Source organism: Rhinolophus ferrumequinum, chromosome 10 (genome assembly GCF_004115265.2).
Source record: "Rhinolophus ferrumequinum isolate MPI-CBG mRhiFer1 chromosome 10, mRhiFer1_v1.p, whole genome shotgun sequence".
NCBI classification, from domain to species: domain Eukaryota; kingdom Metazoa; phylum Chordata; class Mammalia; order Chiroptera; family Rhinolophidae; genus Rhinolophus; species Rhinolophus ferrumequinum.
Window position 1 is genome coordinate 82,520,098 of NC_046293.1, and position 67,217 is coordinate 82,587,314.

General features: G+C 36.3%; 2 protein-coding genes across 3 annotated transcripts; both read right to left on the minus strand.

Annotated features, from left to right (window-relative positions):
- Positions 1–9,747: 9,747 nt before the first annotated feature.
- Positions 9,748–12,113, minus strand: CCER1 (coiled-coil glutamate rich protein 1). Of its 2 annotated transcripts, XM_033118189.1 has the most exons (3): positions 11,261–12,113; positions 10,207–10,348; positions 9,748–9,847 (listed from the first exon to the last, which is right to left on the minus strand). In XM_033118189.1, the coding sequence occupies exons 1-2, from the start codon at positions 12,111–12,113 to the stop codon at positions 10,320–10,322; spliced, it is 882 nt and encodes a 293-aa protein (XP_032974080.1). In that variant the 3' UTR covers positions 9,748–9,847; positions 10,207–10,319. The 2 variants fall into 2 exon arrangements, with proteins under 2 accessions (XP_032974080.1, XP_032974081.1); XM_033118190.1 differs by lacking the exons at positions 9,748–9,847; positions 10,207–10,348 and adding an exon at positions 10,851–10,986.
- A 10,851-nt stretch (positions 12,114–22,964) lies between these two features.
- EPYC (epiphycan) lies at positions 22,965–60,558 on the minus strand. Its single transcript, XM_033117433.1, has 7 exons — positions 60,441–60,558; positions 57,792–57,970; positions 37,335–37,506; positions 32,282–32,440; positions 31,232–31,434; positions 29,699–29,794; positions 22,965–23,604 (listed from the first exon to the last, which is right to left on the minus strand). The coding sequence occupies exons 2-7, from the start codon at positions 57,954–57,956 to the stop codon at positions 23,434–23,436; spliced, it is 966 nt and encodes a 321-aa protein (XP_032973324.1). The 5' UTR covers positions 57,957–57,970; positions 60,441–60,558; the 3' UTR covers positions 22,965–23,433.
- Between the last annotated feature and the right edge of the window lie 6,659 nt (positions 60,559–67,217).

Genomic DNA, 67,217 nt, shown 5'->3' on the forward strand with positions numbered 1-67,217 from the left:
AGATAATTTAGTTGGGTGATTCAGTAAAAAGCACTATTTTTCTTTGCTTCAATTTCTGATGTATTTGACAAATGTCTTAAAGAATGATTGTATTTTCAGAAAACATATTTAACATGAAATATAATCCATGTAGTAACCCTTACATGCTATGTGAAAAATATGGGAACTTGAAAGAAAGCAACAAATCTTTAAGGTAGGTTTAAATGGATAATTGAGCAGCTGTGAGAAATTTATATTCTGTTTTTTTAAAAAAAGGTTACTAACTTTAAAAGTTAACTCTCTTTAAAAGTCCTTAAAAATGATTTAAAATTAAATCACATGTTCTGAAGATAACCGTTTTTGGTTAATTAGGTGCCTCTGGAATATGAATTTTTAATGCATCAAGAATTATAGAGTAAGTCAGAGCATAAATAGGAGAAAACAACTTTATGGATTATTTGAAGAAGTTTTAGTGTCCTGTGCTTACCCTTATTAGATCAATTTTCATACTCTTTGGTGACTGCCTATTAACTTCATAAATCTCCCCCCAAGATGGTAAACCCCCTGGGGACATAGGTTATGTTTTATATGCAGTCATTTCCAGAGTGCTATTTGGTCAGTGTCTGTTCTGATTAACTGGTGGTGCCCATAATATGCATAGTTAAATACTTGGAACACAATTCTTAGATGTATCTGTAGCACTTAAAATAATGCCTGACATTTAGCAGGAATGCAAAACACAATGAGTGACTGAATGATATCACAAATGGGATCTGCTTCCTGTTTGTTTATGGGATGTCCCACTCTCCCACAGAAGAAGAGAAAAATATAATTAAGAAGTTAATCTACCCTACAAGGCATAATTAATAATTGTAAGGCAAGGGTAAATATAAATTATTCTCATTGCTTTTTGGATGATTGCTAGCCCAAACTTCTTCATAGGTAATCAATAATAGATAATGGAACATCAAAGAGAACTCTTTTGTCACATTTTGTCATTATGAATCATATGCTTTATTTATATATACATATAATTTTAGGAATCATTAGTAGATTTGGTAATAAGATAGAAAGATTCTAAGATGCATGAAGATGAATTATGAGTGTATCTACTAGAGTAAGTAAACTTGACATTTGATCACTGCCTAATAAAATTATTTAAATTACTTGGCAGTTCACATACAACACTCCTAAGTTACGTTAAATTCAACAGGCACTGATCATCTTCTGTTTGCAAAGTAGCTGTTATGAGTCTAAACTTTTGTGTCCTATAATTTTCATATAAAAATGTCTAATAATAATGTATAAAAATGCCTAATAATAATGGACAACCCAAATTCTAAAAAAAAAATCTACATTTTAAAACCTCAAGGATGTTAGCAAAATCCTTGTGGATCTGTCTTATGTATGTAATCTGGACCAATCACCTTCCGCCCTCTAGTCTCCATCAACAATACGTGGCCACATTAAACGCTCATCCTGTTCTATTACTTATGGGTTCTTTATCCCTCTAAATCAACAACTATGCTAAACTGGATAAACAAATACATGCTAAAATACTCATTGGATATTATTAATTCGCCAACTCTCCCCTGATATGTGCAGAATTTAATATTTGATTTATAAGAGAAAAAAATTGTTTTTAAACTAAAGGAGTGGTTTAAGCTAGAGAACATGAACATGACACTGACCAGTAGAAACTATTTGGAAAACAGAAGTAGGGTTTTAAAGTACACCAAAATTTTAACCCCCTGAGTCTTTTGTCCATACTTATGGCTGAGTCTGATGGTAACCTAAGTGATATAGGAGTTATAATACATTACAGGGTATTCCTAGCCAGTTCTTATTTCCTATTAAGTTTCATCCACATTTCCTATTGAGATTCTTATTCTAATTCCTGATAATTTCCTTATGGTGAACTTTCCTCAGCTTTTACACTTGGACTCTTCATTATATCCATATGAACTCCTGATATTGGCTGTTTTATACTGTACAGAACCTGGCAGCCTTCGGGTTCTTTTCCTGCCAGTAGCAAACAATTTTCCATTTGCACCCACTTCCATTAGTGACAGCTGATTCCTAATTTAGAGAATTAAGAATTCTGCGATCAGAATGAACTTTATACTTTCACCTCAGATAAAAGAGGAAAGGGGCCAGCAAACTGCTCTAATGATGCGAATATTCTACCACAGTTTTGCACTCTGCTTCTTTTCTCTCTTTGAAACTTCTTATCCCATAAATAATGTATCACTGAACCTTTGAACACCAATTACTGAGTCTCAGCATTTTTTCCAGGACAGTATTACAATATGCAACATTGTGGGGACAGAGCCCCAAAAAGCAGTTTCCAGGCTCTCGGCCTCACATAGAAAGGTGCTGGCTCAGGTAGTAAATGGCCATCGACTGTGATCAAATGGCCATCAGCTGTGGCTAGTTGGCCGTCAGCTGTAACCAGTGAGCCATTAGCCATGAATATAACTGCCGTGGCTACGCTAGCAAAAAAATGGGGGCTAGCAAGAAGATGGTGGCTGAGCCTGCAAGCGGCACAGTGAGGGTTGAGAATTGTGTTGCTCCTGGTTCCTGTGTCTCCAACCCAGCCGCCAGCGAGAGTATAGTGGTATGACTCCCCTACCTATGGCTCCGTGGGTGTTCCTTTTTGGCCTCACCATGTCCTGTGTTCTTATGTGGGGAGCGAGAGCTGAGACCCTGCAGGCCGCCCTGCGTGACAAACATGATTGCAAAAGTTTGATTTTGGATATATACTCAGAGTTATGTCCTTGAATAATCTGAACTGAATTTAAACTTTCATTATACTCCCCTCTACTTCAGAGAGAAGAGTTAGTGGTATCAGGAAGCGTGGCTTCCAACCTCTGTCACCTGTTAGCTGTGCAGCCTGGGAAGGTTGTTCAACAGCTGTTAGCATCGGCTTTCTCATTGGTAAACTAAGCATATGTGCTTAGCACAGGCCCTGGGGCAGATCTCAGCAAATGCTAGTTGAAACATGGAATAAAATGAGTGTTGGCTATCTTAAATTTGTAAACCAGGTACTTTAAATGGTAGAATTATACTAAACTTAAAATGTATTGTCATTTTAAGAGGAGAAGCGATGCTTTGAGCATTAACCCGCAGGTCCATATGCATGATTCTGTGGCCCAGCAAGATGGTGCCAAGAGCGGCCTTGTTTTACTCAAGGATTTTGTGTCCAGCTCCTGTGAGTATCTGTCTCTCCACAAGGACCTGTCTATTGTGTAACAAAGAGTTCAGGGTGCAAGACATGTGGTTGCATACCTGCTCTCTAATAGTTCCTTCCTTGCTCACTGTTTTCTAGGCTTTTCTACTGAAAGCGGGTTTAATACGCACATCATGAATAAGTCATTATGCTTCCCTGTTAGAACTACTTAATAATAATAGTTCATTTCATAGATGTATTTTATTCATTTTTTATAACGTTAAACATGTTTATTGAGGACTTACTATGTGCAAGAGTCTGCATTAGAAATAGAAAATTAGTTCCTTGCCCTATAGGATTTTCTAGACAGAAGAGAACTACAGACAACTAAATATAATTTCAAAAGGGTAATGGCATTTTCAATGAATGAATGTGAATGAAGTACAAAGCAGGAGTATCTACTCTTTGTAGAGGTGCTCTGGAGCAATTGGTGAACTCATTACAAAGAAAGTTGTGAATGTGGAAACCGTACCACAGGCTAAAGCAGAGCTAATCCTTAGCAGTGATTTATGAATCCAATAGAAGTAGTTAAGCAGCTGGAAAGGCTGGAAATAGGGCAGTAATACAAATATTAATCCTTTGGATGCAAGACCAACAAATAAGCAGGTTTGTCTCTATCCATACCAAGTTCTGCTCTCATTAGTGGCTGTGATCATTGAAAAGTTACATGATGCTCAAGTCCCATGAGATGATTATCACACATTCTGCATTTAAAACAAGGCCAATGAACACGTATTCTCCTTTGTATTTCTTAGGGTTAAACTATTAAGCATTATTTAGTTCAGCAATTTGGATTTAAAATTTAATTATCTAAAGATGAATTCCAAATGTGTCGTCTTCTCTGCTGTCGGTTGTAAACGGAAACACACTGTGCAGCTTGCTGGTGGTAATGGTGTTACTGTTACAATGAATTCAAAGTAGATTTATTATAGTATTGCCTTTATGTAAACTATTATTAACAGTATAAAATTATTATAACTGTATAAAAATAATAATCCATGGAAATCCAAGGACTCTTGTGTGTCTCTTTTCCCTCTTTCCTTTACAAACTTTGACAGTTTATGTTTATGGCTTAGTCTCCTAAGTAAAAACTATATTACTATGTTTCCCCGAAAATAAGACGTAGTCAGACAAACAGCTCTAATGTGTCTTTTGGAGCAAAAATTAACATAAGACCTGGTATTATATTTATTATATTATATTATATTAAAGACCCAGTCTTACATTACAGTAAAATAGAACCGGGTCTTATATTAATTTTTATTCCAAAAGACACATTAGAGCTGATTGTCCGGCTAAGTCTTACTTTCGGAGAAACACAGTATTAAAAATCAAGGCATATGGCAAAACATACAAATAAATTATGTAAATATCTTAATATAGTGATTGTGTCAACGCCTTGACAATACTCCTTTTATATGTATTAATGTGCTATGTGTCCCCAAAAATATATGTGTAAATATAACACAAACAGAATACCATGATTATTAGTTCATATTTAAATGTTTTACCTTTGCCACTAGGTGGCACCTGTATACTGGTAGTTGTAGAGCATATGTTCTCCATAAAAAGGCAAAATAGAAAGTAAATGAGAGAAAGGAAAGTTAGTTTCATTAACTTTGTTTTGTATATAATTATTTGTGCTAGACATATGTTGAGGTCATAGGTTTATTGCAGAAAATAGTGTGGAATTAAGAAACTTTTTTTTCTTTCTTGTTTTTTTTAAAGAAAAGCATTAAATATTCTTTGGAAAATCCACAAAAGCCACTTAATCTTGACCTCAGCTTGTCATTTTATATTATAATCTCTCAGCTCAAGGGAAGGCTACAATCAATAAAAAATTGGCAAAAAGATACAATTATATATAGCAGTATTATAATTTTGCTTTTGGTAGTGCTGTTTAATGATAAATATCATGTGAAATGTCTAATCTAAATAGTGACTTTTGTGAGAACTGGTAAATTAAATTAATACCAGTTAAAAGTCTTGACTTACTAGAACTAAAAGTGGCATGCTAAAAATCTAAATGTATTCACAGGAGAGAATACTCAAGTATTTCACAACAGAAATATTAAACACTATGAAAAGTTCAAATGCCATTTGAAAATATCAGAAGATGACAATATTAATAGCTTATCTTTAAGTATAGCATAAGACAGAACCTTCAATAGTATGGTAGTATTATGAACGATATCCACGTGAATCTTACACAACTATAAAATTACCTACAAATTCTTATGAATATTTTTCTAAAGTAAAAACTTCAATTTTACTTTAATTATAGATGAAAAGCCATACAAATATATCTTAGACTAATTTATTCCACTAAGTATTTTTTCTGCCCAATATGTGTATACTGGTACACATATCCATAAAAATATTAAACAACAATTTGTTACATTGCCATCACATGCCTTATATAAACTATAAAACCATTATTAAGAATTATAATTGAGAAAGAAATACCAGTATCTCTTCCTTAGGTGCCACTATTAGCAACCCCACATTGAAGAGACTATACTCTTTTCTACCCTCCATGGAATTCAGGTCAAGCTTATAAAGGAAATTTTGTTTCTAGACAGGTTGTTTTAAATAAGATAACAGACAGATATGTTCCAATAACATGTGTGCCAACAACTTTGAACTCAAAATAGAGGACGTGGGTCTCAAAACAATTTACTTCTTTGCATTTCAGTTCCTTCATCTGTAAAAGGAAAGTAAAGCATTAGTTCACAGGGTGGTTATGTTTAAATGTTACAGTGTGTGTTAAGAATCTTGCATATGCTCAAATGTTTTCCTTGAAATCTCAGGTCTATGTTAATTTAATAGCTTAAGTGTTCTACATAGATGGCTTATAGTAGGCATTTAATATTTATCAGAATTTTCAATATCTTTGGGTATAGCATAAGGCAGAACATGCGTCTTTAAGCATATAATGAATGTATTTTGATTTTGAAAAGAATGGGCAGAATTTTGAAAATAATTGGGAAAGAATGATCCTAACTTGAATGAGTAATTATTAGCACTAGACCTTAAGGTATTAATGTCAGCTACAAGAGGAAAGAAAACATCATTTACTGGCAGTGAGAGTAGGAGATAAAGGTCAGAAAGTGTATTTTGAACATGAATCTAGCTCTAGAGATTTAATTCGTTCTCATAGTTGGTATATAGATGAGAAGCCATACAAATATATATGCTCAACATGGTCTATATGATTGCAATTACCCAAGAGAAAGTAAGACAGAGTTAATGAATCATTTTGTTAATTATCTTGTGATTTTACATATGTGATTGTTCTAATCATTAACAAGCAACTTTTAGATAGAACATAATATGTCAATAGTCTCGTCTGTGCATTATTAAATACTTATTATAACTAGTAAGCATTGGATATCATTGCTCTGAGTGCTGGGTAAATTTTGGCCCATTTAATCTACATATCATTTAATCCCGTGAGGTAGATACTACAGATGAGGAAAATGAGAAGCCAAAATATTAGTTACATGCCTGGGGTCACTCCCGTAGTAACTAATGGAAGTTTTGAACCCAGAAAACAAATTCTTAAACATTAAATTCTTATGAGGGCTCTGCAATGGATCTAACCCCTAAACCACAGACCTTCTAAGTCTTTACTATATGTGTATATCACTTATAGGACTTGCTACAAAGTAGATTCTAACTCAGTAGGTCTGGGTGGAGCCAGGGATTCTGCATTTCTAAGAAGCTCTGGGTGGGTGGGGGGGGGGTGCCAATAGTGCTAGTCCATGGCTCACACTTGCAATATCAAGGCACCAGACCAATGCATTTGCACGCTATTTTACCAGAAACCAAAACTCAATTTCAAGGACCAGTAGGTTCATTCTTAGTTCAGTGGAAGCAACTAAAATAACTGGATACCTTAGTCTAAAAGAATTGCAATGAGATGAACTATCCTGAGCCTTGTTAATGAATCTAGACTGCTCTCACATTCAGAAATTGAGATCATTTTGATCATAAAATGTAGTTTAGTGTATAATGATTAACAGAGATTTACAGTCTATAATGCAACTCTTCTTAAATATTTGGTTATTCGGTCTTCGTAATAGGCCTGAGAAGTAATGGAGTATGGCAACTATGTTTAAGGAAGCGGAGACCCTAGGCCTCCATCACAGGTCTCCTAAGCATCAGTGACAACACAGAGATGTCCAAACTCTTCTTTTCCATCAGCTGACCTTGATGTCAGGCTATGCTCCATTAAGTGGCTAAAAGTAAATAGGTGCAGAACAAGGCTACTATTCAAACAGCTAAGTTACAGTCATATTCTGATTTTGCTTTAAATACACAGATAATCAAGGCCCAAGTGATTCACAAGCATTAATACTAAGAGTAATTTTAAATTGTGATTGTATTAATTTGAGTCTAAATACCAACAACATAGCTCCACATATCATTTTATTATGCTGCTAAAGAAGCTGTTTTCTTAGCCTACTCACTCTCTTATTCCAAGACCTGCTATGGAATGATATTTCTATCATTTTCTTCCCAGACTCTGTAGGGTTGGTGTAGCTGGCAAGAGATTGGTTATTTCACCTCCTATGTTTATTTTAATGAAACTAAATATGTTGGAGTTACTTGCTTCTTCATATGCAGATGTTATAAAAATTTACGAATCCATACTCAGAATTCAGACGTGATCTTTAAATGTTAAGTATATTTACCATCCATAGAGGGCTAGTATTTTCACAGAAAACAAAAATTCCTTTTAAGTTACTGTGAAGACAAAGTAATGAAGATAAGTCAAGAAATGTTATTCGTCACTAGGAAAGGAAGACATCAAAATCTCTACGTGTAAAAATACTGAGAATAGACAGCAAAGATTCTTATCAAGCCTAGGCCTTCTAAATAGACTGATCAGCTATAATGTTATTTTTCTGAAAATTGAAAAAGGAAATGCCTGCATTCTTCACAGAATTGGGTAATGGCACCTCATTTTCATGGTGTTCACTCAACAAGTTTGAAATGATCTTAAGAATAATGAGCTTATTTTAGAAAATTGTGTTTTCTTCGAGCATGCGCTTACCTCTAAAACCAAAGACTGGGTGTATTCTGAACCGCACTAACACTGATACCATTGACTCATCATCAGGTTGTACTGAACAAGCTGTGCAGAGGTTGTCCTTGGGAGTTTACAGCGATGGAGCTCCAATCATGCTGAGCAACAATCCCTAGGGACCTGTCATTACAGGATGGTGTGAGGAGGTCCCTGAAAAGGGTACTAGGATGACCAATCCCCATCCCCTGACGTGATTTAACCATTTCATATCCGCCTTCAGGATTAGTCAAGGGACCACCACAATATCTAGCTAATCGATGATTCGAGTAGAGAATCATCAATGGCTAGTTGTTTCCTCCTTTAATTTTTGCTGGTGTCTACTCAGAAATTATGGATAGTACAGGAATGAAGAGATGATATGGCTTCTGCCTACCTCTCTCAATTCTCATTGGCCACTCTTTCAGGACACTCTGGTTCTTATGTCCTCAGTTCTTCAAAGGCACCAAGCTCCTCCCAGCTCTCTGCCTTTAGACTGACAGCTTCCTCTGCCCACAGTAAACCTCTTCAGCTTCACTCTTGGGTTCCCTTGTGATACATACTTTCATAGTGGTACATTTGCTTTAGAACAGTTGCAGTGACTGATTTATCAAATCTTCATTTAATGTTTGTCTTTTCTACTAAACTATAAGCAACATGAGAGTGGGATTTTGCTTATTACTTTTCACAGTGCTTGGCCCCTAGTAGCTCAGTAAATATTGAATGGATAACGGTGTGTGAACTAGAGTAAACTCCTCAGGCATTGCTCATGTTTACATCCTCTACAATGACTAGTGGATAATATCTTACGCATATGGAGACAATGTGTTGCATTTTTAAATGTAAAAGTAGGATCTCTTATAAGAATAAATTGAGAATTGTACAGATATGATTGTGTAGAAATTCAGTCCTAAATGAAAGGATTTTTTTAATGAGAACACACTTAAGATTTAGTGATTGTTTAAGAATATTAGATATTGGGGCTATGACTTGTAAGAATTTATTGACCAGTGTCAGGATTGACCAGGAGCAGGATTTTTGGTTTTTCCTCTGCATATAACATTAGAACTGCAAATGTGTGGCCAATTTAAAATTAGTTTTATAGGTAACTCAGAAATTGCATCTTGCAAGAAACGATTTCTTACAGCATAATTAAATGGTTGTTCACTGCTATAGTTTGGAGTGTTTGGTATCATTTAAAAATTCCCACAAGGTCTGTTTTAGTTTTTCTTCTTCTGTTCATTATGTTGGCTACTGAAGTATTGCTGAACAGGTATCTGATATGTGAGAAGCAGGGTACTTTCATTTACTATTTTAAATATTTTTAAAGTTTTTATTATTTATTTATTCTTTTAACAACTTAATATTATCACCCCAAAAGCTGCAATTCAATGGAATATATGAGTAAAAATCAACTTCCAGGTAAGATATCACCATACAGTCTCTTCACCAAATAAATACTAAATTGTCGTTCAGATTATACTTAGAAGTACAGTTTGTCAAAAGATGTAATTTTTGAGAAGGCAGGCTCAAATTCTTCATCTAGGGATTCCACCTCTTCTGGAAATATGCTATGGATAGAAACTTTTATTAAATTATGAGAATTAAGTGCCCAGGAAGAAATGTATTATTACTTCCTGAAAATGTCTGAATAACAGCTATCATTTTGAATGATTTATTTTCCACACATAATTGTTCGGACATTAGAAATAAACTCATGTAGGCTTGTATGTAACACATCTTCATTTTATTCTCCTTTATAAAACAGAAAATCTGTGAAAGAAATAAGGTATTCCACCCCCAAAAGGACAACAATCTTAAAAATCCATTCTGCACAAACTATTTTTATGGTTCCTGTGAACTTATGACAAAGAATATATCTTGGAATGAGGCTTCAAAATCTAAGCCATATTCCATCGCTTGCAGTTACCTTGGATTTTAACTAGATGTGCAAGTTGACTTCTGACCATGGGGAATCCTCTCCATGCATGGATTTATGGATTGTTGAGGCCATGGCAGATAAACAGTTCCACAGAAGCAACTTCATGTTCTTCTGAGGAAGATCGATAGCACTGTGGAACAAGGAATATAAATGAGCGATGCCACAAGAGACTGCAGATGGCGTTACCAAAATACAGGCCTCAAAAATGAACTGTGAAGGTGGAAAGTCTACAAGGAAAAGAAATTTAAAACAGCTATTTGGGTTATCATGCTAAAAGCACTGATAGACATTCATTCAGCAGACATGGCACTCGCTTCTTATGCATGTAACAGTCCAAATAACTATTGATTCCAAGCTCATAAAGTAGATAAATTGTATAAATTTGTTATAAAAAGTTTTCAGCATTGCCAGAATTTTAAAAACTCAGGTGTGTAGAGGGGAAATACCAAATGAAACTATTGAAACTGTAGTAATAAAATAGTTTGGCCTTTAATAATTTCCAATTAAATTAGATTTGAAAGCTCCCCTGTCCCATAGTCATACACAAACACACCAATTTTTAAACAGTTTATAACGGCCAAAGAAGGGGTTTACATGGATGTTAATTAATGGAACTCACTTTTTAATTCGTTTTTTTTTTTAAATAAGCTGTTAATCCAGTTTAGCCTCAAATCAGTTCCATCCCATTCCTTATCTTTTCCTGATGTCTAAAAGTTAATGTCCATAAGGAGAGCTTCCTGTGGCACTTCAGGAATTATCTGATTGGGGCTAAAAAAAGAACAGTTCATAAAGTTCTCTCCCTCTTCTTCAGCCTCCACTAGGAATGACAAAGGTATTTGCAGAGGCAAATCATTCTCTTCCCCTCTCTGCTCATCCTCCTCCAGCCCCTCCTCTTCCTCTATTTCCTCCTCTCCTTCCTCTTCCTCTTCCTCTTCCTCCTCCCCAGAGCCAGACTCCTCCACTTCCTCTTCATCCTGGGCCTCTGCCTCTTCGTGTTCCTCCTCGCTCTCCTCCTCCTTCCCATCACACTCCTCTTGCTCACACTCATCATTTCTCTCCTCCTTCTCCACCAGCTGTTGGGCGGGAGACTGGTTTTCCGCCTGGGGGACAGGACTGAAGCTGAGAGAGGTGTTCCGCACACAGCTAAACAAACATTCCGGAAGCTCGGCGTCTTCCTCCCCACCAGCGGGCTGCGCGTCATTTCCGGAGGCGGAGCCCGCCGGGGAGGCGGGGCCACCTGCCTGGGCCCGCTGTGCCCGCAGCGCCTCCTGCTGGCGCTCCTGCTTCTCTTGCTGCCGCATGTCCTCGTAGACCTGGTTCATGATGAACTGGGTGGTGTTGCGCGGCGCACGCATGCCGGGCGCCCGCCACCCGTACAGGTTGACCGGCCGCAGCAGCGTGCTCACATCCACGGGCGGGTTTCTGGGGAAGGAACGGCGAGGGTGGCGGCGCAGGCCGCGGCCCCTGCGGCCCCAGCGCTTCTTCCTGCCAGGGGGTCTCGTCCAGCCGGGGTTCCAGGGCTCTTGCCAGCAGGAGCAGCAGCAAAGGCACAGCGGGTGCATGCCACACACTCGGATCACTTGCATCCGGCCGGGGTGCTTCCAGCATCCCGCCCGAGGAGGGCGCCAGGGCCCTCCCCAGCGCCGCCGGTTAGAGTGCACGGCCCTGTAGGGACTTCGGGGTGGTTGGAACCATGGGCCCTGGCCGTGCTGTTGCTTCGGCTGTTTCCTCCGGGGCTCAAACGCGGCGTTGGGGCCATAGCGGGGCCGCCGCCTGTAAGTCGGAGCGCCCCTGCGCCTTCGGTGGCTGGAAGACCAGGTGCGAAACGGGGCAGAGGATGACCAGCCGCCGCCCAGGTTAAGAGGGTCTTCCCTTTTGTTGAGGGTCTGGGTCATAGTTCACGGAGCTTCGAGAGCTCTAAATGGAAGCGTCCCAGAAGCTGTCCTCAAATTGGCCAGATCCCACGGTCTAAAGGGCCTCGTCACCCTGTGTCTCCCCTTGCAGTGCCACGTGCCTGTCGCTGAGATCCCGCCTTTCCTCACCAGGGGGACCCCTCTCCTCCACTCGCTACTAACCCGCTGTTCTGTCGTAATCTCTTGCCCTTCGCACCCGGGTTGTGTCGCCCAAGCTGGCTGGCTGGGACTGGGGCTGGATAAAGATGCTGGGGGAGGAAGATATGGATGGGCTACACGCAGCGAGAGCCGCACCCGGGCCCCACAGGCACCCGCCTCGGCAGAGGCTAGGGCTGGGCACGGGGAAGGCCGGGGTTGCGCGTTATCTTGCTGCTCGGTCTCAACCCAAGTGCTTCACGGTCGCCGTCCTGGGGGGGCTGTGGGGCGCAGGCAGGCAGGCAGCCTTTAAATACCGGCCGGAGCCCCCGCGTGCCCACTGCGTCCTTGGTTGCCCTGGGTGACAGCCAATTGGCGTCGATGGCTTTCGCTGTGCGTGGAGGTGGGGGTTCCGGCTGGAACGACGTGCCCTGTGAACATTCGCGGGGGGCTTGTGACGCAGATTTTAACAGGGGCAAAGCGAGGCTAGGCTGTGTTTGTGTTGCCCCAGTGTGTTGGCTTAAGGCTGTTTATTTGAACCCTTTGTACCACCTCCAGGCTTAGGGGTACAGAAGATGGCCCTTCAGCTAAAGTCGTGGGTTGGGGTTGGAGGAGAGGGGAGGTGCGACAATTGAAAAAGATATCCTACACCTTTGGGAGCGGGGCTGGGGCGGCGTAAGAATAAAGAGAAAGCTCTTCCAGTCGGAAAACTGGGCCACAGTCCTTATTTTATGGCCAGTGCCTACTTTTCTAACTCCTGGGAGCTGCAGTTCGAGCTACCCGAAACAAGACCGCAAACATTTATTGTGTTGCTTATTGTGTGCAGACGGACCCGTGGCACATAATCATCATGCCTACCCTGTGAGGTAGGCATTGTTGCCACTCTCACAGATCAGGGAATTGTGAGGTTAATTTGCCCAAGGTCGTGGGGCTAATGAACTTCAGGGCTAGTATTTAAGCCTGGCTTAAATACTTAAGGACATCGCTGCCCTGTACTCCACACGCACCTTAAATAGGACTCTTGTAATGAGCAAATGGAATAGGTCTGAGAAATCACTTTGCTAATTGTGATAGACCGTGAAAATCTCCGTTGATTAAGCAAACATTACCAGACTGTATATACCATGGGTTGTTGAGAATACAAATATGTCAATATGTCTTTCCTTTTGTCCCTGTATCTGCCAGACAGCACATACATTGGGAGCCTTTACAGTATTATGGGTCCGAATATCGCTTTGATTTGGGTAGACATGCGCCTACCTACTCTGATGATACTGCATGGTGGGTACATGTCATTACACATTTAGCCGTAGAATGCACAACACCAAGAGTGAACACTAATGTGAAGTATGGGTTTTGGGTGATAATGACGTGTCAATGTCGGTCATCAACTGTAACAAATGTACCACTCTGGTGGGGGATGTTTATAATGGGGGGGGGCCATGCATCAGTGAGGGAAGGGAAGATCCAGGAAATGTCTGTACCTTCTGCTCAATTGTGCTGTGAACCTAAAACTACTCTACAAAATAAAGGCTATTAAAAAATAGACATGCTTCAAGTTCAGTTCACCAATTATGAACCTCCAGTTTCTTACCCGTGGCGTGTTCCAGTACCTCATTGCATAGGGTTGTGTTAAAGATTAAATAAGGTACTGCATTAAAACACTCAGTGTAGATGCCCAGTAAGCACTTAGTAACCGTTAAATATCATCATCATATTCAAACGCTTCGGGACTTTTTAAAAATTAGTTTCAATATACAAAACAACATAGTGATTAGATAGTATATACCTCATGAAGTAATAACCCCAATAAATCTCTTACCCGTCTGATACTGTACATAGTTATTGGAATATTACTATATTCCCTATGTTGCTGTATATCCTTATGACTATTTTTTTTAAATTATACTTGACATTCAATATTATTTTATATTAGTTTTGGGTGTACATCACAGTGGTTAGACATGATTTACGAAGTGATCCCCTGACAAGTTTAGTACCCATTTGACATATACGTAGTTTTTACAGTATTATTGACTATATTCCCCCTACTGTTCTATACATCCCCACGACTCTTTTGTAACTACCAATTTGTACTTCTTAATCCCTTCACCTTTCTCACCCATCCCCCTAAACCTAATCCTATCTAGTAACCATCAATTTGTACTCTGTATCTATGGCTCTATTTTTCTGTTTGTTCAACTATTTTGTTCTTTAGATTCCACATAAAAGTGAGATCATATGGTATCTGTCTTTCTCAGTCTGACTTATTTTACTTAGCATAATACCCTTTATGTCCCTCTAGGTCCATCCACGTTGTAGAAACTTTAGGAATTTTAAAGAAGTAAATACATTATATGTAAAGATAACTACCCCTGTGCCTGATGCAAAAATAGGCATCCCTGCTCTTGTGTCCTTTTCTTCTCCCACGTTTTAGAAGCATCAAGCAGTGCTACCAGGCTTGATCCTGGAGAAAACTGTCCCAGAGTATATCCCCTTATTACCTTACCATGGTGGATGGAATTGTGCAAAATGAAACAGTGCCCACTGGGAAACTGAGTCTATACGTGCCTCCATTAAATGACATAGAATGAAAATGTGGGGAATCCCTGAAGCTTGCAAAGGTCACTTATGCATTCCTGTTGAAGACTGAGAACAGCGTGGGGGTTCCTGGAGCAGGACTCCAACCATTGCTGTGGGACCTGTAAATGCTACAGGCTTCATTCAATTTTATGTGCTCTGTGGTTTGCTGAAGACAAGCTTGCTTGACTCAAATGTCTAATACTGACAATTTTAGCCTCCAGTGTACCTTTTTGGATATAGACTCACACATTTGGAAGTTGACCTCTCCCTGTTCTGCTTATCTCAGAATGCAATGGTTATAATCCAGATTTATTTTTAGGATAAATGTGGTATACAATATAGAGTTTTCATTGAGAGCTTTAGAAATTGACCATGTTGCTATCATGGAATTCCCATCCATTTTTTTCCTTGTTTTAAAATAAAAAAAATAAACTAATAGATAATTAAGGATATCATTTTTTTTGATCAGTTGCTGTGAACTTTATACCGATAATACTAGCTTTATATACTTTTTCCATGGTGAGAGCTATATCTTTCATATTCATCCTCCCTATTAGAAATATGAATGCTATATTGTCTTGCCCCACTCTTCCTCTTAGTAGGAGAAGCAGCAAGTTACAATTTATGATTTTTAGTTTTTTCAACACATTGGCATTATAATACAAATTGTTCGGTAAATCATCCAAGAAAATTAGCACCAGAACATGTTAAACACATTCATCAGTAATTCAATTAAGGAATATTTTTAAAGACATACTTTAATTCATCCATATTCTTTAAATACTGAAACATGAAATGTTCTTATTCAATATTGAAATATAACACATTTACCATATGTTTATATATGAGGCCTGACAATTAAGTTCACAAATTTGTTTCAATGATGTTGCTAACCTTTTTTGATATCAGAGGGATTACTCCTTATGAATTTGTACCAACTGGAGAAACAGGTAACCAAGTTTACTATTTGGAAGTGTTGAAAAGACTGTGTAAAAAAAGTTAGACAACCTGAACTTTTCATCAACAATTCATGGCTCTTGCATCATGACAATGTACCAGTTCCCATGGCACTGTCTGTGAGAGAGTGTTTAACCAGTAAACAAATAACTGCATTGGAACACCCTTCCTACTCACCCAATCTGGCCCCCAGTGACTTCTTTCTTTATCCAAAGATAAAGGAAATATTGAAAGGAAGACATTTTGATGACATTCAGGACATCAAGGGTAATACGACGACAGCTCTGATGGCCATTCCAGAAAACGAGTTTCAAAATTGCTTTGAAGGGTGGACTAGGCGCTAGAATTGGTGCATAACTTCCCAAAGGCAGTACTTCGAAGGTGACCATAGTGATATTCAGCAATGAAGTATGTAGCACTTTTTCTAGGATGAGTTCTCAAACTTAATTGTCAGACCTCATATTGTATTAGTTTTCTATTCCTGCATAAAAGTTTCCCACCAACTTAGTTGCTTAAAACAACATACATGTGTTATCTCAGACTTTCCAAGTGTCAGGGATCCAGGAACAGCTTAGCTGGGTCCTCCCTTCTGGGTCTCACCAGGCTGTGATCAAGGCCTGGCAGTTTGGGTTCTCAGCCAGGGGCTCACTTCAGAAAAATCTGCTACCAAGATCTTTCATGTTATGGGCAGAATGTGTTTCTTTGTGGCTGAGTAACTGAGAGCCCCCCGCCTTTTAGCTGTCTGAAGGAGGCCTTCAGGTTTAGAGGCCACCCACAGGTCCTAGAGGACAAAAGCAGTTCCCAGAAGCTGCTCACTGGTCCTGGCCAGGGGTTTCCTCAACCTCACTCCATTAAGCCAGCAAACAGGGTCTCCCTAGTGCTTCCTAGCATGATAAGTATATGCGCACGCACACACACATGTAGATCACAATCATGGGCCTGGCAATTTTGTTATTTGTGACAGCACTCAAAGAGAGAGGATTAAACAAAGGGATGAACATGCAGAGATGGGAAATCACTGGGGTCACATTAGAGTCTGTTTGCCACATACAGCAAGTCAATTTATCAAAATATGTCCTTTATATTAACTAGTTACAACTTTATTTAGAAGATTTTAATGACAGTGTTGCATTTTGAAATTCTGATAAGAGCCATATGGTAGCATGGTTTTGCTATGCTTTATGACATGCAGACCATTATGTTACGTTGAAAACTCAGTGAAATACCGTGTATCCCCGAAAATAAGACCTAGCTGGACAATGAGCGCTAAGGCGTCTTCTGGAGCAAAAATTAATACAAGACCCATATTATATTATATTATACCCAGTATTATCTATTATATATTATTATAATACATATTATATTATATATTATATTATATTACATACATTATATTATATTATATATTGTTATATAATATTATATTATATTATATTAAAGACCTGGTCTTATAGTAAAATAAGATCAGGTCTTATATTAATTTTTGCTCCAAAAGACACATTAGAGCTTATTGTCTAGCTAGGTCTTATTTTGGGGGAAAAACGGTATTGCTATTGATTTTGTGCATTTGTGGGACTTGAATGCATCCTAACACTTGGTGGCAGTAGTCACTCATTCAAAACTCAGCCAGCAGGAGTCCCTATACAAAACAAACTGAGAAGTTAGGCACTTTGCTTTTATATTTTATCATGGATATGATATTTAAACTACTCCAGGTTGCCAATATTAATTGTTCTTTATTCTGGTGCAGTGGAATTAAGTATATTTATTAGATTTTAACATCTTTCAATCAGCTAATTAAACATAAATAAAATTCTTTAGAGAGAAGTTGGATACACCTGATATATTTGATCAGGAAAATAAAATACAACAAATATTTTTAGACTTATCTTTGTATCAAATGCAATGTTATTGGATACAAAATAATAATAATAATAGTAATAATAATAATAATAAATAGAACGCATTTTATGCACTCTCAAAGGCTTGCCTTTCTCTATCCTATTCACCCATACTAGTAATTGAAAACAAAAATGTCGGCGCCATCTAGTGGTCACAGAGACTAAGCACAAAGTAGTAAGTCAAGCTTTCCAAAGTGAGATAAAAATTAAAAATTACTCATTGCTTTCTCTTCATAATTTAGGAAGTTGTTGGGTTAGTGAGGCATATTGTGCATCTGGAAATACCATTGTGGTAGCTTTTCATTTATGAATCTTTATATTATTTAAGCAAGTTATAAAAGTTAACTTTGTAATGAGATAAATACAAAGACAATGTTTCTACAGATTTCAAGAGAAATAGGATGTAAATTTTACACTTATAATAGTACTATGTGTAGATATTATTTGCTATCATCCTTTGAAAATATTATTAATCCTATAACAACTCAGGATTTCCAGATGATTAACAGCATATTATAGTCATGTCATCTGAAAACGATGTGTACTCAGTAATGATTACTTAGAAATTTTAGTATGTAAATGTTTGCATATTAATAGTTTTAAAGTACACTCTGTTATGGGTCAATAGAATGCAGTGTCCTTTCCCATGGAAAATAACCTGTGATATTTAGAAAAAAATAAATATGTGTATCAAATGAATATATGTAGAAAAAAAGTTACGTTATTTAAAAGGTACCACATTTAATCAGGGGTGGGTTTTAGAATTAGAGAGTTCAGTTAAGAATGTGAGGCATTTGTAATGGATATTTAAATATGATACATTGAGAAGGAATACTAAAATCTTATCCTCACATTTGCCGGGTTACAGTAATCACTTTCTCCTTCTAGAGTTCATGGTGAATTACATCTGCAAAGCAGCCTTGTGAGGAGGCAGTCATAATGCCTGTGAGAATGTCAACTTGCCTTATAACGTTTGTATAATAATGGTCTTTTTATCCCAGTATTTTTTTTCCTTTTTTTTTTTTTTTTTTTTTTTTTTTTTTTTTTTTTTTTTGCTCAACTCCCTGCCGCCACCTTCCATGATTTTATAATAATGGTGCACTGAGAGGCTGTGAGGACAGAGAGGTAGTCTGTGCTATTTGCTGGGGAATCTGAGATCATCAATAATGTTCCTCTGGGCATGGCATTATGGCTTTCATGGGCCCTTTCCTCTATTAAAAAATAATAATAAATATAATTTATGTCTTAAGCTATAGAGATTAATATATTGTAGGCAAGATTCTCTACTGCATGTTTATTATTATATTATTATCATGTTTTCTTTTTATTGAAAAATAAAAACATTTGCATAACTCCCTAAAATTGTCATGAGCCCCGGGCACTGTGCCTACTGTGAATAATGAGTAAATCAGCCCTGCCTTCTGGGATTCTTCCTGTACCCTCAGGGCCCTGTGCATCTCATTCCATCCTTCTGCTTGTCTTCCAGAGGCTGGGTATCTGGAGGACTACTTTCCACCCCAAAATGTTTCTTCAAATGTGACTCAAAGGCCCTTGGCCATTTGGAAGTCATTGTGACATACAGAAAGGTAATACTGAGCTTGGCATCTATATTAATCTGTTCGAGCTGCCATAAAAATATACCAATGACTGGTGGCTTAAACAATAGAATTTTATTTCTTACAGTTCTGAAGGTTGGACCATTTCAGAGCAAGATGTCAGTTGATTTGGTTCCTGGTGGGAGTTCTCTTCTTGGTTTGTGGGTGGCTGACTTCTTGTTATGTCCTCATATGGACTTTCTTTAGTACACACACACACACACACACACACACACACACACACACACACCTATTTTTCTTCTTCTTATCATAAGAACGCCATCATAAAAACTCATCTTTATCAGGTCATCTAACCTTAATTAAACTACCAAAGGCTCCATATCTACATACAATCACATTGGGGGTAGGCCTTCAATATATGAACTTTGGGGAGACACAACATTCAGTCCATAGCAGCTTCTCTGTCCAGTCTGTACATCATTTTCTTGCATTACAAAACAGGGGAAAGCTATGTCTGTGGTTTTTGAGGCAGAACAGAGGAGTGGAACAGAACTCCACGGGACTGTGACATCAACCCTTAACCAATGGCAAGTTACTTAAGCTCTCTCTCTGATGTGTGATTTGGAATAGTCATACTTATCCCCAATTCCTAGGATGTTGTGAATTAATACATGTGAGTTAATATTAGGTTGGTGCAAAAATAATTGCAAAATCCGCAATTACTTTTATACCCATCTAATACATGTGAATCAATAAAACTTAGTAGATGCCTGGTACATTGTTTACGCCCAAGTATTGGTTGCTGTTATAACAATGTGTGTATATTTATGGACTAACTTTAAAACAAATTTATAGTATGCTTCAAAGTTAACCTCTCAGCTTAAAAATGATTTTCTGGCACTACTGGCTGAGGTATACACTCTTATGGTTTCTTGTATTTTATCATCTTTATAGCAATGGTGTCCTGTAGCTCTTAATATTTTAAATAAATTAACATTGTGTAAAGTTGTCTAATAACTCTATGGACTCATTCTGGGAATTATCTATTTGTCTACTGTCAGTGTTAGTAATTTAATCTCTTTAAAATGCATATGGTGACATCTAGTGGATTATTTTTCTTTCCTCCTTATTGCTTCCCCTCCATATTTTCCACAAATGCAAATAAAAGTAACACTAGAAGATAGTTTTGACTAAAACTATATATCTATGTTAAAAATAATTTAGCAATGTGTTAGCAATGAGAATTTCGCTAAAACTTCGAATTTTGGTAAAGATGGATGCAATTCTTTTTCTTGAACTATAACAAAAGAATCAAAACCAAATCATCAATTTGGCTGCCTCATTGGCATACAGAACTGGAAAAGTTAGGGCCGCTCTTAGTCTGTTTCTTTGTCCAAAAAGAGAATAACTATTTTTATTTTAGAAATAGAATAGTAAAATGGCTTCATTAAATATTACAAATATTTCATTATTGTTATCAATGCCACCACCGATATTTTCTATATATTTCTAAGAAGATTTAAGGGTAGAGAAAAAAGGTGATAGTCTATGGGGAGTCACCATTTGCTTAATCCTACCAGGATTTGCAGACAGTGGTAGGTAGAATTTTAAAGATCATTCTCCAAGATGTCTGATCTCTGGTTATTCAACATTTATCTAGGTACTGCTGCTAAATTTTTTTGCAGATGTAATTAAAGTCTCAGATCAGTTGACTTTAAAATATAGATTACCGAGGTGGGTATGACCCTATCAACTGAATGCTTTAATAGCAGAGAGTTTTCTTGGGATAGCAGCATAAGAGCAAAGCAATAAGATCAGAAGTATCTTAATATAACATAAGATCCAATATGCCATTGCTGGCTTTGAATATGGAAAGGGCCATATAATGAATGTGGACCTCCTTTAGAATGTGAGAGGGGCCCACAGCTAACATCCAGGGATTGGGGACCTCGGTTGCACAACCCCCTAAAAATAAAATCTTCCAACAAACTGCATGAGCTAGTGGAAGTGGGTTAGTTTGCATGTCTTCTGTGAAGTGCCCAGATGGCAGCACTTTGACTTTAGTCTCATGAAATCTTAAGCAGAGAACCCAGATGAGTCATGAAGGACTTCTGACCTACACAGACTATCAGATAAAAAATGGGTGTTGTTTAAGCTGCTAATTTTGTAGCAATATGTTTTAAGCGGCTGTAGAAAACTAATATAGAGACATAATGTTAGGATTAAATTCTACTTTTAGTCTAATTCACAATAATGTGGTTGTGAGGGAGTGTATCTAAAAATTCAGAACCCAAACTCTTACAATTTCTACCTATCATCAGATTGTAGTGCTTGATGGTTATTCTATTGTAAGCTTTTAAACAAATTATGATTAAATACATGATTAGTTTTTCTCTATAGGTCTCAAGCAAATTAACATATACTTTTCTTATTAGATACATATTTGTGTTCATACTTTTTAACTGAAATGAGGAAATGCGTATGCAGCTAAAGTGGAGAGATATTAGAACAATTCTCTTTAATTGTTACACTACAGAAATTCTATATTTAGCTATATTGTTTACAAACAATGCCATATGATGAATGATATGGAACAATGAGAAAAAGTTTAGATAATTGAGATGAAGAAGTATATTTGCCTAAAAGAGATAGTTGAAAATAAAAATATATATTATGTTTTTAAATGTTGGAGATGTAATGCCAAATAATTGTCTCACTTTTTACTTTATTATATAAGTTCAAAAATAGATAATGCAGTGATGAAAAAGTTTGATATTAAACCATCTTAGCGAGGTTGTAGAGGACCATGCACTCCCCACACTTTTGGTGAAAATGTAAGTGTGTGTAACATGTTTGAAAGGCAATTTAGTAACATTTATTAAAATTTAAAATAATACACTCTTTGATCCAGATTTCCGCTTCTATGAATTTATTCATAGATGTATTCTCACATGTACACAAAGGATATTCTTTGTGATTTTAGTGTAAAAACAAAAATAAAATGTACATCCATATAATGGGCTGATATGTGATTTTCAGAATCAATAAAGCTGTATTCGTATGTGCTGATACGGAAAAATCACCAAGAATAATTTTTCAGATGAAACAAGCAAGACTAAAAATAATGTTTATCTTTCGTATTTAAAAATCCACGTTTACATGGATAAATACATACAGAATGGTGATATGTATATACATATAGTGCATGCCCATATATATTTGTGTAAAAAGGGGGAAATTATTTATGTGCAAGTTTTTGTCTCTCATGGAAAACTTCATAAAGGTATGCAAGAAACCATTGACTAGTTATTTCTTGGGAGTGGAACTTGGGGTTTTCAGCTGTTAGTAGAAGGAAACTCAACTTTCATTGTGTATTTTTTGTTATCTTTCATCTTTTAACCATATGCCTGTATTGCAATCATACATTTCAGAAAGAGCAACTTTACTTAGAAGACATTCCTGAACTTCTTCCCTAGAATGGTTATCATATTATCATCTATATTTTTCCAATTTTGTATTTTATTTTTTTCACAGGCACAGAAATACACCAACTAACTAGTCAGTTTAGCAAAGGTCTCAAACGAGTTGACAGGTCTTTAAGATGACAAAATATTACTATTCAAAAACTGAAGCTCTGTGTATTATTGTTATGATTATTTGCATGTTGTAATTTTAATGAATATTTTCCCACAAGACCATTGTAATTTTCAAATACTTTTATTTTCTTCATTTTCTTTAATGAATTTGGAAATAGAAACATGCTTTAATAAAAAAAGGAAATAGAAAGGTTTAATTAAAAAATCTAAATTCATAATAAACTAAAGTGTTCATTTTTAATTTTTCTTTCTTATATGATCAATTTGAACTTATATAAAATCTGAATCCCTAAAACTTGCAAATTACGTGTGATTTATAAGAATATTTGTGAAATATTCACTATAATTTAGTTTTGCTCTTTCTGTACATCTTCCTAGTTTATTCCTGACTCATCTGGTGTTTTCTAAGATTAATTAACTGCCATCACATCTTAAAAACTTTGAGTTGTATTTTATGTTATGATATCATTTTTCAGAACAGAATGTGAAAGTATCATGCTGACGTTTGTTTGTGAAGAGAGCGGTAAGAATTATTTTGTTATAGTAAGCATGGTAATGCTAATCATTATCTGATTTAGACAAGACTCCCAATAGGCAAACGAGGTAGGCACATATATGCTTGAGGAGTTTTGCTGAGATTGATAGGGTTTCCGTCCAATCGAATATCTTCTAGTGCTTTACGAATATAAGTCAAGTTTTTAGCATCGCAGAAGGTATTTTCATGCAGCTCCCAAATGTTGTTATTCTAAAAAAGATGAAAATAAATTATGAGACAAAATATAACACATTTTTGGTATTGATTAGAAACATAGTCCATTTACTTCACCCCCATTTTTACCCTTTTTGTTCTTTCCCTCATCCAAAAATGTACTTTCTGTAATTATTATACATCAAGCACCTTCTAGACAATGGGGATAAACCAATTAACAACATGGACATGTGCTTGCCCTTGTAGGGCTTATATTTCAGTAATGGGAATATAAAATAAGGAAGTGAAAATATAAATTTACAGAAAATAAATTATTTCCAAAAACAATAAGAACTATGAAGAAAGGATGGTGGCTATGAAAAGTTATCTTGAAGGATAGCAATGGAGCTGAGAATGGAATGACAGGAAGACATGGGCATTGAAAGAGCCAAAGTAAGAATACCCCAGGTAGCGAGAATATCAAGTTCAAATTCTAAGTAGCCTGGAATGTTCTATAATGAGAAAAGAGTCAACATGGTTGAAGAGAAATGAAGGAGAGAGTGAGCAAATATCAAGAAGACAGCAGGGCCCAGAACTAGATTTTTTAAAAAGTAGCTTTATTGAATATATTTCACAAATCATAAAATTTACCAACTTAAGTGTAAAATCCACAGGGTTTCAATATATTTACAGACTTGTGTAAGCATCACCACAATTTAATTTAAGAAAATTTTAAACACCTCCCTAAGAAACTCCATAAGATATTAGCAACAACTTCCCATTTTTTCCCTACCTCTAGCCCTGGCAACTTCTAAACTACTTTCTGTTTCTATGGATTTTTCTAATCTGGACATTTCATATAAATGAAATCATACGATGTATCATCTTTTGTGACTGGGTCCTTCCACTGTAAATTGCATTTGCAAGGTTCATACGTGTTGTAGCATGTATCAGTACTTTTTTTCTTCTTTTTTTATTGCCCAATAATAGTTCATTGTATGGATATACCATCACTTTATTTATTCATTCATAAATTAATGGGAATTTGGATTGTTTCCACTTTTTGGCTCTTCAGTGAACATTTGTGTACAAATTTTGTGTGAACATATGTTTTCAATTCTGTTGGGTATAAGTTTAAATTTAAAGTTACAATTTAAAAAGCCTTAAAAATAAAGACATCCTGCCATTGGCAATGATATGAATGAACCTAGAGAACATTATTCTAAGTGAAATAAGCCAACAAAGAAAAACAAATATCGTATAATCTCACTTATATGTGGACTCTAAAAGTGTCAAATTCATAGAAACAGAGAGTAAAATAATGGTTACCAGGGCCTGGGGGAAAGGGGAGTGGCTGATACGGTAAAATGTTGGTCAAAGAGGATAAAATTTGTTATTCAGGATGAATAAGTTCTGGAGATGTAATGTACACCATGATAACTATAGTTAATAACACTGTACTGTATACTTGAAATTTGTTGAGAGTGGATCTCAAGTGTTCTCACCACACACACGCACACAAGGTAATTATGTGAGGTGATGGAAATGAGAATTAGCTTGATTTTGCTGGTCATATACTAACTCTATGTTTAACATTTTGAGGAACTGCCAAACTGTTTTTCAAAGTAGTTGCACCATTTTACACTTCTACTAACAATGTTTGAGAGTTCCAATTTTCTCTGCATCCTAAACAACACTTGTGATTGTCAAACTCTTTTATTTTAGCCAACTAGGTGGGTGTGACATGGTATCCCATTGTGGTTTAGTTCACTGCTAGTGTATACAAGTACAATGATAATTTACATTGATTTTATAACTTGCCACATTGCTGAGCTCATTTATTAGTTCAAATAGTTTAATGGATTACTTATGACTTTCTATATAAAAGACCTGTAGATCTGTTTTGGGAGTATTTTTTTCTTAATATTAAGTATTCCAAACCACAAATATGTTATCTTTCCTCATTTAGATCTCTTTCACCCCAGCTTTATTGAGGTATAATCGACACTTAAAATTGTATATACTGAGGGTGCCAAAAAATGTATATGCATTTTTTTCTTTTTTTTTTAATTTATTTTTAATTTATTGGGGTGACAATTGTTAGTAAAATTACATAGATTTCAGGTGTGCAATTCTGTATCACATCATCCATAAATCACACTGTGTGTATGCATTTTAAGAAAGGAGAAAACCATATTAAAATTGTAATACAGTGAATGGTGCTAGCATTCATTTGATTAATGCCATCTTTTGAGCGAACATCATACTACACATTACTACTGTAATTCAATTCAACTTCAAAAAGTAATACATAGATATCTCTTAAAATGTGTGCATTTTTGGGGTACTCCTGGTATTTAAGGTGTATAGTATAATGTTTTGATATATGTGTACATTGCAAAATGACTACCACAATCAAGCTAATTAACATTTTCATCACCTCACATAATTATCTTGTGTGTGTGTGTGTGTTCGTGTGTGTGTGGTGAGAACACTTGAGATCCACTCTCAACAAATTTCAAATATACAATACAGTGTTATTAACTATAGTTATCATGGTGTACATTACATCTCCAGAACGTACTCATCCTGAATAACAAATTTTATCCCCTTTGACCAACATTTTACCATATCAGCCACTCCCCTTTCCCCCAGGTCCTGGCAACCATTATTTTACTCTCTGCTTCTATGAATTTGACACTTTTAGATTCCACATATAAGTGAGATTATACGATATTTGTTTTTCTGTGTTGGCTTATTTCAGTTAGAATAATGTTCTCTAGGTTCATCCACATCGTTGCCAATGGCAGGATGTCTTATTTTTAAGGATTTTTAAATTATATTTTTATTATATTCCATTGTACACATATACCACAATTTCTTTATTGATTCATCTATTGACAGACATGTAAGAGCCGTTTCCATATCTTGGCTACTGTTAATAATGCTGCTATGACCACGGGAGTACAGATACCTCTTCAAGATACTGATTTCATTCCCCTTAGACCCAGAAATGGGATTGTTGGATCATATGTAGTTCCGCTTTTAATTTTTTGAAGAACCTCTATACTCTTTTTTATAATGACTGTACCACTTTGCATTCCTACCAACAGTATACAAAGGTTTCCCTTGCTCTACATACTCACCAACGCTAATTATCTTTGGTCTTTTTGATAATAGCCATTCTAAAAGGTGTGAGGTAATATAATATCTCAGTGTAGTTTTGGTTTGCATTTCCCTGATGAGTAGTGATGTAGAACACATTTACAATATACCCGTTGGCCATTTGTATGTCTTTCTTCAAGGAATGTCTATTCAGGTTCTTTACCAATATTTTAACTGAGCTATTTGTTTTTTTCTATTGAGTGCTTGAGTTCTGTATACCGGGATGCCAAAAAATGTATACACATGACTTGTATTCATCTTTTGTTATCGGTATATACTGAGTATTACAATTTTAATACAGTGGTTTTTTTTCTTAAAATATGTATACATTTCTCTGGCACCCTTGTATATTTTGAATATTAACCCGTCATCAAGTGTATGGTTGCCAAATATTTTCTCCCATTCTTTAGGTTATCTCTTCTCTCAGTTGATTGTTTCCTGTGCTCTGCCAAAGTCTTTTAATATGTTGTAGCTTTCAGTATACAGATCTGTGCTTCTTTTGTTAAAAATTATTCTTAGGTATTTTATTATTTTTGTGACTACTATAAATAAAATTGTTTTCTTAATTTTATTTTTACATCCTTCATTTCCAGTGTATACATATACAATTAATACTAGTGTATGATGTTATACACAAGTATAAATGCCACATTGATGAACTCATTGATTAGATTTCTTCTTTGACCCATTGCTTATTAAGGAAAGGGCTGTTAAATATCTACATATCGGTGAATTTTTCAATTTTTCTTTGTTGTTGACTTCTACTTTAGTTTCACTGTAATCTGAAAAATATTTTGTATGATTTCAACTCTTTTCAATTTGTTGAAGCCTGTTTTGTGGGTTAGTATATGGTATATCCTGGGATGTGTTCTTCGTACACTTGAGAATAAGGCATATTTTGCTGTTTGGGGGTGGAACGTTTTGTAGATGACTCTTAGGCCTAATTGATTTGTAGTGTTGTTCAAGTTTTCTCTTTTCCAGTTGACCTTATGGATAGTTGTTCTACCCATTGTTAAAAATGCAGTTTTGAAGTATCCAACTATTGTTGAATTGTCTATTTTTTCCCTTCAATTTTAAACAGCTTATTCTTCACACATTTTGAGACTCTGTTGTTAAGTGCATATATGTTTTTATATTCCTGATGGATTGACTCTCTTATCATTACAGAGTATCCATGAGGAATAATGCAGATTTAGTGCTTAAGCATTACATGGTTCCCTTTGATAAGTAATATAATAGATACATGTTGTTAATAATAACTGTGTCTCACATTTAAGTATTTATCATGTTCCTGTAACTGTACTACCCACTTTATAAACTAAACCTGAGATGCAGGGAGGGTCAGGTACTCGTCTAATCATTAAATAGTGTTGGAGTTGAATTTCAGCCTAGGAAATTTGGCTTTGCCAAAGCCATCATTCTTGATTACTAAATGTTGGCAAACATTTTTAAAAATAAATATAAATTGAAGACAATGTAAATGAAAAGCAGTTTTATATTAGATATTGGTGAAAGAGAAATATTTTAAAAGGTATATGTAGTGCCTTTTTAAACCATAAAATAGGAAACACAAAGCCAGTAAGTTTTTTAAAAAAATCTCATATTGTATATATGAGCACATTGTGTTTAAATATAACACGGGTGACCTGATTACTTTGTAGAGTCAATATCATCACAGACAATAGTATTAAAATTTAATTTACAACTGCAAAATACATTCCAAGATTTCCTTGAGGATTACCTTGAAATCCTTCTTCCAGTCATAGATAAGGCAAGAAATCCTCATATATATAAAAATTCACCCCCAGAATAAAAGACCAACAGAGAGCCATCCAAAAACAAGATGAGGACTAGAAGGGATATACACGGAACATTTAGAAAGTAAACACTGGCAGAAAAACTCTCAACAGAGACATGTATCCAAGACTCAGAGACAGATATATGTAAAAGGATACCAGAAAAGTGTGGAAATATATATGTTAATAGGAATAAGAGAAAAGACACAGAGGTAAATATTTACAGAATTCACAGAGAAAAACACAGGAATTACAGACCTGCCCTCATATAGCAAAATCATTTCTTGTGATGGTTTACATTTTTTCTGTAAAAGATTGTAATGTTACACTATGATATTGTTTCTTTGAACACACAATGGATGTATTCTCTACAGATTTATTCCACAGAACAGATGAAATTATTGCAGAAAGTTGATTACAGCTGTAGCCCAAAAGTTACTCACATCCAAAAGAAAAATGATTTTTCTTTGTTTTAACAACCACAAATGTTGTTTTGAGCATATTTTTAATATATTTAAATGAATTATATTAATATTTAGAAAATATTAGATCAAAACACATTTTGAAATGTGTTTTCACTCGTAACTTCAAAGATAAAATATAGCTTAATGGGATTTAAAATAACAAATTTTTAAATGTGTTGGTTTAGGAAAAAAACTTCATATTCTTAATTCACAGAGATGGAAGTGTGTCATCTCTCAGCAGATAGGAATGCCCTAGGATTGAATTTAATTCACTACATAAAAGCTAAAATTAAAAAGCTAAAGTTAAAATTAAAAATTGAAATTGACACTTTTCCTCTGGAAGCTAGAAATCAAATTAGATTTTTCTTTCTCTCTTTTTCTCTTCCTTTTCTAATCCTCACACACTTCTTTAGCAGACAAAGCTTTCAATTGTTTTCCAAAAAAAGCTTTGTGTGCCCACAAATTCATTATGCTTTGGCAAATAATGAAAATAAAAACTAAGATTACCATAAATAAATCAGCATAGGGTCATGGATGTACAAATAACTTGCACTCAGACTGAGAGAAAGAATGAATGAGAGATAGGAGACAGAGAAAAGAAAAAGAAAATTGTCACAGAGTGTCCTCATGCCATTATAAACAGCTTCTTATGTCCCAACTTACTCCTATGTGTTTCTGTTTTCCATGGAGCTAGTGGGCATATCTTACTACATAGAACAAGCTTACCTGGAGATGAAGGGCCCGTAGGTTTTCTGGGAGTGGCAGAGGGATGTGGTCCAAGTTGTTATCAGTGAGGTAGAGATGACGGAGATCATACATGTCCTATAAACATTCCAAATGTAGGGACTTAATAAAAATTAATGGTGCCACAGTTGTATTTCCCATTACTTGTCCATGCAACTAATTATAAAATAACACATGCCTTTCCAAATCTTGCTTTGTAAAGTTGAGGCAAATTCGTTTTCTGAGTCAGTAGACAATTCAAATGAATTTTGCAAGAATTGAGGGCAAGCAGATATCTCTTGTGAAAATGAAAAATGTTTCTCAATCTCTGAAAAGAAACTTGCTTTGTCCACTTTAACTTTCTCAATTGAAGTAAGGTAGGGACTTCCCATTCTCTATTCTGCAATAGAATTTTGAGGATTTTGGAGAGGCATAGCAAGAATTTTCTTCATGTTATAGAGATGGAGAAATGAGAATTTCTCCCCAACCAAAGCCTGCTCTTTCTAGCCTGAGTTCCAGGAAAAGGACAGCCTAGCAAGACAGAGAAAGTTTAGACAATAGCAGGTGCACTGTAGCCAAATGCCACAGAACAAACTGTGACTCACCACACCCATGACAACAAAAGATGAGTGGAGAGACTAGACTCTAATGAGTCTTGCCAGACTCTAATGAGGTGCCCGAATTCTCTGCCCAACAGGGTGGTGTCACAGAAAGGCTAGTGGAGAGACAAGATTTTCATCACGGCCCAGTGCTAATGGGCCCACATGACTCCCTGGAAGTAATGGGATGTCCCTTCTCTATATTTTTAATTACTTGTTCACCATATATTTAGAGAAGCAGCTTGAACAGAGTGAGGATGGGTAAGAAAGCCAGTTGGTTACTCTTCTCAGACCCTATGTTCTTATTCCAAGCAAGTCACTCTAGCCCCAAACTTGCTTCCTGCACTGAGAAAACAAAATTTGTAAGATGAATTGAATCCATCCTTCTATAAGGTAATTTAGAAGCCTTCTATCCTTAAGGCATCAAACCACACCCTGTACATGTAGTTATCCATTTAACCACGTTAAATACTCTCCTTGAGTGGAATACATTTTGTTGTTGTTGTTGTTGTTTTGTTTTTATTAAGGAGGGCGCAGCTCACAGTGGCCCACGCAGGGACTCAACAGGCCGCCTTGGTGCCACCAGCACCACTCTCTAACCAACTGAGCTAACCAGCCACACTCTCCTTGAGTGGAATTCTTGGTAAATACAAATACAAATTATCTGGCTTACACCATTTACAGGTACAATTTATAGATTGGTGATGCAGACAGAGAGACCCACTTATTCCGGTTCTGCTTTCGGTTCTTTGTCCTTGACTAGCCTCAAAACATGCCAGAACACAGTATTTTCTCAAAGCATGGTAAGTAATGTTCTAAAGTTTATTTCAGTAGTTAAAAGTCTCATCAAAGTGAATTTCTTTATAGAAATAAAAAGACTAGTCACGCAAATGGGATGGGTAGAGGAAAGTCTTTCATATGAAAATTTAAAACTCACTTTAAATGCTTCTTGCTTTATTCCTTTCCTTCCAAGTCTGTTGTTGCTAATATCAATGAATGTCAAAGTGTTTGGCAACTCGGGGAGTTGCCTTATTTTGTTGTCACTTAGGACAAGCTCTCGGAGTTGAGGCAGCTTTCTGAATGCATCTTCATCAATCTCAGATATTAAATTTGATGTCAGATCAATTCTTCTTAAATCATCTTGGAGGAAAAAAATGAAGGAAGTAGTTAAATATTCTTGAAAGTTTTTTGTTCACATCAAAATATGAATGTAAATTTCCCTCATACAAGCAAATATAAGCATGAATTTAATTAGCAATCAACAGCTAATGAAAAAATTATTTCTAACTACTTAATAAAAATGTAATTGTTTCCTCCAACTACGGTTCATATTTATGTATTAAAACTTTATGTAACTCAAGTAAAGAAACTGGTACAGTATATTCAAAATAACTAGACTTTTCCCTATATTCTAAATAAACTTAATCTGGATATTACTATTTAAAACGTTTTCCTCAGTGATGACAGATTGTTGTGTTTTCCAGTAGTCAAAGATACATTAGCATTGAAATACAATGGCATTAAAAAGGAATTTCCAGTGATTAAAACACTTTATAAAGACAAGTACGAAAGTTCTTCTAAGTTAGCAACAAATATAAAGTCAGAATGTAAGCTTGCGTTTATCAATCATAAAGTTATTGTACTTCAATGGAAGTCTCTTCAAACAAGCCAAATCCTAATAAATATACAACCATGGCATTTTACTCTCAATGTTATAACATAAAATATAATTATTTATGATTTCTATTTAGTTGAAAATAGTTTATTTGAAAATATCAACTATATAGCTTCATAATGACCTTGAATTATTCATCTTTTTTTTCTGATGATAATTAAAGCAAACTTTCAAATAGTTAAATAAGAAAAAAATAACTGATTAACGAGGCATATTTCATGTTCAGCTATCATTTTCAGTACCAACATTTTACAGCATAAAAATTTTAGGAAAGTCTAAAGAAAAGAAGAACATTGGTGCTGTCATCCATACTTAGGTTTGCAAAATCATTTTTGTTGATCTTTTTAATTCTGTTAAAGCGGGAGTAGAAATAAGCCACGTTCTTGGGCAGCGGAGGAATAGCATCAAGTTCATGGTCGTCACAGTATACAGTGGTACTTATACAAGTACACAGGAGGCAGGTTGGAAAATCTGAAAGATAGAGGCAAATAATTATAAGCAATAAAAGCATTGTCTAATAAATAACGTGATTAGCAATGTCTGTTAAACAAGATTAGAGTTTCAGACAGATCATCCTAGTCTATTTCATATTTTCTCATAGAGTTTTCTGTAAATTAGTCAAATATGCCAATTAAAGATGCCCCAATAATTAGTATATTCTTTGTAATGTTTTAAAAGTTTATTTTAAATCACTGAGTTAATACCGCACAGTTGTTGCTTTTATACCTATTAGAAATTCTATCGTCAAATGTAAATATTAAGATCCTGGTTTTTGTAAATGTAACACATCACATATTATGTTTTTATTATACCTTTGGTTCAATATTTAAATACCCCACTGAAGCAAAATCTATCTCAAGAAAAATATAGGGTAACAATCATTAACATTAATTCACTCAGTATGTATTTACTGAATCCTTTCTCCGTAAATGGCACCACGCTAGCTGGTGAAACAGTGGTGGGCACAGAGAGACAGAGTTCTATTTTATGATCTGTTAAATAAGATAAATGTTAATCACACAAATAAATAAAATGATGATTGTGGTAAATGTCATGAAATACCATATAGGCATAAAACAAGGACATTTGATTCAATCTGAGTGTCCTGGTTTTCTGAGGAAGTGATAATGGAGTTGAGACAGGGAAGGAGTTGACTACATTGGTGGGAGGAAAGCAGATTCAGGCAGAGAAGCAGCATGTGCTGAGCTTCTTCACTTTGGAGAGACTGAAAGATGGTCCATGTAGCTAGAGCAGAGAGAACGGGAATGTACAGGACATAACATGCACACCCTTTTAAGCTGTGTTACATACAGGTTTTGTTCCTTATCCAAAGGATGGGCAGGGGTATAATGTGATTGAATTTGCGTGGGAAGATATCACTCAGCTTGAAGGGGAGGTAGGAGACTGAGGGAGGCCAGTGGGCAGAGTGGAGATGAGTTCTCTGGAGATGATGGTTGCTAAGGTAATGGTGATAGAAAAGGCAATAGATCCAAAAGATACAGGTTAAGTTAGATTATATCTCAACATATTAATCTAATTTTTGCCATCTATTACACACACACACACACACACACACACACACACACACACACAGCCCTATCCCTCCTTACTCTCTGCTTAGTGGTCATGCAGAAGACAATAAGCTTCTAAGGGAGACAGAGAAGCAATGACCAAAGAAAAGGAGGAAATACGATGGGGCAATATTATGGAGCCCACTCCTTCTGTTCTTGCAGATCTTAACTCAATTATCACTTCCTCAGAGAACCATGACTCTCAGACTGGAGAAAGAGTTTGAAAGGAAAGAAAATGGAAAACAATCTAAAGCTGCTGAGACATCAGGTAAGTTCAGGACTGAAAAATATCTCCTGGATAAGTTATTGTGGTGGTTATAGGAGACTTCAGTAAGAGCTGTGGAGTGGTGAGGTGGGAAGCCAGATTACAGTCAATTAAGGAAAACGTTGGAGGTGAGGAAATAGTTACAGCAAACATAGACAATGCTTTTGAGATACTTGACTGTGAAGGAAGAAAGAGACAGTTGTAACTCTAAGAAGATGTATTTGTGGTGTGTATAATGAGGGATATTGATTAATGTGGGAGAGGTTTGCAGAAAAGGATCCAAAGGAGGAAAGGTTGAAGATAAAAAGGATCCTGAGAAGACAGCAGGAAATGAAGCTCAAAGTCCAGTGGGAAGAATGCACGTCCCCCATGTGGAAGGACAGACAGTTCCTCTGTTGCACTAGGAGGGGAGGGAGAGACGGTCAATGGATGCAGAACTAGGTAAATTATATGTCTGAAACAGACAAAAGAGCGACCAACTGGAAGTTTGCATTTTCCTGTGAAGCAGGAGGCTAAGCTCTCTGAAGAGCTTGAGGAGTAAAGGGAGGAGGAGAAGAAGAGTTTTGAGAAGTGAGATGAGTGGAGAAAGTGAAATAAGCTATGAGAATTATAGAAGAAGAAAGTGATGAAAGCACATTCTCGGGATAGCTAAAGTGACCAGTTCATCACTGCTGAGCTGAGGCTTTCGGGCTGTAGCATTGCAAGTCCCCTGTCTCAGGAGCCCTTCACACTCAGGCAAACCGAGACACTTGGTTACCTCAGTTGAAAGATCCGTTTGTGGTTTGTGATCAAGAGCTAGTAATGCACTGACTATGGTCTTACTGCTAACATTAAAGAAGAAAATCAGTAACAACTTCAGGAATCAAAACTAGTTCAGGAATGGAAATCTAGGAAAAAATTTAAGAGGGAGGGAACTGTAAAATATTTAATATTTATTACTTTCTCCAGTCACTATAAATTAACATTTGTCATTTATCATAAAATTTTTAAAAAGTAAGGTATTTGATTCTTCTATATATTCATGGCTGTGTTAATTTAGCAATAATTGCTTAGGTTAATTATATATATTCACGCTGGTTATAATTTAATTCTAGTTATTCCACTTAAAAACTCAAGCCTACTTCATATGACTTCAGAATATTATTTTTAGAAATTTGTATTAATTGCAAAAATGCATTTGGCTTTTTAATGTTCTAAATATTTCTAAACTATTTAACCGATCAATTTATAAGATTGCACTATAATTTTAAAGTTTAGAATTTCTAGTGATGCTTCTTCTCTGGAAATTAAAATGTGAATTAAAATTTAATTTTATTACTCACACTCAGACTACTTTAGAGACAAAATTTTTTGAAACGTCATAGATTTTTTTAAATATTATTTCACAACTGACATTATTGAGCCATAATTTTGACTAAATCTTTTAAAAATATTGTTCATTCTGCATTTCTGTTGTTTCTGGCTCAGTTAAAAGGCCCAAATTCAGGCAATGATGCCAGAACAGTCAACTTTTGAAGGTTCTGGAATTACTTAAAAGTAAGTAATGTTCCTGGGATATTCAACTTCCCTATTTTGAGGACTTTCTGCTGGATACTTACATTTCCTTGTCATTGTGTGCATTCCCTGGTTCTGTTTGTAGAATATTCTACTACTCCATAGTTAGCTATGTGTGAAAATTATGACGTATTCATTAGAGACTTAGGACGTAGTGGTCTCTGTTTGCACCCCAGCACCACAATGTACCACCTCCAGGATCTTGGACAACTTTATAGTATGTTGGGTTTTAGTTTTCCTATTTATAGAGCGGAGATAACAACGCTGAGTACATAGTGTTGTTGTGACTCTTCAAAGAGTGAATGTACATAAAACAATTTAGTGGTTGGCATATAGGTGGCATTTCACACACACACACACACACACACACACACAAACAACTTTTTACGTAAATAATTGGTGAACAGTTAAAAACTCAGAATCAGAGAGTTGTTGGGTGGTTACCTGGGGCTGGCGAGAGGGGGTAAATCAACAGTTATTGTTCAACAGGTACAAAGTTTTGGTTATGCAAAAATGGGTCAGGTCTAGGGCTCTGCTGTACAACATTGTGTTTATAGTTAACAGCACTGTATTGAACCCTGAAAAATTTATTGAAAGTGACAGAAAATATAAACTTTTATCAAAAATAGAATAATGAGAATAAATAACACTTATTATGCTTACTATGGGTCAAGCATTAAATTCATTCATTTAATCCTTACAAATCTGTATGAGGTAAGATCTATTATTAATTATCCCATTTTTTTAGATGAGGAAATTAAGGCAATAAAAATATCTAGTGTTTTGGTCAAGACTGTATATCCAGCAGGTCACAGCGTCAGATCTGAATGCTCTCTTCTCTCTTGTGTTCTCTTACTATATTCTGTACAATCTTTTCTCATATTACCTGTAACCCATTATGACCTCGAATTTTGTTCACATGTTTGTCTTCCTATATTAGATAGGAATATTCATGAGAAGAGTAGTCATTTTAAGAAAAGTTTTGTATCTCCAGAATTTAGAATACGGATACTTACTTAATGCTAACTAAACCTTTGCAGTGGGAACCCTACTCAGTTTTTCTAACCCACCTCACCATGCCATTCTCCATGTGTGTTTGTGCGTATGTGTGTGTAAATATTTGAGTGTAAATCCACTTGAATACCCTCAAGGCTGACACTGATACATTCTAACAAAAAATATAGGCAAATCACAGAATCACAGTTAGCACCAGGAATTTCTTCTCATTAACTAGAATGCTTTGGTTTAGGTCACCTTCAGGTCATACAAGATGGAGTCCAATGCAATGGAACACTTTCCTCTCTTTTCCTCTCCCTACTGCTTCCTAGGACTGAGAAAAAGCCTGCTTTCCAATACATATACAGACAAGAATCAGAACAAGCTCCCTTCAAACCCAAGCTACTAGTGTGTGAAACTAGTAGCTACAAGTTCTGACCTTTTGAGCTGGTTTCCTCCGTAACAATGGAAAGATTAGTAATAACACTTTTACAGAGAAGTTGTAATGGTCAAATGAGATAATGTGAAGTGCTAAGCCTTATAGCCCACAGATATTATGTGCCCAATCAATGCAAAATATTATTAGTACGCTTACCACAACCATCACCATCATCATCATCATCAATCACCTTGTCAACTTGAACTGCTGTGGCCTGATCTCTCAGACATAAGTAGATTCTGATTTTGTGAATAGTGTATTCTTTGTTCTAGAAATGCATTCCACCGGAAAAGTTTTGCATAATCATGTCAGACCAATATTCCCAATCTTTGGTTATGTGAAAATTTCCATCATGCTGGAGCTGAATTATCGAAACTACATTATACTTGACTACAAAATACATGTGTATCTCCTGCTTCAACCTAGCCAAGTGCAAAGCTTTCTCCTTGGGTCATGTGGGTTCCCCGTGGAGGTGGAGCTTGTTAGTTTTGAGGGATGACCAAGTGGACTTAATTACAGTTCAGCTTTGATGGACCTGACCTTCATTGGTGTTTGGACCCAGAACCCCAGTGAATTCGGGCTCCTGTGGAGAAGAGCCATCGATCAGCCTGGGTGTAGACTCCTCCTCCTCCTCTTCTGCAGCCTCCTCGGGCTGGGGGGGCGGGGTGAGAAGCTCTCTGTTCCCTGAAGGCATCACTGTCGCTATTTCAATCTGAAAAAGAAGCAGAATTTTATCAGGCCACCTCCTCAATCGCTTTGTGTGCCCGTGACACGAATATAAGATTTATCCACCTTTGCCACAAGAGGTCGCTCGTGTTCTGAAGTTCAACACAGCGTGACTGGTCGGCTTCCCTGGGAGAGCACATGAGGTTCCAGTTACTGCTAACGTTGTTCTTAATTAGTTTGGATTCTCAAATCTTAGTAATAGTTTCCAATGCCCACCCCCCTTTTTTGGTCTTCTCGCTCTTTTAAACATCTTTATATGTTTGTTCATTTCATAGGCTTAAAAAAAACCTCATTGTTTTCTAAATACATAGCATTACGAGAATGCATCATTGTTGTGAAAGGTTCAAATTAACTCAGAAGTGTGAAAAGTGAAATTCAAAAGTCCCCTTCACCCTGCAGCCCTAATTCTAGATAATAACTAGTAAAAAATTGATGTACATGTTCCAATCCTTTTTAATCCTTGGTGTCTTAGATTCAAACATTCTGTTCCTTTATAACTTATATTTCCCCCAATTGTATTTTACTAAAAAGTATCATTTCTACTAAAATAAAATATATGGGGACATAAAAACTACATGATTTGATTATGATATGCCATTTCTCATATATTTTCAATATTATTTTGAATAACAAAGTAGTACCAACAATATCTGGGTATGTTAACATTGACCTTTTTGAGAGCTTTGACAATAGGAGACATTTATAAAATTTAAAAAAACGCTCAAATAATTTTTCAGGGATTATATTTTAGATTACATTTGCTTTCCTCTTCTTACTTGCATAGTTTAAGTAATGAGTTATTGCTTCTAAGACCACTGTTTGCATTTAAAATAATCCCTTACTCTCAGCTCCCTTCCCTTGTCTCAGTGTCTATCCCTTTGTATTACTTGATAAACATCTACCTGCCTGATGACCTTGTGACATCATGAAATCTGCTCAAGACAATTGGTTGACAACATGCAAGACCCACCCATTGGGGCCTAGTTTTCTTGTAGCATCTTCAGAAATCTCAAATTCCCCCTTTATCATCCTGATAATGGCCTTTCGATCCTTTTCACCTTTCTTCTTTATTTGCTTTCATTAAACAAGCAAAAAAACCACACAAATGACTTTCTAACATTTAATATCAAAATGATATGCAAGCTATTATTTTCATGTGTAAAATAATTAGGCCAGATATTTCTGGATATTTCAGATACATGTTTTAGATAACCATAACATTTTAAAGATACATATTATTTAACATCACTTAAATTTGAATACATTGCTTCACCAATGAAAATTATCCTTAAAAACAAAACAAAACAAAACCCTAAACTTTCTTTTGTCAGTTCACAGTTCTGAATTGTGTCTCCTTCCATTCTTCTGTAGAGTCTTCTCTTTCAGGCCTTCCTACACTGTATTGTATTGGTTCTATCCCTTTCTGCCTATCCAAGCCTGGTAGACTCTCTCAGTCATGCCATATATTTTTGTACCTCAAGGCTGTAGCATAATAGATGATCAACAAGTACTTATTGATTGTAATACAGACACTTTGCTTGTCCAAAATATATCTAATTCACAGCTCTATGCTTCATTTTAGAGATTTTTCTGAGAAGGATCAATGAATGTGTTAATGCTTACTGTAACACATTGAAAACATGAAATCAAACCAAAAGTAAATTATACTGTATTTGGTGCATTAGGAAGCCATACATGAAGATATCATGGCCAGAAATCTCCACTTGAGAAGAATGGGCACACTTCCTTAAACAGACATATGGTTTCCATCTGCAGGGTCAGAATGAGGCAGATTCAGAAAGAATGGATTTGCAGAGAGACCAAAAGGAGGCTCCAGAAAGAGCGGAAATTGAGACAGATGTTTCATGGAATGAAGGCAGCTTAAAGGGAGAAACACATTCCAGACACGTTGCCTTGAATCTTTAGCTTTAAAGGAAATATGTTTGCCCATATTTTTTGAACATAATTGTTTTTCCACTGATTTGATGTGAAGCTGTAAGATCTCACTTGTCATCCAATATAATGAGGCAGAACAGCTTTTGTGTTTATCAGAAACTGTTTTGTTCATGCTTACTTATTATTAAAATGGGAATGTTAAACGACTTTTAAGACCAAGGAAAAGGAATGCCTTTCAGTGCAGTAGACTTGCAGAATTGTAACCTCAAAGGACTGCCTGGAGAGCCTTTTGCATTGTAGACGCATTTATTCTCACTAGTGAATAGAAGTGAGTTAGGCTCCTGTCTTTTTTCCTCTCTTACCAATTTTCATACTGTGATATGAAGTTGTGAGGCAATGCATGCAAAGAAATGAGGCCAGGGAAACATGAACAGCTGGCTTTCTGTGTGGAAGACTTTTGTGCCTATGCTGCAGAAACCAAAATTTGGGAATAAACACTAATGGCCAGAAAACATGGCTGCTCTTTTTTCTCAAGCTACAATTGGTAACACAAATATGCAAATATATAACTGAGCCTCTGATATAAATATCCATCTTTTTTCCCCATTTTTTTCACCTCTTTATTTTACTCTGACTTGCTTCCTACTGAATTGACTTTTAAATTTGATCATTGTAGTTCCTTAACGTTTAAAAACACAGTACGAAGGGTTACTCCTACATAAGACCTTAAGCTTAGTCATTACAGTACTTGCATATGTTCTTGACCTACTACTAGCAGGGTACGTGTTTGAGTTGATTGGTTTGTGGTAAGTTGTCAGTTTCTATTCTCATGTTTACCTGGTCTTAAAACTGTAGATAATTTTTGTCATGGTAAACTGTGCTTAGGTGTGCATTCCATGTCTATGAAAGGGTCTGTATATACCAGAGATGACAGATGCTTAGCCCACATAGACTGGCCTGGGTAGGATGAGATCCCACCTCTCAGTGAGGTCCATGTGAGCCTGGAGAGATAATAGTGCCAAGAAAAGAGTCCTTCGGCCTGCCTCAGTCTGCACACTGACTCCATGTAAGTAAGCCAGTACCTCAATAGAGTCTCAGGGTAAAGGGGGCTGAAGTGACCCTGAAGTGTCTCAGAGTTTCTCTTCCTGGAGAAATAAGGACTCTCAGTAGAAAATATTTCAGTTACATACCTTGTACCAGATTAAGTGTACTGAGACGTTTACCATTAATATTTATATTGTTATTAATACTACTGCAAAAGATTTGAGACTCATTCTCCCATAATTGGCAGAGTTATCCATAGAAAAATCTTTCTGTACAGGTACTCAGCACCATTTTAAGTGACAATCACATTTGGTTAAAAATAATTTTAACCAAAAATAATTTTAACCAAATCCATTTGCCCTTTAGCAAAACGCACATGTAAACGATCTATATAGCCTTATTGCTAACATTAAGTCTACTTAATTTGTCTTAATTTCAGGATAAAAACATGGAAAAATAGTGTGTTCAGAAACAGCAGTCACAGTCACAACCTTCCTGATTGCCCCGTGCACCACTGAACCCGTTCCACACCAGATTCTCATCAAGCATGCTGATCCCTCTTGTTTAGAATGGTCACAAACCATTTGCTCCTGTTAAGCATTGTGTGTGAACTAATGAAACTTAATATGTTTTCTTTCTTGATATATGTATTTTAAATCTCAGCACTCAATCTGCAGCTAAGTTTCCAATGAGAAACTTCATGACAATGTAATAAATGTGTGATGGAAAGAATGCTATGAAAGAAAAATTCAGGTTACTCAGGTTTGATTACTACCTTCATGAAGGAATGAAAAGATCATTGAATGAGTGAATTTGTAAATGATGAGAGGTTTGGCACACTTTATAATTATTGAATCAACCAAGTCTATTCCAAGCATTACACTTAAGTTATGATCAAATGTTCATTTAACCCGTCAATATGATTTTCTAAACATCGCCAGTACCATTATTTTCCCTGTCTGTCTACTACCATTGCCATAATCTAAGTTACTACCCTCTCTTGCCTGAAATACAAGAGTCTACTTACAGGAAGTTTGGATCCCCTGCACTATGTATATGTGTGTGTGTGTATATATATATATATATATATATATATATATATATATATATATTCACCCTTCAGTGAGAATAAACTATTGAAAAGACAAAACTCATCCTGTTTAAAATATTTTAATGGTTTTGTATTGTCCTTAATAACCACAAGGACAATGGCCTTGCAGAAGCTCTGTAACGTATTAGTTAAGAGGAAGGATTCAGAGTGGATGATTTGACTCTAGCCTAGCTGTGAGGTCTTGGGCAAGTTACTTTACCTCCTTGAAACCCAGTTTCTCTATTTGTAAAATCCTGATATAAATAGTATAGCTGGGTTAGGATAAAAATGTTAATACACATAAAATACTTGGAATAATGTCATACTTATAGTAAGTGCCATGGAAATGTTTGCTATTATTTTTAGAATACATTCAAAACTCTCTTACTTCTAGGGTCTTCATGGTTTGGCCCTTCTAGGGTCCCCTTCCTCAATCTCATACCAATTGTGCTCTTTTGCTGCACTGGTCATCTTTAGTTCCTTATGTGCTCCATGCTCCTTTTTGTATAGGACATTTGCACTTGCTGGTCATTCTGCTTGAAGCTCTCTCCACTCCCCATCTTTTTTAAAAAATGTTTATGTTATTTTATTTTTTAACAGCTTTACTAAAGGTATAATTGATATACAAAGAACTGCACTATTTAATATGTACATATAATTTGACAAGTTTGAACATACACAAACATCTGTGATAAGCCATCACCACAATCAAGGTAATAGACATAGCCGACACCTCCCAAAGTACCTCTGTAATTAACTGTGTATTGAGCCCTTTATCTGGTTGAAGTCTTACTTCTTCAGGGAAATGCCTCGTGATCTGGTATAAACAAACACACTTATTGACTTTCAGAGCATGTGTACTTCTTGTTGGCACATCGACCATTACATTTGTGGTAGATTACTTTTTTTAGTTGTTGCAATTATTTCTTCCTAAGATCCACATCCCTTTGCAATATAATTTTTCAACTACTACAATCAAGAAGTAGAGATTAATTTCGCATTCTTTGAATTTTGAATTTAGACTGGCTTTCTGATGTGTTTTAGTGAACAGAATGTATTGATGTTGCATCAATTTTGACGGTCCTCCAGAAACACTACATGTTTTCACTTGTTCTCTAGGAACCCTGTCCAGTCATTATATGAACAAGTTGGGGTCAGTCTGTTAGAAGCTGAGAGATCATGTGGAGTAGAAGGAAACCATATAAACTAAGCCCAGCGTAGTCCAGTGAGCCCTGAACTAACCCAGCAGCTGGTTGCAGATACCTAAGTGACCCTAGTGCAAACTAGGAGCATAACACAACACAAATTGCTGAACTACAGAATTGTGAACTAAGTAAATGGTATTTTAAGCCACCTAAAATTGGGATTATTTGTTACACAGCAAAAGATAACTGATACAGATTTTTATGTTGTATATGTGAATATTTGACTAATAGATATCTCCCCATGGGGATAAATATAGATCTCATCATTTTTTCACCATTATATTCCCAGCTCCTACCCCAGTATGTCTAGCAATTAGTAGGCTGATAAGTATTGTTGAATAAGTACAAGTAAACAATGGGGATTTTAGATACTTTAAGGGGAATTTTGGATATCAGAGTAACAAAATATTTTAACATAGTAAAAGTGCATGGGAGAGCAGGTATGAAACGTCGTTAGTTATGGACCAGACATCTCCACATCTGCCAATAGACCTTCATTATAGTTGTGAACATACTGTGAAAGGAAACTAAATTGGGTATGCTTTGACTTCATTAGGTGAAACTGGTTTTGACCGTACTACTGATCCAAGGATTTGGTTAGGTATAGTCTATATTTGATGGAAAGGTGAGATTATATGCCCAGAGTCAGAGCCATTCCACACAGTTCTGAGAGTCACTATTTATTTGACATTTTATGTGAATGGTGCTCCCTGGATTTATAAAATGTAGTGATTCTGCTAAGTATGTATTAAATAATAAGACATCGGTTAACTAATCCTGACACTGAGGTTCCCCTTATCTTTTTTCCTATCCTCTTTATCTCAGCTACATTTATTGCAATTTTGGCTTAACAAGCTAACTTAGGCAGAGATGGGAAAATTTTTTGTTAATCTTGTCTTTGCTTGTTCTGTACAATTTGGAAAAAAGGACAGACATTATAGTAAATCCCTAAGGAATGAGAAAGCATGTCTACACTGAGATCCTAGTTAACTTATTAATATTCATTGAAAAATAAAGATAAAATTGTTCTTATCAGAATAGGAAAAATGCAGATTTTAATATATAAAATAGTATTAGAAACAGAGTCACAGTGAGGTTCCCACCCCAAGAAATGAAAATTACTTTAGGTTTTTCTCATGATGCAAAATTGGTCTTAAAAATGCAAACTGGGAAGAGACCATTTCTCCCAAGTCCTTGGGAGCAGCTTCTTAAATCTTGACTCATTATTGATGATAACACAGGTAAATAAAGATAAAGTAAAATGAAGAGCATGGTAGCCTATGAAAGTCGAGTTTAGGGAAGAAGAGTTTGGTGTTAAGAACAACACTGTATGTAGGAGAGAGATATTAAATTTGTTAAACATAAACAGTATAGTCACTAAAGTGATCATCTCTGACACAGAGAAAAGAAATTTCACTTGATTTCATCATGACTTAGCTGAAAATAGTCTTCATGGATTGAATACTCACTACCATGTTTCCTGGAAAATAAGAATTAGCCAGACAATCAACTCTAATGAGTCTTTTGGAGCAAAAAGTAACATAAGACCTGGTCGTATTTTACTATAATATAAGACCGGGTATAATATAATATAATACTAGGTCTTATATTAATTTTTTCTCCAAAAGACACATTAGAGCTGATTGTCCAGCTAGGTCTTATTTTCGGGGAAACAGGGTATGTAGGAGAAACTGTTAAGCTCTTTCCATTGATTCCCACGTCATTCTCAGAACAAGCCTATGTAGAAGGTACAATAATGGGGCACATTTGATAGATTTGCAAAATGGAAGATGAGAGGTGGGAGGACTAAATAAATCCCCTGAGGTTACACAACTTCTAAGTTGTTAAGACTAGAATTTGAATCTAATCAGTCTTGCCACAGACTTGCTCAACTTCCTTAATTTTGATGCTGTAGTCAGCCAAATAAAATTCTGCTGAATAATCTAGCTTCTCAGGTACCTTCATTCTGAGAAAAAAGGGCTCTGGGGAGGGAAAGTGAGAATGAGCTTCACTGGGAAATGACTATTCACATTGTAAACGCATAAATGGACTTTCTTGTTCATATTTTAAGCCTTATATAATTTTTCCCTGACATCATTCATCAACCTACAGTCTGATCTGATCATGACTGATTATGTACAACCCTGAAGGCTGAACACTCAGTGCTGAACCGAAAGGCTGAAGACCACACGGAGGTCATGTAGCCTTGTGGGAGCACTTGGCAGTCAATCAAATTTCCCCTGAAATTGACAAGTATCAAAAATATCACATAACATAACATAGGTAGATTGTAAAATTTCAGCAGCATTAATTTTCTCTCACTCTCGTGAGAAATAAGTTTTAGATCAGAATGAAACTTAAGCCTGGTTAAACATGGTGGCTAAGACAATTCCATGCATTCACCAAACTGTTTCGTTTTCCTCCTTGGTATTTATATATTTAGCTAAAATGTATTTTCCACTTTCTTTGAATCTAGATTGGGTCACGTGGCTAGTTCTGGCCAACTGAATGGGAGATACCACATCTGGTCCAAATCAGTGAAGAGCAAATATACTTTCTCCACATTCTTTTCCTTCCCTCAATCTGTCAACAGAAGATACCATAGTGACTTGAAGTCCCAAAGTGAAGATGGTGAGGTTCTAGCATGAAAGAAATTTAGATCTCTGAATAACTACTTCAAGGACAGTAAACCTGCTGCCTGCAGTAGACAGTCCTTTCAGCAAGATATAATTTTTATTGTGTTAAGCTGTTGGGATTTTGGAGTTGTTTGTCACAGCTGCTAATATAATTTGCCCTAATATAGACCTTTCCAACTTTTGTTTTCTTATCCATTTCCTAACTATACTGAGAGAACAATTTTTAATATTTTTATCTGTTGATTTACCTAGTACATATCATTAACATTAGAAAAAAAACAGTTTTTTTTTTCTTTTTTGTCTCTCTTATTCACTCTGATTTCTCTTTTACAAACAATTGTTCTTTGATCTTGTTTCTTTGGTGTAGTATTTCCTGAAATATTATACCACCAAATTTGAATAAATTCACCATATTACAACTTACTTATTTTTACATCTCAGCAATTTATTAACTTGATAAGTCAAAATCAACAAATGTATATAATTAATGAACGTCTTCAGGTCAAATATCAAAATTAGTATGTTTTGGTTTATATCAAAATAGTATAAAATCATAATAGTTAATATTGACTTGCTAGAATTTTATATATGTATTTATGAAAACATTATGTACATCTTTTTTTGTTTTTTTTTTAAAGATCTATCCAGATTATGGTTACTCTTCATAAATTCATAACTCTAAATGGTAATGCTTCTTTGTATTTAATGGAATGTTTAAATGAAAAATTCAGTGCAAAAGAAACAAGCACTCATGATTTGAAGGTTTCATTTAATCATACCCTCTCTAGTCTCTTGTGAGACCTCAGCATTTTTTTGTTGTTGTTCACGTTTATTTTCTCATTTCCTTTGTTGCCAGAAAATGGCAATATTACATCTTTAGCTGTCAGAAAGATTTTTCTCCTTGAGTTTTATCCCAGTTTATTAGGGATTCCATTCATCCTCTTTCCCTTAGGCTCCAAAAACTTAATAGGTTTCCAGTATCTAGTCCTGACAAATGTATCTTCTAGTTCTAATTGAATGTCCCCAAATAATATTGGTAGGGAACTTTGGCAAAGGCTGTAGCAACATTATCTCATAGCAAAGTCAGTTCATGTTCCCTTTCCCCTTATTGCCCTTGTTCCCCCAGTAAGGATGCCAGAAGGACAATTTAGTGTAGGCTGAAATCAGTAATCTCATGAGAATGGGCATAGGGGGAGGGAGTCAATCACAGTAATTGAAAACAAAGAAGTTGGACTGAAAACCAAGAAATCTGAACCTTCCAAGCTCTAGCTCTTTATTTTATAATGGAGTAATTTAGTATTTTTTTAAGTTTCAATCTTTTCCACCCTAACACAAAGCAAATTGTTCCTTCTAACACAGCCTTTATTGAGGCACAAAGTGTAATAAACCATGTCTTTTAATATGTAGAACTTCTCTGCAGAAAAATTGCTGTTCACTTATGATGATGATGATGATGTATGTAAGGTATTTTGAATAGAAAAGCATGTGCTTTTAGTGGATGGCCCATGGAGGACCAACTAATAGCTAATTGCCTTTGAAAGAGGAAATTATTACCTTAAAACTTTTTTCTGTCGTTCATTATCAGTGGTAAAGGCTTGCAAAATTTTGCAAATTTAGGAGCCTGTCTTTATCTCTTAGAGGCAGCATTACTTTACCTGGAACGCTAACCTGAACCCTCTTACTGCCACCGATATAGTCTCTGTAGTTTCTGCAGTTTCACTTGGGAACCGAACTGTAATCAAAAGATTGTTGATGACTATAGAACCAGAGCAAAGAACTCTAGGTAAGTCGGCTCTATAATAGCATAAGGCAAAGGAAGGGCTGTTTTCTAAGGGCCAAAATATCTAAATTTGTTGCCTATCATAAGTCATTTTTGCAGTCATGAGCGTGATGGAAATCATCCTGCCAATAGAAGGCTGCTGAAGGGTAGTTAATTGGCTGTGACCACATTTGACTCTATGATGTTCCTTTTTCTCTCAGTACCAAATATATTGATCCCCTTGAATCTCCATACTGTATATGTTGTAGATTCAATATAATTATAGTAGATGCATTTTTATCTTAAATATCTTAGATTTTATTCTTTCATATTTATGTCTTTAATCAGAGTTCTAATAACTCCAAAGAGAACACACTTATAGAAATAGTTGATCTAGCCTTAACATCTTTTTTAGATGTCTTTTCTTCTTCTCATGTATGTTAAAGAGTGTGGTGAATAGTATATATTGACATGCATGGCATTTACCTCTTTAAAGCCCACATTAAATCTGACAGGAGAAATTGGCATGATGTCACTGCGATTATCCTCTAGGGCCTACTTGTCTGTATCTTGTATCGGGTACACTGACATCACTAGCCAGTAATTGCACAACCTGATGGACGACAACAATACCACGCATGATTCTTGAATTATTTCATCTACCTTAATAAACACAGCGTAAGCCTCTCTGCTCCTAGCAGACTCTAGACGGAGTTTACCGTAACTTGCCCTAGAAGTGTTAGAATGAGAAATTTGTGAAATTAGGAAAGATCTGGTGAAAATTAAGCAGATTAAAGAGGCCTAGGCAGGACAATAACATGTCAAGTCCAGTCCTGAGTTAGAAATTAGTATGATGGCAGAACATATCTGAGGTAGGATTGCTCAACTCAGAAGTAGGAAGATTTCTAAAGCATTCTTGAATAATGTTATTTTGGGCAGATTTATAATTTACAGATTTTTTTTTTTTTAAATCTGACTCTATGGAAGATGCTACAAGACTAACTCTAGAAGACTCTGTTAGAAAGACAAAAGTCCAGACCAGAAAGAGAAGAGAAGGCATTCATTTAGCACATAGTATTAGAGAAGTAAAGGGGCCAAATTAAAAAAACATGTTAAACTGGTTAAACAAAAATAGTAACTAACTCACAGTGAAAGTATAGCAGGGGCAAGTCAAACACCAAATCTGGGTCCCACCCCCAGAGATTTTGATTTCAATAGTCGGGGGTACGGCCTAAGCATTATGATTTTTGAAAACTCTAGAAGTGATTCATATACATGGCCACTCGAGAGGGGAAACTGATTCCGCAGAATAGGATGCAGGAGACAGAAGTGCTAATTAAGTCCTGGAACTTGAAAATATTGAGTAAAATCTTGATGGGAATATAATAGAAGCTCTGCTGTTCACTAGGCCCCCAGGGGTCACAGGCTTCAGAAACAACAGCAGTGTCCTTTCAGGAATCTGGTGAGGTTGGTTCTCCAGCTGAAACAACAACAACAACAACAAAACAAGGGGAAGAGCAGAAACTCTCTGGGAGGTACATTTCCTAAATTCCATAGCAGACGGGTAGGAACCACTGGGGCACGTAGCTTCTGGGCTGGAGAATACCCCTTGCTGACAATTATTGCTCACAAGAGTGTCTCTCACTTGACAGACACAAAGCAGCATCAAGTGCCAGGAACCCAGGGCTATAAAACAATGGAAACTCAAAAGTTTTGAGGATGAAAGGGAAAAACAGAGAGAGAGAGGCTTCAAGTAGACCTGGTGATTGGGCTTGCCACCTAGTGTATTTAAAAACTGCACTAGAAAGCAGGGCTATCTCAAATGTTACTGAGAGTAAAGCTATTCTGTTAGGAGTCATTTCTTAGTGCAGTGCTGCTCATATGATAAGTGCATCAGGATTACCTGGAGGATTTGTTAAATCCCCTGATAACAGGCCCCCTCTAGAGTTTCTGGTTCATTAGGTCTGGAGTGGAACCTGACAATTTGCATTTCAGACAGGCTCCCAGGTGATGAGGATGCCGCCAGTTCAGGTACTAACCACACTTAGAAAACAGCTCCTCCAATAATGGTAAAAACACTGCTATAATTTAACTCCTAGTGGGAAATTTCTCCAAATTGTGTTTGGCCTCAAAGTTTGCAGACGAGAGACAGTGAGCATAAGCTGAACAACACCTGGATGAACCTCTACTAAGATTTCTTTCATCTTCTGACATCTCAGTTACCACCAAGTCTCTTCTGGGGTCTTTGGCAACACTATGTACTGGTTTGGGGAATATTCTTTTGCCTAGGAGAAATATTTTAGGGACGCAGTATTAACTTGGTCTTTAAATTTGATGGGGGTTAGGGTCAGTGTTGTGATAATAATGTGTGTGCAATTAATGCTTCATTTTCTTTAAATATAAAGGCCATGGGAGAGTTGGTAATGAACTAATAACAGTTTATGTGCCTCTGTTGAATCTACATCTGTATCTGTAAGAGTTCACTCAGGTGGCAGTTCCTGACGGGATCCAGCTTGACCCAGGCACTAAGAATCCGTCTAGCTGAGGTGAAGCAGAAGGAATTGGGGATGGGGCATTTTGGAGTGCATGTTCTTTGGACTTTTAAATCACAAGCCAAGCAATTCTGATTTTGTACTCAATCCCTTTAGATTTAAACAAGGTTAGACTTAAATTTGCAGGAGATGTTAATCTGTAGTCTTTTATTTTCCTCAAAAACTTCATAGAAGTAGAGAGGCTACATACAAATTTGTGTTTCTGGAAATTTATTTGAAACAAAATTTTCTGTTTCTGGAATTGTATTACTGGAGTCTATTTACTTAGTATTTGATTCATTGCAGAGCCTCTCATGAGGTCTGTTATTAGATAATGTGGTTTGATATAATTTGAGGTAGAAATAGAACAGATAGTGAAATTTCAATCTCAGGTACAGAGAGGTATTTGAAATAAATTTATTAATGCGCTTGGATCCATTTCAGAACCTACTGGTGTCAACATCTACAGACTGCCAGAGGACATCTAAGACTGGTGGTTGGCATGGGAGGAGGTCTCAGGAAGTTGGAACATGACTGTCCTAAAAATGGGCTGATTTTCTCTCTTGAAGGAGAGAAAATTATGTTCTCTCTTGAAGGAGAGAACTCTATTGAACTTAATAGTTCAGCCTAATGGAGAGGCCACAGTCCTGTGGAGAGGATGCATCCTCTGTTGGCCCCTTTCCTCACCCTTCCAAAGGGAGGAAGAATGACTGGGTAATTGGTGAGTAGAAGGAATGAGGCCTGCGTGGGGGGAATTGCTTCCTTGTCAAGAGCTTGCCTTCTGTTTTGTCCCTCCACACACATACTAAGATTTACTGAATCAGGCACTGTCCTAAGGCCTGTGGTTGACCAATCTTGCCTGCAACTGCTGACTTAGTCTATTTCTGGAGTTTTGTATTAGGAAGTCCATAGGCGCTTCAGACTTAAGTCATACTTTTCAACCTAGATTTTATCAGAAATAAAGGGGATATTTTGAACTCCTTTGTCTGAGTCCCATTTCTGTCTCTCTCAGTTGATTCTGAAATTAAGTAGGTCATAGGAGGAGCATATATGGGTTTCCTTAAAACCTAACACTTATTGCCTAGAAAAACTTGAATTTTATATATTTCCATATGTGTTATAATAAAAATAGTATGCATTTTCATATATGTACCTGGCTCTTGGTTTCATAGTATGTTCCCAACTCTTATTTTTTCTTTGCCTCACTTTTTTAATTTATATTTTAGATAACATAATGTAGTATAACAAATTATAATAAATGATACAAGATGTAATATTGTGGAGAACATAATACAATATACTTGATATATATTTTATAAATTAGTTTTATAAATTATATAATACAATATACTCAGTACTATATATTTTATAAATTATTTTATGAGCTAGTATTACATATAGATATTTTATCTATATTTGTATTTATTTTATATGTTTATAAATCTATTTTTGTACACATTTGTATTCATGTAAGTAGCCTTAAGTACTGTTCGGAAAAGGCATGGATGAATACATGAATAGAATAGTTTATATCTCAGATATGCTGTCAGGTCTGAGACTGATGACAGATTTGGGGACATAATTTCTCAGCATATGTTCATATTTTGTGACTGAACTCATACAAACCTATGTCCCAATAGATAACTACACATCTTGTTTATATTTATTTATTTTTTTACTTCCTCTATTGTGTTGCAACTGTGTTTTTATAAGATGCCTAGACTGGGAGGTTCTGAGGGAAAAGAAGGGACTTAATCTAATTTACCTGCCCCTATTCCTCATTCTCAGAAAAATATTTCTAAGTGGATCTAAAGTGAACCCACGCCCAGTCAGCTAAAATCCCATCACGTCCAACGAAGACTTTTCTGGTCACCAGTGAGTGAGCTTCAGTGGCTATTGATTGAATAAGTTATTTGATACTGAAGCTGAGGTGTATTAAAGATTTGCCATGTGCCAGTCACCACTATTTGATCCTCACTAGGTATCTCATAAATAGGAAGCTGAGGCTCAGAGGGGTTGCATGACTGCCCAAGGCCACACAGTGTGAAGGACCTGGACTCCCACAAAGGGAGTCAGCCTCCAGAGACCATATCACTCAACACTGTGAAAAACTGCCTCCCGAGGGTAAAACAAGTGAATACATGAGCAACACCCAAAGCCAGTGGTTTTTCCCACCATTCTTTGCAGTGTATATGTGTTAATGATTTTAGTGCCCAGGCAAAGTGATTCTGGGAAGCATATGTCCTCACCCACTTATTCTCTTCGTTTAGGATCTCCACTGTGCCAGTAAATTTTTAACCAGTAAGTCCAGGTAATATTTAAATTATGGGCTTGTCTCCCATTTTTATTTAAGTATTTGAAATCCAGAATGTTATTTGGATTTTTATTCCAGCACAGACTCAAGTTTTTACTAAACAAAACAGAATTTTAAATTTATATTTCTCCCAAATTAACCCAGTAGGTGATTATAAATCTTGAAGCTATTCTGTGTTGTTCCATTATGTCAACAGTTTGTTTCCAGATACGTTGATAGGGTCTGAGCTGTTCAGCCTGGGTTACTAAAGAACATTCTTATGGGTTTCACGTACTGGCATGTAGATACGTTAAGTGCAATGGAATTCTGCTCTAAACAGTAGTATTCAAATTGATTTAAGTGATCCATATTAATTATGTAAAAAAAATGTGACCATGAGCACTGGCAATGAGAGCTGTATCTTATTTTCTATTTTATCTTGAAAATGGATGAGGAAGAAAGGGGTTTGGCAAAGATTACTCAATCCCCATATTCCTGACAAAGCAGCTTTCAGTTCAGAAGGATCATCTTACCTCTCTCTCCCTTAAATACTTTGACAGCTAAGAGAGTTGCTTAGATATTGTATTCATTATAATCACTTGAAAATTCTTGTTTTTCTGATTCCTAATAATCAAATTACTTAATTTCACAGAAAAGAAACCTCAGTATTGGACACAGCTAACAAAAGTAAAGATTAAAGAGAAGCAGAAAAATAATGGAGCTTTTTATCGCCAAAGTCTCTCTGGTTTGACATTAAAAGGATCTGGTTTAAATTTTACTCTGAAACTTACTAGCTGAATAACCTTGGGCAAAATTCTGACCCTCAGTTTTTCATAACAATAATAATAGTAATAATAATCATGTCTTACATTACCAATTGATTACATTTAGATAACCTCATTTTAAGATTCTTCTTAAAAATCATTATCTAAAATAGACATTGATTTTTATAAGCAGTCCAAAATTAGTTTGATGCTATTTAAGTAATTTCTGGTGTTACAGGGTATTAACATATATTCTAAAATTATTTTGCCTGGCACCACATTATCATGATGACAAGAGAAAAGAAATCATTGCTTAATTGTTAATTGATACAGCTGTCTTCATTGAGTTCTCGCCCGTCCTTACAGATCCACTAAGTTTAATTTTCATTTCTTTGACAAAGCTTATAGCTTCTTCATCTATAAATGTTATTTTTGAAGCTGAATTTATTTATTTCAATGGAGTTTTCATTATAGGGATGATTTAAAATAATCTAGCTACTTGTTTTACAAAAATTTAAATTTATTAAATTAAATTTAATAATCAATTTAATTTTAAAATCAATGTGCATTATAGTAAAGAAAGCATTTCTCATTCAAGAAATTTCCTATTGATCAATTATTGCCAACATTTTTTATTAGTTATTTTTATTTACTTATGAATGCATACCTTATCTCATTCCAGACAGTATTTGAGGCAGTTTTAAAAGCATGTATGGTAATACTATATGTATATGCTATTATATATGGAAATATAATAAAATAATAAATATATGTATTGAAGTGATTGGCCATTACTTAGATACGTGCTGGAGAATGCCTATCCACAATTATTCTTTGAAGTAGTTAGTTTTAAGCCCTTCTTTCTTATAGTAATTAGATTAACAGCCAGTTGTCTATAAAGGTTGATTGTAGTTCACATTATTTACCCGTAGAAGAATGATTTTTTTTTTTCTCTTTCAGGAGTGCTGGAGCACTTGACATTCAGTTTAACTAAAACCAATATCAAGTTAAAAGGACAATTTGGAAAATGGTAGAAAATGGAGGGAGTATAGTACAATCTTTTATTAATTTGCTGAAAATTATATTGTGATATGAGAAGATAACATCATTATGATTATATACCACTAGTAACTGTGTAATCTGAGTCCAGTTACTTACCTGCTCTTTGTCTCAATACCCACATCTATTCATTGGTAATAACGATATACTTTATAGTTTTGTTGTGAGAAATAAATAAGATAATACATATGATATGCCTGGGACTGATCAGGTACTAGCACATATCGGGTAGGGATATGCCTAGAACAGTACCTGGCACACAACAAGTGTTCAATCAGGTTTAGCTATTAGTCATCAGGAAGCAAAAAGTCTATATTGTAGGCTCACAGCTTATAGTCAGTTCCTACTCATACCATTAAAGTAAAATAAAAGCTCGGTAAAAATTGCAACAATTTTACATCATACCGACAAATGTATCCATTGGGTAAGATAGAGCATTGTGATAGAATTGCTGGGCTAACAGCTGCTCCTTCCACAGGATCCAGCAGGTTCTGGATATTCTAGATCATCAGAAATCATAATCACAGTCTGGAATACTATTACTGCATATAATTTTCAAAACCAGAAATGCTTTTGTGACGTTTCCCCAACACTAGGGAGGTAATGAACTTACTACCACCAGTAGAAATCAATAAAGCCCTATTGAGATTCTAGAGCTGAAGATGGGGGCGGGGGGGGGGGGATTTGGTTCATTGCCCAGATAAATCACTGGACTCACAAATGTAAGCTTTGCGGCAGTAAATTCAAATTTGTGTTCCAGGGGGGAAAAAAAAAGTTTAATTATTACTTATTTTAGTTTTCTATTGCTGCGTGATAAATTCCAGAAACCAAGAAGTTTAAAACTACTATATGCATGTTTTAGCTCTCAGTTTCTATGAGTCAGAAGTCCAGGGCTAGCGTCAGGGTCTCACAAGGCCAAATTAAGGTGATGGTCAGGGCTTTGTCCCATGTGGAGCTCGGGGTTTCTTGTATCTATAGGACAATGGTCCTTCTAAGCTTGCTGGCTGTCCGCTTCTCAGCATCTAGAGATTTCTGCATTTGTTGCTATGTGGAGTGATTTATCTTTGAAGCCAGCAACAATTTCTCTTGCATTGAATTTCTCTCATGCTTCAAATTTTGTCCCCAACCTCAAAACACTGAAGTAAAGGGCTTGGAGTTTAGGTCAGGCTAACCAAGATAATATCCTTTTCAAATTTTCAAATGTGCCATATAACATGACCTAATTACAGGAGCGATATCCCAATGAATTCATGATGTTAAGAATTATAGAGGACATGGACACACCACGGGATGGGTCACTTAGGGGACATTTAGAATTCTGCCTATCACGTATGTCAGAAGCATTAAGGATTGACCACTGAAAGTCTAGACCAAAGGATCTATACTATTGCCCTAAAATGCCAAGTCTTAGAATTTATAAGAAAGAAACTGGCATTTAGAAACATTGTTTGATTATCCCATAAATTTACTATTTTGGAATGTAAGTTGCCTTTTCTACAGATAACATAAATTCTAGGCTAAAACAGACAACCATACTCTTGGCATTAAGGACAAAAAGTAAAGAATCTGATCTCACCATTCTCCATGTGCTGTATTTACCATCAATTATTTCCTCAGCTGTACCCTCTATGGGTGTGTTATCAGTGTTCCTTCAAAAAGTGTTAAATAGGATCAAGAACATGTGGAACAACTGCCCTTAATTTATAAAGATGAGACAAATAATCTTACCAGGAGTCACCAGAATCTGAATTTCCAAGACTGTGTTCAAGAATTTAATATCATGAGTAGCTATATTCTAGAATCATTCACATGGCTGGGTCTATGGCTCTATTTCATATCTTCTCATAAGGAATTAAATACTAGTTCTTTGTTTGCCTGGAAAGCAATTTATAAAAGAAGAGTTGAAGTTTTTCTGAATTTTGTCCCTCATGTCATCTTACTTACTCTATCAGATGGTTTTTGTATTTTTCCCCCATAGGTGATGGGTGAGTGGGTTGGTTGGTTGATTTTTCCTACTGGACAAAACTTGTAATTTAAAAGAAAAAAAATCATGTATAGCTTATGTTTTCAAATCCGTTATGTTATGATAGCATATGTGTGTATATATATATATATATATATATATATATGTATATATATATATATACACACTTATATATATCTAAATCATCTAACTATAAATTAATTTTCTAATATGATTTCACCACAAAAATTGCTAAATCAGGGAATCAGGGATGATTATATATTTCGATCAACCACCGTGATGGTCAGCAACACTCTGGAGCCCTCAGGTGCTCCGAGGATTCTGAGCTTGGCTAGGCCCATGTGCAAATCAGGGATGTGAGCACGAGGTGGGAGCTGGGTGTGTAAGGAGACAATGCCACATGGTTGGTACTTTGAAAGAAGGTTGCTATTCCAAGATTAAAAACAAACATACGTAATAAAGTTGTACATTATATAAGTATATTTATTACGTTATATTTTTTTGATGGCAGAAAGAATTTCACAATATTATGAGAATGTTTAGGGTCTCCAGGGCAGCGAAAAGGATCCTATAAGCAAGAAATGGCTTACAAGAGGTTTGCAGATAAAGCTCATTGACTTCACTATTCAGTCCCTTGACTTTACTCCCCAGCCCTACTCAAAAGAGTGGATTCACTTATGGCATTCATCCAACCTCTTTAGTCCTATAATTTTTTTTTTTTTTTGAGAAATGACAAAGAAGTTTAAACTAAAATATTTTATTTGGTTGATAGCAACAGATATGCACTGAATTACTTTTTTTTTAAGATGTATGCAAGATGCAAAAAGGAGCAGGGTAAATGAGTTAAGCATTAGAGAATTTTCTTCTTCTACGCTGCACTCGTGCCTTCAGTTAGAGAAATAGAGATCGTGGACAGCAAGATTGGTATTAATGACCATACATTCTCAACAGAAAATCTCCTTAGCATAACAAAGCCATAAGGGAAATGAATCAAAGAGTGAATATTAATAAAGACTTTGAAAACAGAATCACAACCAATGTGCAAAAGAAACGTGATCGGTTTGTCAAGCCTGAAAATTTACTAAAGAGTGGAAAAGAGAAAAGGGGCGGGGTGAAAAAAATGAGGGCAAAAGAGAGAAGAAAGATGGAGTGAAAAAATAGGGTAAGGAGAGAAGACTTGTGAAAACTATTGTACTGTGAAAGTCTGATTTTTGTATTTCACAAGGCAGCATAAACAAAAATGAAAACATTTACTATCTTAGTGAAGACATACCTGAGTTCCGTACAATTTAAATATACGCTTTTGTCTAAATGTCTCATTTTCCTAGTTATCAAAAGCAGTTATTTTAAGATTTACATTTGAACGACTGCCCGAAATATGTTATGATCCTGAAAAAATGATGCAATTTCCCTTTTGGTTTATTTATACTTAATTAGTTTTTTGTCAATGTTGTACTTTAATTACACTCCAGCATTTCAAGGTCTGTTTGTTTTCTGATTCAAAAAATTAGTCTGTATCCTTTAGTTATGTAAAAAGCCTAGTATTGAATTAGGACCATGTCATCTCAGATTTATGCCAATACCTACATCACTGTTGAGAGAGAATCATTTAGGAAACACATTCGCTCTTGGAATTACAGTGATGTTCCAAACCATTGTCCTTTCTTTGCATTCTTTTTATTTTCTTCTAATTTATTTTAATCTCACATTGTTTTCCTTTACCCCAAACTTCCTCATCATTGCGTACGTATTATTTTAACTTTTCTTTTCCTTACTGCCTTTTCTTCTAATGGTTCTCTGTTCTAACTTGGTAGAAACTCTTTGAAAAGGAAATGAACCATAAGAAAGCGAAAGAGTGTCCCAATGTTTATCTCTAACAGATTGACATGCTCTGGAGAAAAGGTTTGTATGAAATTATTAAGATAGAACATCTCTATTTATAAATAAACAAAAATCTACTTGAAGAGAACAACCCCCAGTAATTCCTCATACAATGCTTCCAAAAGTTACCTCAGCTTGACCAATAGGTACGTTTTCATAGTTGTATAAATTATCCAGGTCTTCCACGGTGGCATCATAAGTTTCTGAGTCATAATTGATGGGCTCTAAAGTTGGAGCAGTCACAGCAGCATCAAAGATGAAGAGTCCCAGAACGAGTCTTGCTAGTGCTTTCATTTTTTCAAATTTTCCTAATCATAAAATATTAAAATGCATAAATATTTAATTGATAATAACTCATGAATAGTTTGCACTAAATAGGAATGATAGATCAATGTCAGCACTGAGGAACTCAAGCTGGCAGTTTTCTTTACATGGATAATTTATAAACATAACAGAAGAAATTGTATGACTTCTGAGGATTATCGATACCAGACGTTCAAGTTAATGCACAAACCTTTCCACGTTTTCACAGTAGGTAGTGTAATTAGAGTGAAATTGATTTTATTTTATAGAGAAGCATGGGGAAAATGGGATGCAGAAAGACTGATACACTTATTCACAAAAGTCTTTACATTATCTAAGATTTTGCCATTTGCTAAGCATTAAGATTTGTCATCAACTCTGGGAGGTAGGAATGATGATGATGATGATGATAGTGATGGTGATGATGATGATGATGATGGTGATGGTGGTGATCACTCTAACGGTTACACTATTTTGCAGATGAGGAAACCAAGATAGAGTTGGTTAGGGATACACCTAGGACTCATAGCTGTTTCTTGTACCTTCAAGCCTAGGGCTTTTTCAGACAAAATAGTGAAGTTTTCTTTTTTCTTTCTTTTACTTCTTTGTTGCCTCTGGGTATTATTAATATATAGATGATTTAATATGTGCATGCTTTAAAATGTCATGCAATATTTTTCAAAACATGTTCTTAACTAAATGGAGTAGAAAAGAAAGTTATTTTTCCTTTAGTCTTTAGTGTTTTGTTTTAATTCTTAAGAGCTATCTAAGGTTTAAACTCAGAATTCATAGGAATACATGTCTAAAAGGCACTGTTTGGCAAAATTCCCTTAGAGGAGGATTTGCACACTTGTGGAATCAGAGAAATATTTTGTTGTGTAATTCTTTAATAAGCACAATTATTTTCCATGATAACATTATGCTTTGGGGGGATTTAATCAAGATATTATCATTTGAATTCTTTTATTTTTTTATGTACTCCTTTGAATGCATTTTAGTTTAGGAAAAAAACTCATGATTAATTTTAAACATCTAAGTTGGGCCTATCAAAATGTCACCTAGTGATTATTTATTGAGGAAGCAAAGTATTTGTAAAGCTTTTTATCATGTATGTCTACTTTTAAAGGTTTTGTATTTTGGGTACACTTCTTGGGTTTACTTTAAAAACAGTACATATGATGTTTGTACCTATGCACCACATATAAAGGGAATTCAATGTAAGCATTACTTTTAAACTTGAATGCACTGGCAGACAAACTGACCTTCAGTTACTTGAAAGAAAGTCTTTATGAAGCAGGTTTAGGCAGAAGGACATGAAATTCCCCTGAGAATAAGAAGCAGTACAAGGAGCTCCTTTTTATCCCCTCCCATGATTTCTTCAAATAATTTTTTTATTCACACTGGATAAACTAAGCCTCTGTTTTATTTGCCTTCGCAGAGGCCTTTGCAGGATTGCAGATTTGGAACTGTTCTATGCAATTACCAACAAAGTCTTACTTAATAAAACAGTGTGATTTGCAAATCTTCCAGGAACCATTCGACCATTCTCCCATATTCACGTGGGAAACATTAACAGTGGTCTATATATTCTATATATCTATATCTATATCTATATCTATATCTATATATATCTATACATATAGATATATATATATATAGATATATATATTTGTATTTATATATATATACATATATTTTTTTCTTGTACACTTCTGGCAACTCTCATTGTTCAAATAAATTATGCACTTGCTGATTCTTTTTCTCACTTCATACTTGATATTTGATTATAAATGTCAACATACAAGAGTTTACCTGCATTTGACATATCCCCTAAAATTACCAGCAACAAGGCAGTCTGTGTGAATCTCAGACATATGAAGAACATACATCCATATGTAGTTAAACAAAAAAGTATGCTTCTTCCTTCAAGTAATTATGTTATTTAATGTAGTGTCTTTGTTGGAACTTTGAAATTGTTGTCCACCTGACACCATTTTATGATATTTTGAAAATATATGCTTAAAATATATAGCTTAAAAAGACATTCTAAATGCATAATTCTAGTATGATCAGAATATTTGTTAAATACCTGAAATCTCATCATTTTCTTCTTTTGCATAATATCTCAATCAATAACAATCAATAGTGCCTGTCTACACTGGCAAAGAATGTGGTCTCTTTCAGGGCACTTTATTTAAGGAACATATTGGAAACTGCTATAATTTTATTGGCATCTGTCATGATTATTCAGATCAACGATTTTGCTGTATGTTATTCATTCCTAAGCTAATTCAGACTTTTGGATTTTCCAAGAATAATGTAAATATCAACATAGAAAAATTAGACCCAATCCATTGAATCAAAGTTCACCATGAAATAGTAAAGCAAGTTGAATTATTTTTTTAAAGGTTGTTTCAGTAGGGGGAAAAAAAAAAAGGTCTCTAACCCAAGAAGAAAGCAAGTGTAAAAACTTACCTTTGGCTCCTACTTGGTGAAATGGCACGAAGTGACTGAGGACACAGAGCCAGTGGTATTTGCCCTGACCAATGGCTGTGAATTCTGGTCTGTGGGAGGTGGAATTTGTAACACTCAATTTTCTGTTTGGAAAAGCTAACCTTCAGAAATGCTTCACAGTCTTTAAAAACCCCAAACTACTTTATAGTCACTCAAGCAGTAGAATCCAAATTATGTAGTATATAAAACTCTTGAAATTATATTAAAGAAGTTAGAATTGCCAATGTGTCACCTTAAAAATTTTAAATGGAAAATATTGGTTTTAACATATCTCATCTATAACAAGGTCACCAATTAAGAAAAGAAGTTAATGTATGCAGTAATAATATAGATGAATATTTCAAAAAATATTCTAATAAGAAATAATTTTCCTAAAGCTTGCATGTCTTGAATTGCTTTCTCCACTTTTTATTAATGTTAACTGAAACTCAGTAAATATTGCAAAGCCTTACCTGTTTAATGCTAGGTAAGTAAAAAAAAAAAAAAAGTATATATATACATATATATAAATTATTTTGATTGCTTGGAATGCTTTGAGAGCAATGAAACAATGAACTTTTTGTATGAACATTTACAAAAACTTATGTTTAGAAATAATCATAAATATGATCTGACTGTTTTTGGGAAAAAAAACACTCTTTTTCCTCTCTTTTATCTATCAGAGCCAAACGAATCAAATTACATTTAAAAAAAAAAAACACAAAAAACAAACTTTTTTCCAGAATACAAGATTTGTTGTAGGTTCTTGAGATCTGACATGGTTTGTGAAACTGGGTTTTATTGCAGATTAGAGAAAAAATATATTTATATTACATTTCTATTCTTCACTTCCATCCACACAGCAAACATTCTAGAAAAAGATGAAACTTGCATGTTGTATTCTGGTATGCTTTACATAAATCTAGATGTCTAGTTCTCTACTGTGCATCAGGAAGTGAATACTGTATTGTTTGGTCTTGGGCAAAATGATAGAGTGGTAACTCTCACTCTCCTTTCTGTTTCCCTCCTGTTTTTCCTCCCCACAAAACTTCTTTGCCCATCTCTTCAGGGCTCACCATCCATACCTGCTTCCAAATGACTTGGCCTCAGTGTGCATTAGTTTTTCTGGGTTTAATTTTACTTGTAACAGAAGCAGTGGTACTAGGTAAGGTATGAAGTCTATCAAGACTTCGCAAACAGGAGAGAGGCCATCTTGGAGGTAAGGCCGTCTTCCCAGCATACTTGCAGTCTCACCACATCATCTAGGGGCTACTTTCAGAAATTTTTCTAGAAAGGGGCCAGACTCCGAGTTTCTCTGCGGGCTCTATTTAGCAGCAATGTCCCACACTATGTGTTAGATGATTTTATATATTGTGAATTCTCTCAACACATTTTCTTTATCTATCATTTATCTATCTATCATCTATCTATCATCTATCTAGCTATTTATTTATTTATTTTATGAAGTTCACACGTTCAGGCTTTATTATAAAGCACACTGGGCCGACCTGACCAGGTGAACTGTGCCATCAACGAGGTTAGGGAGGAAAGGACCCCTCACAGAGCCTGGATCTCATCACCTCCTGGTTTTCTCAAGGACATGTCCCTGGAGTCAAGCCTCATCCATGAGCATCATTGCCGTGGGCCAAACAGTGCTTAGGGCCCTACCTCCCACTCTAGGCTCCCCACAGCAATTGTGACTTGCATTTGGGCCAACGGGCTGGGGGTCCTTGGATGACTGGCACCTCAGTTTGAAGAAGCTCCCCTTTCTCTCAACAGATATTTCACCTGCAGCCTAACTTACATCTGGTGGGTCACTTTCCAAGCATGCAGCCCCCTCAGGCAAGGCGGAGCCCCCTCTGACGTTTGCTGCCAGGTCTCATCCCCCTAAACACGGAGATCAGGGGTGGTTTCAGCAGAATCCTGCTCCTCTTCCCGTCCTCAACGCTTTCCTTTCCCCACCCACTGCCAAGCCCACCAATGAGCTCTAACAATGACCATGTCCAAGGGCCACTTTTTGGAAGAGCAGTCACCTTCACCACCTTGAGTATGCATCAAAAGACTGTGAACAGGAAGAGAAGAGGTCGATGGCTTTGTCCCCAAGCGCTTCCCAGGCTTCAAGCGTCCCCACACCTTGGCAGGGAATGTGTAATCCTTGAGGGCAAGTTTCCAGCTTGCCGACAAAGTGATGTTGAAGGAATTCCAACATCAACCAAGTTCCCCCACGCGCCTCTAGTGCCATCCATCACCTCAGTTTTCAGGTCATCACACACCAGGGTGGGAAGCTCAAATGCCCATGGGCCCAGCAGATAACAGCAGTGAGGGGCAGGCTGCCAAGTGAGGCCACCAGCTGGGGTCCACTGGAACATTTCTCACGCAGAGACAAACTCTGGTGTCTTTCGCAGCAAGCCTCTGGCCAGGCTGTTCCATTATTTCACACTGAGCTGAGCCCAGGGAGAGGGGTGAGTTTGATCCTGTGGCAGTGCTGGGAGAGGGCTCTGAGACAACCCAGGATCAGATGAGTCTCTCAACACATTTCCAATCACAGTGATTATCACTCTTCACAGATGGGTGAACTGACACTAGATATTAAATTATCCAGTGTCACATGTGATACAAAGAGAGAACCAATTAGGTTAAGTTTCCAGATGTTACTGAGCCTAATATGTTGGTGAAGGTAAGAGGCAGTATCTCTTAGTTTCTTAGATTCTAAGACTGTTTACCTATCATTACTTTTTAGACTCTTTCAGATGCTGTAGAACAAAAATGGATGACTAGAATACCCCTGAAAATAGCTAACATTTCTTCCCCATCCTGCTTTATTTAATCTAGTACTTTGCACACATTGTCAGATGACAGAAAGGTGCATCTACCCAGTCCCTTGCTTTCTGGATGACTCTGGCTGAACACATAAGGCTTTATATCCAGAAGTAACATTTCCATACTATCCTTTGGACTGTTGGTGTTTACGAGATGTCTTCCTTCGGTTTCACAACACTCTATCAATGTAGTTGTTTTGTGACAATTTAATAACCAAATCATTTCTCTTAATATAGAATTGAAAGCAGAACTTATCATTTCTGAGTCTTCTTCCTTTCATCTTTCTTTATAGCAATGGGCGATTTTAAAAATTGACTCTCTTAATCTTATTTGGACCCTCTCCAATATTTCAAAATCTATTTCGAACTGTGGGAGCTCAAATGTGTAACAGTCTCATGAGGACCTAATCTCCATTGAATAGTAAGGAAAGATCAGTTAGCAGTTCCAGCATTTCTTATCCTTGGTAAATATCTTCTAGTTTCATGATATTTTTTCTTAATAGAGCCTGGACCTGGTGATTGGATACACTCAGGGGATACACTCAGGGGATACACTCAGGGGATCAGTTATTATAATTTGTTACATTATTTGGTAACTTAGGCTTTGTGGCTTTATTCCTTTAAGCCTTCAAACATTTTATAAACCCTTTTGGCTACAACTCTCCACAAAATTAATTAAACAACATCCTGTGTGCCTAAACAGAATTAATTTTAAGCAAAATGGTCTTATCTTAATGATTACCTTCTTTTTGTTCTGTAGCAGTGGGAGCAGAAAGGAGTAGTCACTTTGACAATGCACTGCTACCTGCCCTTGTCCCCAGCCCCAAAAGGCCACATCTGTAAGAGCTGCAGGAGGGTATACATATCCCACTCCAATATAAGGAATAAAACTATTGCCTGAAATGATTAGTTTACTTCCGATGAAGAATTCCCATGTTGCCTCAGAGACCTACTTATCAGAAGTCCAAAACTCCAGGTCTTCCAGCATCACCATAAACCCACCTCCACTGTATGATCTGTAACTAGTCTCACCCAATCTCCTACTCCAGCGTCTGTCAAGGCTGCTCTGCAATCTGCAAACTCTCCTTTGTTTTTTTCAGTTTCTTTTGGAAATGTTCCTTTGTTTATTTTAAGAAACCTGGCTTTCTCCTGACAAAGGTTTTCTACTGCGGTCCTTTAATGGGGTGGCTTTTTTTTCTTCTTCACTCGCATAACTCAAAGAGGGAGGGATTTTCCTTGCTCTCAGTTTTCTCTTCCAAGTGATTTCTTCTCTTTACGCTTTCAAAAACGTTATCCATTGGGAAGCTTACCATATTTGACTAAATTATCTACAGCCTCTTCCTTGTCATTAACTTCTTCCCCTCCAAGCCTCTTGTTGGTGACTGTCGTGCAGGGGATCCTGCCGACTACGCCAAGTGTCACGCAGGGTGGCCTGCAGGGTCTCAGCTCCCACTCCCCACATAAGAACGCAGGACATGGTGAGGCCAAAAAGGAACACCCACGGAGCCATAGGTAGGGGAGTCACACCACTATACTCTCACTGGTGGCTGGGTTGGAGACACAGGAACCAGGAGCCACACAATTCTCAACCCTCACTGTGCCGCTTGCAGGCTCAGCCACCATCTTCTTGCTAGCTCCCCCCTTTTTCTTTTTTTGCTAGCGTAGCCACAGCAGTTATATTAGTGCCCAATGGCTCAATGGTTACAGCTGACGGCCAACTAGCCACAGCTGCTGGCCATTTGATCGCAGTCCATGGCCATTTACTACCTGAGCCAGCACCTTTCTATGTGAGGCCGAGAGCCTGGAAACTGCTTTTTGGGGCTCTGTCCCCACACGAGAGACAGGCCCTAGCCTCAGGTGATGGCTAGAGCAAACAGAAATTTGTTTTGACAGCCTTGAGTTTTCTCAGTGTTATGCGAGACAGCCTGCAGGGGATCCTGCCGACTTCGCCATGTGTCGTGCGGGGCGGCCTGCGGGGTCTCTGGTCCCGCTCCCCACACAAGAACGCAGGACATGGTGAGGCCAAAAAGGAACACCCACGGAGCCATAGGTAGGGGAGTCACACCACTATACTCTCACTGGCGGCTGGGTTGGAGACACAGAAACCAGGAGCAACACAATTCTCAACCCTCACTGTGCCGCTTGCAGACTCAGCCACCATCGTCTTGCTAGCCCCCCATTTTCTGCTAGCGTAGCCACGGCAGTTATATTAGTGCCCAATGGCTCACTGGTTACAGCTGACGGCCAACTAGCCACAGCTGATGGCCATCCAATCACAGTTGATGGCCATTTACTACCTCAGCCAGCACCTTTCTATGTGAGGCCAAGAGCCTGGAAACTGCTTTTTCGGGCTCTGTCCCCACAGTGACTTTTGCTCCTGGCTCACGCATACGCTCCACTCACACCCTGGCATCATTCCTAGTGATGCCAACCTACATGCCATCTCTCATGGTGACCTGGTAGTTGCTTTATCTTCTCATGTATAGTAAAGTTACCACTTTCCTACCCACTTGCCATCATTGTCACACCCTTCAGCTTGTCATCACTAGGCATAACATAACCCTAAGAATAGGGTACTGTGGTCATTTCTCTGTTGGCCTCAGGAGACCTTCATTTTATAGGCTCCATCACTTTTTCAGTATTCATTAAACCTCGTACCTTCAAATGCCTCCTTAACTGTAGATTCAATAGACCATTATCATAACTACTTCCTTTCAAGCACTTTCTGTTCTCTTTCTTCTTTTTCCTTCCATCATACCTGGAAAACGGTCAACCTTTATTGAACTCAAGTTCTTCCTCTCTCCTCTCCTGCATCTGAGTAGCTATATATACTACTAGTGAAATCACACACAATGATGATTGGTGTCACTTTAAATTCATAAAGACAAGCTTCAACCCTAGCCAACAGATCTGTCACACTTCTAATGCTATAAGACAACTATTTGATAACATGTCCTGTCCAACACTATAAGACGACTCTTTGATAACATGTCCTATCTTCAAACCTCCTATGTTCATGTTCTCCTCACTGAAAGTCATCATAGAATTGTAGAAATCATCAGAGAAATATTCAATTAACTTTCTACTATGAAATCCACCTGTGCTTATATACGTCTTCTTTATTTTCCCTTCTGTGCTAGTGCAAGATGTTTCAGTTCCCAAATGATACCCAGGATCTTATTCCCTTTCCTCTTTTCAAAGTCTATGGTTCTTTTAATTATTCCCTCCCTCTTTGCCAGGTCAATTCTATGTACAGACACATATGTTCTGGACAAAGGTCACACAGGCATTCTATATAACATAAGTGAACTGAGAGTTAATAAAAAATGACGGTTTCATAATATCTGTGAGAGCACAAAAATGTATTTGAATACTTGATTCATCCTAAGAATCCTTCAATTTTAACTTCTGATACCTCTTCCTTCAAAAATAGTAGCACTTGGATTCCACATTTTCATTCTCTTAGTATCCCATTTGTCTGTCTCCTTTTTGAGAAACATTTTCCAAAGAAAGGGTATGCCTTGGCTATATCCTCTTGTTCTGCTCCCATTCTTTCTTCATTTCACTGCAGTTTGGGCTATGATTGGGTAATTTTCTGGCTTTGTCTTAATTGTTGTCCTAGCAGCCTATGTTGGTTTCAGGGTGGTTTTTCTCCTTGGCTATGCCTTCTCATTTATTTATTTATTTATTTATTTATTTATTTATTTATGTATTTATGTATTTATTTATTTATTTTCGTCAGTCCCTGCTGTCTCTATCCAGCCTCTAAATTTTGGAGGTTTTAGTCTAATGTAGTTTCATCTTTTCTTTATTTATCCTTTCTGCTTAGGTGACTTCATCTCTTTCCATGGTAAAATTACAACAAAAACAAGAATAATTATACTAATAAGTAACATTTTGAATGCTCACTGTGTGCCTGACATTGTTTATTATCCTCCCT

Bases quoted from the DNA above. Each gene is read 5' to 3' on its own strand.
- CCER1 (XM_033118189.1), bottom strand. From the start codon at position 12,113: ATGACCCAGACCCTCAACAAAAGGGAAGACCCTCTTAACCTGGGCGGC. The intron at 10,349-11,260 runs GTGAGCAAGAGG...CTTGTTCCACAG, and splicing joins GGAGGAGAGAAATGATGAGT to TGCTATCGATCTTCCTCAGA.
- EPYC (XM_033117433.1), bottom strand. From the start codon at position 57,956: ATGAAAGCACTAGCAAGACTCGTTCTGGGACTCTTCATCTTTGATGCT. The intron at 29,795-31,231 runs GTGAGTTTTAAA...GAATGTTTATAG, and splicing joins TAAAGCAAGAAGCATTTAAA to GACATGTATGATCTCCGTCA. The intron at 23,605-29,698 runs GTAAGCTTGTTC...CATCTTTTTTAG, and splicing joins TACGGGCCCTTCATCTCCAG to AATAACAACATTTGGGAGCT.